The sequence below is a fragment of the Theobroma umbraticum genome, unplaced genomic scaffold (assembly GCF_002168275.2).
Source record: "Theobroma umbraticum cultivar Fairchild unplaced genomic scaffold, ASM216827v3 scaffold_51.0, whole genome shotgun sequence".
Taxonomy (NCBI): domain Eukaryota; kingdom Viridiplantae; phylum Streptophyta; class Magnoliopsida; order Malvales; family Malvaceae; genus Theobroma; species Theobroma umbraticum.
In genome coordinates, this window is record NW_018397260.1 from 4,613,103 (window position 1) to 4,684,618 (window position 71,516).

Sequence of the window (71,516 nt, forward strand, 5' to 3'; positions counted from 1 at the left end):
CACGTCACTCAAATCTTCGTTGAACTACCAGTCTTCCACGTGGCTTTGCCAAATCATTTTTGCATGTTGGTAAGCAGCCGTCTCCGGTTCCTTTCTCCCCATATTTCTTTCCCATTCCTCTCCCTGCGAAATCATACCCCTTCAAGGCTTTCTTTCTCCGTTGCAGCCTCAGGTAATTCTCTTTCTCTGTTAAAGCCTTCATCTTACCTTTAATCCTTAATTAATCACTTTCCCTCTTTTTTCTCAGCCATGGAGACGAGCTCGCCTTCTGCTCTATTTTTATGCGGTAAGTCATCTGCGGAAACCGAAATTGCCAAGTCATTAAAAATCAACAACGCTCTTAGGCTCCCAAACGGTGGCGAAGTTTCAACTCATTTACGATCAGAGATTAGCAATTTCCGATTTGGTGAAGAGGCTTTTAATGTCGATTTGTTTCTGAATTCGCTCTCGACTAACCGATTCGGTCGGAATCTTATTTGGTCCCCGCGGTTGCCTTCCACGCACGACGTAGTTTCTCAGTAAGCGAACAATCGATCGGCCAAAAAAAACAGTCGAAATTATTTGAAATTTTTGGTTATTTCGGGAATGCTAAAGTTTTATTTTTAAGCTTTGAACAGCAATTTTTGTGAGCTTCCAATTGGTGCGGCTTGTGTAGCTGATGTTCAGTTTAAAGGGCGAGGTAAGGTTCGTTTGGTTGTTACTTCAAGAAGCTAAAAAACAGCAGTAAATAATAATTTTGAATTATTAAAAATTGAATCTTGCATTTAAGTTATTTGATTGGTTTTAATGAATATGATTTTGTAAATGTTTCGAGATTTTTGCAGGTCGTTCCAAGAATGCGTGGGAGTCTCCGAGGGGATGCCTTATGTTTTCATTTACTTTAGAAATGGAGGATGGAAAAATTGTGCCTTTGGTACAATATGTAGTGTCTCTAGCTGTGACGGAGGCTATAAAGGATATTTGTGATCGGGAAGTAAGCCTGTTCTTCTTTCCCTTATACTGCCGATATAGACTTATTTTCCCTTAAAAGATGAATGCCACTGAACCAAAAGGATATAAGTTCCACAATTGCTATGCATCAACTTCAAGTTCAAAGGTTTAACTTACGGTGCACATCTTAGAAAATTACCAAGTCGAAGCTGAAGAGTGGAAAATGTTAATTATTCTTTGATAATTCACATCATTTACCATTCTTATTTTGCAAATTATTCTTTACTATGAACCTGAAGTTTAGATTTTTATAGACTTCTTTTTCCAAAAATCTTTTCAGGGCTTCCCATGTCTTGATGTTAGAATCAAGTGGCCAAATGATCTGTACTTAAATGGCCTTAAAGTTGGAGGCATTCTCTGCACATCAACGTATAAATCAAAGAAGTTCAATGTCAGTTCTGGTAAAAGGACATATTCCTTTGAGTGCCAATAAGCAAATTCAGTGTGACTATCTATGCTTCTGTCTGTATCTTTAAATCCCTAGATTCAGTGGCAGAGCCACTGATAAATTATAAGATGGAGGGACTGTGACCCTTAAATTTTCTTAAAAGTTGATTATTTATCTTTGAAGGTGCCCATAAGTTGAAAAATATATTGACTTCAACCCCCAGTAGCTCTGTTATGCCCTTGCACCTGTGCAGGCATTTGCAGTAGCATCCTTGCTTCTGCTCCCATATGGAAAATTCTTGCTTCACTATGGGTAGACTGTTGATCTATTGAAGCACATTCTGCATTTGAAAATAGGATTTTGCTGGCCTTATTTTATTTATATACCGTATGTGCATGATGAAGCTTACAAATCATTGGATGTTCTTGCAGGTATAGGTTTGAATGTTGATAATGAGAAACCAACGACATGCTTGAATGCAGTATTAAAAGAGCAGTCTAGTACTTCTAACAAATTTAGAAGAGAAGATATCATGGCTGCCTTCTTTAATAAATTTGAGATGTTATATGATATTTTCTTAAATCAAGGTGAGTCATTCTTTTGGTTCTCTCTATAATCTCCTGGGTCATATATGTAAATATGCATTTACTCTGTCAAATTTGGTCATTCTTAAAATGAGCATTGTGCAATTTTCATTCTCATGTTGAAAACTATTTCCATAAGTTTCCAACAGACAGTGGTTAATTGAAATGCTAGGAATATGGTTAGTTGTGCTACCATTAATCCTCAATTACTTATAGACTGTGGAATTTGGATCACCTTTTGTGAATAAGAGACAGTATCTGCATCTTCCTGATTCTTCCCTCTGATGCACACACATTATTCTCCATTCTCAGCCCCCACCCCCCACCTCCCCACTTCATTTTCTCTGGTACACTTACAACTCATCATCTGGAACCTATATCTTCAATTTAGAATGTTTGTTGTCTAAGTTGTGAAACAAATTGGGAATCTGTTTTAGACAAACGATATACCATATTTATCAATGTGTATTAATTATGTTGCATAGCTTTCAGTACCAATAATAACTTCTAATTTTCATTTTGGGGGTCACATAACATGCAGGATTTCAAACTCTTGAGGAGCTTTACTATAGAACATGGCTTCATAGGTGAATTTTCTTTTATTATTTTCATCTTTCGTTTATGTGCTGTATTATCTAGTAAAAAACTTTGTGGTTTTAATAGTGCAAGGAAAGGAGTTATTAGCTAGTTATAGTTCCAGTAGCACTTTACTATATAACATGGCTCCATGGGTGAACTTTCTTTCTTAATTTATATCTTTCTTTTAGTGTGTATTATCAATTAAATTTTTTTTTAGTTTTCATAGAGTAAGGAAAGGGATTATTAGCTACTCATGGTCCCATCAAAATCTGGTCCTGGAACTGTGGGCCTGTGGCACTGGCTTTGGCAGTTTTACCTGTAGCATTTTATACTAAGTGGTTGTTTTAATGATTTAGGGGAGTGCTGTTGCACTTGTCAGCCTTAGTCTTTTATCATTGAGTCAGCAGTTGCCTTTTGGTTTTTTTTGTATTTTTTATAATTGGGGGAAGGGAGGATTCGAAGTTGCTCTTTAGACAAGGGGATCATGCATCAACAAATAAGCCAAATACTCAAGTGCGCAGTTGCCTTTGGTTACATCAGTATGAATTCTAATAAAATCCTAAGCTTTCCTAATATATAGGAGAAAATGTAAAGGATAAAACCTTAATCGCGTATTAAAAAAAAAAGAGAAAACATTAATTAAAGCTCAAAGATAAGAGATGTATGCCTACGTAAACCATCATTTGCTGAACTTGGTAGTGCAAGTTTGTAACACAAGTGGGGGCATTAAGGTGGCTGGCTGAATGTGATATAGATGGATACTTGCATTGGAATTGCCTACCTTGCTGGATTTCCCATCCAAGAGAGATTAAAGAACTTATCCCTCCCTCTCCCCCCCCACCCCACACATGCACACACACACACAAAGAAGAAGAAGAAGAAGAAATATTTTAGAAAGAGGTTTTCATGTGGATGGCCATCTTGTCCAAAGAATAAAATTATGGTCTACTTATTCTTTCATGACCATTAAGTCAATAGAAGCTGATGAAGTTACTTATATCATTACTTGTCTCAAGAATTAAATTCAACTTGAACAGCCTTTTAGCATTAATGTGTGTATCTCCATGTTGATCCTTTTTTCATTAACTTTAGTAAAGTTGCCTGTGTGTGTTTGTACAGCCAGCTTTTTGCTTTTCTTAATTGAAGCAACTCGACTAAGATGAAACTTTTCCATTATTTATGGCATGCATATATACGCTAAATATCTTTTTATAGGTATGCGATTTTATTTTTTATTGAATTGGCCATGCAGTGGGCAGAGAGTTATTGTACAGGAAAAGAATGAGGATAGAATTGTGGAAAATGTGGTCACTATCCAGGTACGGCAGACCTAAAAGGTTTACTGCATAAGTTTCTGACTTGTCCTTTCTTGACATTTGCATATGCAGGTGTCTGCCTGTGGGTATAATTGTAAAAGAAAATAAAATGACCTGCTAAATGATTAAATCTTTTAAGTTCATACTTAAATTTTCTGTCCTCTTACGTATGATGGGAAATCTTCTGTTCCATAATTATCTGGTTGAAGATTTTTGTTGTCTGCTCAAAAGTAAATAATTGTCAATTAGCTTAGTGAAAGAACACACTATGCATCTTTACCCATTTTTCTCTTTTTAATGTATAATTTTTCTATCGATTGTTGGGGGAGGGAGGACTAGTCAAGAATTCATTTTTCTTTTTCATTTAGGAAAACTTCTTTTAAAGTCTCTGTGGTAAAAGTAAACAATGCCTTGAAGAGCATCTTCATTTCGAATTTCAGACCAGAATATACAGTTTGTTTCTCTCAAGCTTTAGCCTTTTGCCTTAGCATATCTGTGGGAGAAGAGAGTGGAAATTCTTAGTGTAAAGGCTATAGCCAATGATCTTGTGGTAACTTAGAAAAACTTGTAGTATAAATCTGAATTAGTGTTGAGTAGCAATATCTGTTCTACAAACATGTTAAAGTGAACATAATTTCATATTGTTGATGCTGTAACTTGTAATTGAGTGTGTTAGAAGTATTATTCATTGTTTTTTTTTTTTTTGCAGGGTTTGACATCCTCAGGGTATTTGTTAGCTATTGGTGATGACTATCAAATGTGTGAACTCCATCCTGATGGAAACAGGTATCTTTCGTTTGCCTTTTTTTCATGCTGAAGTTGTGACATCTCCCCATCTAGGACTTTAGAATATATTTCCAGTGGCAGGAAAGAAAATATTAACACAGTGCAGAATTCATTTTTCTATTTTATAAGTAGTGCCTTATTTAGCCACCTGTAAGAACATCCAAAAGGACAACAAAAGATTAATTATTAAGGAAAGAAGTGATAAACATGCAACGCGTGGTTCCTGGAAGCTTTTATGGCATCCTTTAGAATTGGATAGTGTGAGAACACCAGAAGACCCCAAGTTATTGGCACTGATTTCCTCATTAAGTAAGCACAAGTCCACTTTCTGAAAAATTATTCTGCTCCTTGTCTGTACGGATACTAAAAAGCTATTAAATGGTGCAAGATTTCTGACAATCCAACTTGTATGGCCCAAAAGTAAATTTTTGGTCCACGAATTCTCGCTCCGTCGTGCAAAATGGACCCAACAGTAACTGGAAAAGCAGAGGACAAGCTCTGGCGGTGCTTTGCAAAATGGGCCAGTGGTGAATGGAAAAACGGACGAAAAACTCTCTCTCCAATGTTAAGCAAGCATGTCAATGCTAAATTAAGCAATAGTAGTATGTTCTCTAAGAAAGAAAATAATAATAATAAAATAAAATAAAGCAGGAGTATGACCAACTGGAAATTTAGGACTGGGATCGTTACTGATGTGAAAGATTCATGAATTAGTAAACCTTTAACGATACAAAATTATGTATCAGAAGGTTTTTCAAATATAAACATGCATGCAGTGGACGAGGAGCTTCATTTTCCTCCAAGTCCAGAGGATGATAACCTTTTTAATTGCACGTTTTTAAACACGGTTTCTTTAGATGATCAAATTCCCAAGTTGGAAAAAGAATAAATATGCTTTGATTTGGTGCATCCTAAGAGCATTAGATTCCCTCGTTCTAATCATCTTTGCACATAACACTTGGCAAGGCACCCATTTCATTGGCAGTAGTAGAAGAAGTTTCCGCGTACTTTCCACATCAGTTTCACGATTTTTTTCCTCAGTAATTAAACTATTGCTTCTCATGTGGCCACAGTTTTGACTTCTTCAAAGGGCTGGTCAGGAGAAAACTTGAATGAAGAACATTCCACAGCACATTCAACCGGAGGCAAACTGTCATGTTGTAACATGTGCGAAACACAGGCTGCATTCTTTCTTTTCTTTTTATGTGCTTTTTAAACCAATGTCATTATACACAAAAGGGTATCCATTTTTTTTTATTTAATTTAATTTTTGTTTGAATGAGATCTGGGTCAAACTTACATTCCACAAGTCTTTGGTTTTGTTATTTAGATGAGATTTGAGTAATGGACAACGAGTACAGAACAAATCTCAAACAATCTTGAATTCAAATCTATGCCCAATATATCAATCATTTGTTAGAAATTTGTTGTCTTCTTTGCTGCCTGTGTGTTGATGAGAATAAATAGTTGAATGATTTGCTGTATATCTAGGATCACTTAAAAGACAGGATTATTGAGTGGATCAGTGTCCTGATAAACCGACCCCAATGTCTGTCCTGTGGTCGTAGGTTCCTTGTCCCATCATCGCCTCCGTGTTTGCTCAACCCACCACCCCACTCCCGGTCCCCCCTTCTTCTCCCTTCGCCCCAAACCCAGCCTGGACATGGGCTTCTTACATAAAAACAAAAATGTCTTTGCAATTCAACTTGATATTATTGGAAATGCCCGCAGGCCATTTTTAAGGGGTCCATACAGCACAAATTGTCTCCATTACAGTATCAGTATGGAATTATATTCAGGTTTGGTCATCCTGAGAAGGCTGCAAAAGAGCTTGTGTCATATGTTTCCATTGCCGTTCAAGAGAGCTTTTAGCTTCAATTTTCATTCCCCAGGGCTTAGGGGTCCCTCAAATTTGTACAAAAAACAACATACACCAGCTCTTAAGCTTTGCAGCTTTTGTCTGCCTCCAGCTTGTCTTGCATGCAATGAAATGAGTTGTAACCCAACATTTATATGTGGCAGGATGATATGGCATGAACCTATCGTGTTAATAACAAAAATAAATAAATAAATAAATAAAGTTTGTGTCTTGCTGTTTAGAGCTTGCTTGCTGTTCACCACACAGTCAACATTGTATAGTGATTGTCACAATTGGCTACCTGCTGAGAAACTGTGACTGTGAAAACAAACAAATGCCTTACAGCCAAATCATGTGGGCAAATTCATGATGGTGACAAATGGTGTTTTTTTATCAATTTCTTTTTCTGCTCAAAATGATACCTTCCCCTCATGTATTTTTTGACTTGTTTTTTCCATTCCAAAAGGGGTGATGAAATTGAAATGAGTCGTAACTTTCATGGCTTTTAAATTTACTTTAATTTTATTTTATCTGGGATATATTGCTTTTTCTGGACTGTGAGTAAAACAACAGCTGTAAAATTGAAGAAAGCACATGATCCACATTTAATAATTATGGCTGTGGGGTTTACCCCCTGGAAATTCAACCAAAATTCACCAAAAGTGGTTCCTGATATTTTTTATTACTTTTAACATGGATCCACTTTCATTTGCAGATAAAATAAGATTTTGAGTTAAATAAAGCTATCTTGATGCCATTTAGTAGGCTGTTAATGCCTACATTTAGGGTTTCAAAACCTTTTCTTTTCTTTTCATTTCATTAGCATCCTTTGGTTTGGTAATGCTATGTATTGATAGAGATGAAAAGGCTTTTTGCATACAATTCTAAATTTGTTTTGCTAGAAAGTGAAAAAGGATTATGGAGAAGGAAGGCACTTAATTGGTGAAAACTACTCTAGTTAATAAAGGTAAAGTGGGATGGATTGGGTCAAGACTCAACAGATTAATTATCATAATATTAATGTAATCATGGTTCAGAATGTACTGAAAAGAATGAGCAGCCAGTAGGAAAATAAAATGGGGATTGGAGAAGGAGAAAGTAACAGAGAAGTTGAGCCTCAGAAAAAAAAAATGTGGTACACAAATTAACCATGGATGATGGATCTTTCTCTGCTGTTGAAGAAAGGAACAAGACCAGTCAAACATTCTTTAGGCAATCACATGGTGAGCTCCCATGGTGGACCCAACCATAGCTTTAGACTTCAGAGCATGGAATAATAAGGTTGGAAAAGAGTGGGCTACACCTAGTAAACAAGATGCTGCAATATGGGAGTATCATGGATAAAAATCAAGCTCTTTCCATTTACATTTTACATTACTTGTAACACTGCACACATTCACATTATGGATTAGTTCCAAGTTTGATCCAACGGTTATTGTTCTTCTTAATAATTATTACCTAACTTTGTTTCAAATGTTGCCCAAAAAAAAGAAATGCATGGATATCAAGATATCAGTACCAAGTTCTTTTTGACCCAAGCTAGTGGCAGGGGGTTAATTAGAGTCAAGACCCTTTATTTTTTAGGATTCTTTACACTTTTATCACCATAAAGCATGACAGATGATTGGACTTATTGGATCATTCTCTCCTTGATATTTGCTCACATCTAAAGTTGAATATGCACAGTTAGTGTACTGAGCATCATAGACTAGAGTAAATACAAAAATATATATAACTTTTGTTATGGTCTACGAGTTTCAATGATTGAAGTGTTTGGTAAAAGTCTTAAATATCATTGTCGATATGATCATTGAGATATTCTTAACATGATTACACATATCATGTATATAAACTTTTAAATGATTTATCATATCTTATAGATTTAAAATTTTTAGTTAATTTATTTAATATATATTAAAAAAATTGAATAATCCCAATGGACTTCGGTTTCACAACAAAGGTTTACGTAGGATAGTGGAGGTGCAATGATGAAAAGTCGAGGAAAATGCTTGAACTTACCCAATGATAAAAGAATAAGAATGGGAAATGCAAATACTTTGCCAAGTCACAACCCATTTTACGTAAAAAAAAAAGAAAAAAAAACTGTGCTCTCTTTCTCTCTCCAAATCCTTATGAATTTGCGTGCGATGGAGCACGCATGCACAGATTTTCTTTCTTTCTCTATTTTCTTCTTCCAACGAAGAAAGGAGGCCAGAGGAATAATTGAAATGTGATGAGTGGGAAAGGGTTTGGTCAAAGAGATGATGGCGTCGGCATCAAACGAATAATCAAAAAGATTAAAAAAAAAATGGATGGTGCATCATGTCATGTCTCGTGATTAATTTTGGGACTTTTTCATTTAATCACTTCTCCTATTCATATTTACTATTTTCGTTTCTCTATATTTGTCTCTTTTGTTTAATTTTTTTTATTATTATCATTTGGTGTTCAAAATTTTTTAATATACGTATATATTTTTTGAAAAGTTTAAAATTCCAAAATTTAAAATCTTATCTTTTAATTTTTTTTAAAAAAAAAATTATTTTAAATCATCTTAGGGTTTTATTTTTCTTTGATATAAATGAGAATATTAAGATTTAATGAGTTTTCAACAAATTTCACCTCAAATCACTTGAGATCTAGACGAATCAAGTTTAGATAATAATCTTATGGTTTTGATAATGATTTAGTGTTCTTTTTTCTTCTAATTATGTACTATTACACTACACCAAATAACTCCAATATGTATCATTCAAAAGATATTACTACGCCACTTAAAGAGTTATATACGTAGTTCATAAATCATACTCAATGAATTAGATTTCAATCTTTCAATTCTCAAATCAAAATTTACAAAGATTGGTCGAAGATAAAAAATTCAAAACATACTTTAAATGTTCTACCAATTAATATGCATAAACAAAAAAGAAAAAAAAATAATGTGCCCGAAAGTTTGCAGATTCTTCATTAATTTTTAATCGACTTGTATGAAATTTGCTCACAAAAATTGATTTAATTTATAAAAGCCATAAAATACATGCACAAAACCACAAGAATAGATACGTTGGAGCTGTGGATGACATATTTGAATAATTTGTTATCTTTTGAGAATACATCACCAAAGCAATGATGAATCCTGGAATGCCTGTGACAATATCTCAAATGTAATAAAATAACTAAAGATGATGGCTGCTGATTTCATTTTTTATTTAAAAATGAAAAAAAACTAATCCAATTATAATCTTTTTGGAACATAATATTTACCCATATCTCCATCTTTGTACCTTTTATTGTTATTAAATATTGGAGGCAAACTTTGTAAATGCAGAGACAAGATCTTCAATCTCGTGCAATATCTAAGAATTGACTACTGGCTAGTCTCTATATTAGGAGAAACTGTTGGCAAAAAGAGTATACTTTTTTAATCTTTAATCCTTGATGCCTCAATTATATGTATTGGATAAACAATTAACTAAATAATCTACCCTTATTTTTTATATCTAGTTTCTTAATTATTTGGGGCTTCATTAAGGTATCAACAAAACCCTAATTAAAGAAATAAGGAAGTATGCATGAGTAGCATTTTCGTGCTCCCACGACACATCATGGTGAACTTGTTCTCTCATCGTCATGATGAACTTGCCAAAATAAAGCAATTGCCCTTTCTTTTCTCTCTTTTATTTTTCAAAGTTTTTAAACTATTTAAAAAAGCTAAAACAAATTTTTATTTTTCTATTAAGTTCAATAAAATTTATTTATTTTTATTTTAAATTAAATAAAAATATATAATTAATGTTATTTATCATTTTACCCGCAGCATTAATGTGAAAAGTAAAAAGTGTGATGTGTTAATATTATTATATCAACATTTGTTATGATATGTTAATATATCACGTCATCATCATATAACATAAAATGATAAATAATATTTGAATTAATTAACTGTTAATAATAAAAAATTTATTTAATTCAAAATAAAAATATAAAAATTAAATTAAATTTAATAAAAACTAAAAATTAATTTAAATTTTTTAAATAATTTAATTTTTTTTTAAATATTACATCATATAAAATTATTAATTAGACCTTATTTCAATAAAAAAAGCTTTTAAGTTCGCAGGTTTTAAGGTTACATATATAGCTTTCTTTCAACTTTATATTAAATTTTCTTTAATCATATATTATTGATTTGTTTATTTATTCATCTATGTTTCTATTAGACGTGATAACATCATCATATTTATTGAGGTGAAATATAAAAACCCTTTTCAATATAAGGTATTGTACGATGATACCTTCGAACGTTTTAAATTTAAAACCGAAACTCTACATCCAAAGAGGAGTGAGGGGCATCTGTTCCTCGATATAGCCCAACAAGGAACATGGAAAGTCTTGAAAATTTTTTTGACATAGGGGAAATAGTAGTACGGAGGCGACGGTGGATGATGAAGGAAATTAACCATTTGATCATTGAGGAGGACGTACACAGTACACCTGCAAACGACACAGTCACCGTACACGTGCCGACAACAAAGAGCGCCAGACGCTGTGATCAGGCATTCAGAAAAGCCAAGTTTTCTTCTACAGTTGACGAGGACGGCTTATAGTAGTTAGAGTACGAGACGCCAGCATGATTTCGTGAATGCCGTCCACGTGTTATCCACATCAGCACCTGTCACTTTTTTTGACTGTCTTCTGGTCAAAACCTCAAAACTCACGTAAAAATACGTAGTATACAAATAAAACAAAAAAACGCGGTTTATCCGTGATCCTCTGTGTTCCGGTACACGTTAACAATCAGTGCTGTCGTCCTCTAGTTGTACAGCGAAAGAAAAAGAGACGTTTCAACACGTATAGTGGAATATGACACAGTAATAATAAAAATTAAAAAAAAAACTTATGCGTATTTCAAAAATAATATTCCTTATGGTTTCGATTCAAAATATTGCTAAAATTCTAATTATATATGAAAAATCATTGGATCTTTTAAAGAGGAGATTCCTTATTCTTTCTAGCAATTGCGTAAACCTTTATTAATTTGTCTTCTTGTTTTTATATGACACTTCAATAGTGTTTAAGATTCTACTTTTTGTGACCTAATTTTGATATCAGTATACCAATTTAAAGATTTCAACAAATTTGCTTAGTTTAATATTCTATATGATTTAAACTAGCATATTGTACACATTAAAACGTATGCTACAATGTTTCATTCTATTAATTACAAAATATTAATTAATTAATCAATGCTCACTTGATGATAATAATTAAATATTCTTTTTGCCAACTTATTTTGTTCGTATCGGATGCCGTTTATTTATCACATTCAATCTAATCTTGCTCTTTAATTGGAAGTTTGGTTTTTCTTTTACACAGTAACAAATTGCGTTGAAATGTTGGTACCTTAGAAGAATTGAAATCAAGAATAATATTTGTTGGAATAACCAGCAAATAAGTAGCAGACTTTACACGTGGTCCAAAGGAGACTTTTCACATCTGGACTATATGTTCCTATCCAAAACGGGAGACTTATCATGGTTTTTTTCTTTTATTTTTGATAGAAACTTGTCACGGTTTTTCCCACCGTTTGTCCTAATTGCCTCTTGTCCACGAAGACAAATCTCATTCTTTAATCTCAAGTTGATGCCGAAATAAGTCGACTAATCAGCTGCACACGCACAGCGGCATAAAAGTATCACCACAGCATCAACCTTAACCTCAAAGTCTCCCATTAAACAAAAAGTACTAGGACGTTAATTCCCACGACCTTTCTTAGTTGGAGACTGATTTTGGGGTAATCCTATGGAGTGGAGGCAAATAAACACCTAAGGAAACGTGGTCAGCTAGTTAAGTTGAAACTTTTTTCTTAATTTAAATGATGGAGAAATTTGAATATTATATTTGCTGAACAAGATAAACATACACCAATCATTAAACAAAATATTTAAATACAATTAAACCTTTCATTCATAATGAAGTTTGAAATTATAAGTCAAAACTCTCCAAATTAATTTAACATGAGAATTAAACTATAACTATAATAAATTTTAGTGTAAATAAAATCATATACGACTTTTCTAGTTGTGGCCAGTGACATTTGTTAATAACTGTAAAAAAATTATAAAAAAAAAACAAAATAAAGGGTGTCTGCAAATATTCCAATACCTAATACATGTACAGATCGAATTGCTTTCCTCTTTGGTGGTTGGAACTGATCAAAGTCTAAATATCCTAAAACAGGGTCTTAGTTGTTGCATCCACGCAATTATTCGAATATCTACCAATTTAGAACTTGGACATGTTCCAGGTGCTTTTCCAATGTTATAGTCTTATTAATTTCACAATAATACTAGATTGGAAAAGTTCATTAAGCTTCCTGGTTCCAAGGTCTTATCTCTATTGTTTAATTTGCATGAAATTTTCAAAATAGGTGGATAAGTTATTTGCATATTAATTAGTAGTCATTTATTTTACCCAATTGGGTCACAAATGATGGCTTCTTCCTATTTTTTTTTTCCATTTGTTTTGCTAAGATGACTCTATTAGTTGAAGCTTATTAATTACTTATTTTTATAATTTGATAAAAAAATTAACGTAATTTTAATTTAAAATTTTTCTTCTCATAACACGAACATGTTTACATGTGTGTAACAGATCTCACATCAATAAAAATAAAACAAGTCTTAAAATATATAAACATGATAGTTTTACTATCTATCATGTATGTCTTTTGAATTAAGAATATGAATATGTAATTTATAAATTTATTTAAATTTTATTTATTCCAACACGCAACACGCGTATATAATTACATTATTGGTTGGATATGTATGATTAGCTCACCTTTTCCAAATGCTAAAACCCTCTCATTCCATTGCTTTAAAATTTTCTTGCTTCAACAATGATTAGATAATGAGAGTCATTGAGTAGGACTAATTACCTAGACTTTTTCTTCTTTTTTTTTGTTGGTCAAACTTGATACAATGTTTACGAAGCCTACTATTATCTTAAACTTCTTTTGTCGCAAGCAAAGTTGTCTAAGAAAACTAAAGCAATAGTACTAACTTTTTAAGATAATATTGAATAGAAGATTTGGTGATTGAACACCTTTGTCATTCATATCTCTTTGAAGTTTATGAACCTTCATATCGTTTAATTATGATATTTGAGCTTATAAAAAAAATGTTTATGATATCCAAATACCGATATAAAATTTTTATTAAATTAAATTTTATGACATTAATTTAAAGCTTTGTTTGGTTGAAGAAAAATTTGAGAGAAAAAATATGAAAAAAATTAAGAGAAAGGCAAATAACATTCCTTAATTTGTTTGCATATACAAGAAAATAGAAAATAAAATTTTATAATTTTCATTATTTTTTACCTTTCAAAAACAAGTAAAAATATTTTATAAGTAAAAGAACAAGAAAAAAAAATCTTAAAATTGTATTATGAGGCAAACTTTGAATTATAAATAGAATAAGATAAAATAAAGTATTAGAATAAATAAATTAGTGGGTAAAGTTAATGTAAGTGATTATAAACTTATAAAAATAGAAGCCAAGGCTACAACAAACAAACCACTGAGTGAAAGGCAACAGCTACATCAGCCGAAACAAAAAGAAATGGCATTAGCTATCCATTCAACACGTTGCAACAGCTAGCCATTCGCCTATTGGTAAAAGATGTAATGGAAATGCAAGTTGGATTGCTGTCTCAGTGCAATTGTGCTTACAGCAGCGAAAAGCCAGAGAAGCCCCGAGCGAAAGGGCGCAACGCCAAAGCCGAAAACTTTTTGCTAAATTATATATATAAAAAAAAAGGATTGAGAGGGAAAATCTCCAAAGAGAAAAGCAGAAAGAGAAAAAAAAATAGGACGGACAAATCGCTCGACTCAAACCAAACAGGAAAAAACAAAAATAAAAAAATAGCAAAACTTCTGTGCGTTGTAAAGCCTCCTCTGAGGGCATCCTAACCTAACTGGTACTCCCACGTTAGCCATAGGCCCCCCGTACAGTCGTACAGGTGAGAGCAGAGAAGAACATTCTCTCCGTTTCCCGTTTCCGTTAAAAAGGTGATAAACAATGGTGACGACATTTTAAACGAGCAGCACGTGACGTGGAGCGCCGTGAAGTCATTGCAATCGCAGGGCGACACAGCCACGCGTTGCTCCGCCTTGCGTTTATTTTGACTCTCTTTTTCTTTTGTGTGTGTGTTCTTTTGAGTATGACAATTCGAATTCGACTTTCTACTGCGAACTGTTATGTAATTTATCCTCCGCGAAAGTTCCGCTCTTTTGCCTTATTCTACACTGCCACGTAAGCAGCTTAACATGGTGGGGCAAACTATCCCCTTTTTTTGTTTTTTAATAATTTTTTTTTTAAAAGAGGAATTTCCCTTGGATATCAAGCATGTCTAGTGGGACCTTATCCTTGTTTCGCTTAACTTGCAAAGTAGACAGTGCAATTCCAAAAGGTGGAGCCCATTGAGATTCTTTTGTAGCAATTTCATTTTTAAATTTTGTGGGTATTAAGTTAAAGCTTAATGCATTGTTAAATGGCACTGTTGAAAATTTGAAATGAATCAACGGAGCAAATAGGGGGAGCTGCGGATAAAGAATAAGTTAACTATATAGTTTACTATTAATAGTCCCTCTTCCAAATCTAAAATGGGCACATATGACCAACAATGTGTTACATCATGGCCTCGGGCTCACATGCACATCTTTTCTCAAGCATCCGATATATGAGATTTAGCCTCATTGATAGTTGGTGAGCTTAGCCTTACAAGATTGGTATGCTTATTGTGATCCCTTGGTACGATTATAAGGTTTGTTTGACTTTGAATACCATGATGATGTTGATTTTTTAATTTAGACATCTTGTAAATTGATTCAAGGCATAACGTCTCTATCCATTTTCCTCAAAATATAAAACCTTTCATTAATGCAAGACTTAGAGATCAAACAAGGATTACATAAATAAGTAAATCTCTTATGAATTTTAATTTACTTTTTAAAATTAAAAAAATTTATCATTTAAAAAAAATTATTCAAGAATTTCACATTTTGTTTATATCCTAATTCCCAATATAGAATCGAGTAAGGAATTTAAAGCATCCTTGTCTTTTTAACTCATTGATGAATCAAAAATAACCTACATGTGCGAGGTCTCTGTCCTTAGGTTGAAGTACACTTCTCTATGAAGTGACCTTAACTATGCATTGATGTGAAATTGCTAATGACATAACATTGCCCTTTAGAAGACACTAGGTTTCTAAAGAGAGATATATGCCCTAAACTTATTGTCATACCCTTATTGCGTTTTTAAAATACTGATTATCTTTTTAATTAAAATTTGTAGGAATGGACTAGCTCTACAAAAAATTGAAACATTAATATTAAATATTGGAGGAACAAATATATATCCCATCACTCAAGTGATATATATATATATTCAAAAAGAAAAAATGAAAAAGAAAAGATTGGACAGAAATGGGTTGGTGGTATTGTGTCTATTTGAGTGGGTCAAGCAGAAGCAGTCTCATGTTCAGCCAAAGTTGCCCTCCACAAATGAAGAGCCCATGTTCATTTGCAGTCCAGCCAAGATATTGACACAGATGAGAAAAAACACCAATCATGCAGTTTTTAAACTACTGTAATCCACCTGTCATTGGAAGTGCTCGATTTGAAATTCAAACCCCACAGTTTCTATGCAACCTTGATGAGATTTCCAAAGGATTGGTGCTTGTCTTTTGTTTCAACATCCTTTTAATTTCTTTGGGTTAAATACTAATGCCCTTGGAAAATCAGACTTCACTTTTTGTTTCTTTTTGTGATAAAATTACAATGCCAGCTATGGGTGGACAAGGAAGGTATGAATCTGATGGCTACTAAAATTGCAATTATTATTTGGAAATTATGACTACTAAACAATATGGTAGTTGGCAAGAATGACCAAATTTATGATCTTTAAATCAACGTTTGGCTTGAAATAGTCTATCATTGCTAATCCCAAAAAATTGTAATTAACTTGACATCGAGTTGTAGTTAAATTAAAGATTTGACTTCGGGGAGGTTTACCTCACAAAGTGAGAAGAAAAGGAGGAAGTACCCAAGAATATATACACATGTATTGTGAAAAGGATCGTGTACTACTGCAGCGAGCATAAAGTCAGGACCACTCAGCGTAGTCACGCAGCAGCAATCAGCGTCCTTCATCGACGTATCGAATTCATTATTAGCCGGAACCGAACCTTCATCTATTTAAGCCAGACCATCTTTTTTGCTTTCTTGGTACCCTCAAAAGCCTACTTTCAGCTCACTTCCCGTCGGTATTCCCCCACGTGTGTTTCATCTCTTCCCTCCACTTGTCTTGCTGTCAATGCGTCGCTGGCTCCCCCTTCCCCTACTTCTTCCCACATTCGATCAGACCCTCCTTCTAGTAGCTCTTTTAATTGATTTTTAAATTTTGAAAGAAAAATGTAAAATCCTCCACATCTATATTTCCCCAACGACCGCTTCATATTTAAACTACTTATCGAGTTTTTATTCTGCTCTGGTTTTTAGCTTAAAAATCAACGAATTTGTTACTTCTCGGTTGAGCGAGTCTTTACCCAACCTAACCAGTAATCACGCTCACCGGATTCTCTCTTGGGTTACTCCGCCGAGCTTCTCGCCAACGGCCATTCCTTTCCACAAACGCTGTCGTTTTCGGTATCATTTTGTAACCGTCTTCCGCAAATTGTTCTCACACAAAAAAATTTTAAAAAAAGGGGAAATCTCCGCTCACTCTTTCTCAAAACGCCAATCCAAAACTCAAAAGAGGAAAAGATAGAAGCATGAAAAGTTTAACTTCAACCGCCGTGCTCCGACGCCACGGCAGCTTTTCTCAATCCCGGAATCTTCCCATTCTTTCACTTTATTAAAAAAAAAACAACCAATTCCCTCTATGCATCCTTTTTGCTGTGTTTCCACCGTATCAGATCATTCCCCGGTCAAACCATTACCCGACCACGTCATCACCATGCCTCCTCCTCCTGTAACAACCGTAACGACCACTTCTTCTTCCGCTCCCGCCACCAGATCCAACTCTGCCCGATCCACGGCCCAAATCCAGTGCCACTCCAATCAAAACCATCATCCTCATCATCATCGTAGTAATAGCGTGGATTTGAATCGGCTGAGCCTGAGAAACGGGGTGTTGTTGGGAAAAGACGCTACGCCGGCTGCGGCTCCGGCTCCTCCGCCGCAAGTAGATGTGAAGATAAACGACATCGTAGGGAACGGGATATCGGGAGTGCTTTGCAAATGGGTGAATTACGGGAAAGGTTGGAGACCCAGATGGTTCGTTTTGCAAGACGGAGTTTTATCTTATTACAAAATCCACGGACCTGATAAAATCGTTGTTAGCCAAGAAACGGAAAAAGGATCCAAAGTTATCGGCGAAGAGTCTCTCCGTATTATCTCCCGCCATCGCAATTCCATTTCTCATCATTCCCTAACCCGTCGCAAACCCTTCGGTGAAGTCCACCTCAAGGTCCAAATAAGACAAATGATTAACCAAAAATAAATAAATAGATAAAGGGAAAAGGAAAAACAATTTTGATTTGATTTTTGAAATTTTCTCAGGTTTCCTCGATCAGGGAAAGTAGATCAGATGATAAGAGATTCTCGATCTTCACTGGAACGAAGAGGCTTCATTTACGAGCCGAGACGCGGGAAGATCGGGTGGCGTGGATGGAGGCGCTTCAGGCGGTCAAGGATATGTTCCCTAGGATGTCCAATAGCGAGCTCATGGCTCCGGTGGACAATGTGGCGGTTTCCACGGAGAAGTTGAGGCAACGGCTGATGCAGGAAGGGGTAAGCGAATCAGCTATCCAAGATAGCGAACAGATCATGAGGAGCGAATTCGCGGCGTTGCAGAGCCAGCTGCTGTTGCTTAAACAGAAACAGTGGCTTCTCATCGATACCTTGCGTCAGTTGGAGGTACATGCTATCAAAATTTGAAAACATTAAGCTGCTGCCAATCATCGTTCAATTCAAAAAAAAAAAAAAGATTGAATTGAAATGGATTGATTGTTTCGAAACAATTACATTGATTCGTTATTCTTTTATTTTATTGTTTTGTATGCAAATTATGGAGTGTGGTTCTTAGGATATAGTAATTGTATATTTTCGTGATTGGCATTTGTTGAATTTTAACTGGAGAAGGGTTTGTTGATGTAGGATTTGTATGTTAGGTCAATAAATCAGAGGTCACATTTAATAATATTTCCAATAAAATTTCATAAGTATTTGTAATTTTGAAGGATTATGTCATCTTCCATTTAATTTTCTATTTCTTTTATTTATTTGATAGATATAGTAAGCAGTTGGTGTTGATTCTGGTTGACTGCTGAAATCCATCTACGGGCAGATTGGATATTGTTGAGACCAGGACCGGTAGTTTTTCTTTATAAGTACCTAGATGAAGGAATATTATAATGAAATTTTGATTTTAATGGAAAGAAAAATTTAGTTTCCCCGACTTATCTCCCACTGAAGGCAATAAATAATTTTGAAGCTCTCTGTTAATATGCCTTGTTATTTTATGTTGTTGCCAGAATTGCCTCTTGCTTATGCTCTATGTCATAGAAGTTGAGAGCTGTTTAATCTAATATGTCTCTATCTTTTGAGGTAGTTACTTAAATATCAGTGGTATTGTGGTTAATTCAAGATAAATAGATATCAATAATTGCGAGACATTTGTTTTGGGCCTTTTAGCAATTTTGATGATGACATTGATTGTGATGACAGCAGCAGTTGTGCTGGTGGTGGTTGGATCAGTGATATTTTGGGAAGGTTACTGGGAGAAGGGCACATAAGCTGTGTATGAGCCATTAAGTACTCTAAAGTTTTTGTTTCACAATGGAAGAATTTTAAGGTTCCGTGAGAAGCAGTTCATATAGCAACTGAGTATTCTTCTGACCAAGTAGCATTAAGTACACAGCAAATGTCCAACACTTGAATATCTTGCTGGCTTTTTGTTTTTGGTGAGTTGGTGGTGGGGGCTGGGGGGGTGAGGGTGGTGTTTAAGGATAGAGTTTCTCTCTTTTATGGAGTGCCCTTTCATGTGGTTTTACTTTGAAATGCCAACATGTTCAAATATCTAGTCACCAGGGTCAGCTTTAAGTACTTCAATTTTCTTGCATGTATACTTGTCTTGTAGGTTTGCCCTTCTTTTCAGAAGAAAAGAATCTCCTTTTGCTTTCCCTCTCTGAATTTGGTGGTATGTTTGGGGTAAAATGGAGCTGAATAAGGAAACCTTTGTACCATCCTGTTCAGTAACAGTTGTACCATCTTGTTCAGTAACAGTTGTACGGTAGCCCATGTTGAAGGGTAGAAACATGTACCTTAACTCTTATGTTTGGATTGAGGGGCGGGGAGGGAATGTAGGAACCCCTCTCCTTGTTTGGGTTACTTTAAAAAATAATGAGGGAAAAGAAGAGATTGTCAACAACCCCCATTTCCCTTAAAAGGAGTAGATTTTATTCCAAAATCTGTGAGAATGGAGGGGATAGGAAAATTTTTTATAAAGAAAAGTCTGTATACCCTCATTACTTACTTTTAATGCCAAGGAATCCACCTCTAAAAGCTTCCTAACACCTTAGCTAGTCATTGCTATCCTTTTTTTTTCCTTGAGCTCATCCCCTGCAACTTTTTAATTTTATTTTGGTAAACATGTAATTTTTCATTGCCTCTCTCTGCTTTTACCTTCTTTTTTTTTCTTACCCCTGCTTTATACATGTGTACTTTCTTTGAGTGGATTTTTCCTTTTGTTCCTTGACATGAAAAAAATTGAATTTTTTTTCTTAACTAAATAATTGGTAATGCTCACAAATTGCAAAAGAAAACAATTTAAAAGAGAAAAGATAAAGTTCTTAACATAATTGAATTGATGTTATTTTATATAGAAAGGATATAATTCCAAAATACATTATGGTGTACTATTTCCTGCCCTTTCCACTCATTAATCAAACAAGGGATTTTAATAATCCCTTCTTTTCGTTTCCCTTACTCATTTTTATCAATTCAAACAAGGGAAACATATGTCCTTTCATTTCCTTTAAAAACCTCTTCGTTCCCTCCTTTTCCTTTCTTTTACCAACTCCTATCCAAACATAGTGTTAGTTAATTGGAAGCTTACTAACTTCAGCTTTGGCCATTGAGTTAATGCTTAACAAAAAGTTAACTCTTGATAGTTTGTTATGAGCTAGGCATGGCAAGGAGGCCTTAAATGTACCCTTTTGCTATTTCTACAATTCTGTTGTTGTATGGCCTATAGTTGGGGCATCCGGTATTTGCAATGGATGAAGCATCAATTGCCTGTCAAGAGGGTGACAACACTACAAGTTGATGGTCATAAGCATGTTGAGGGGTATATGTAGATTTTGTCTTTGGTTGCAAAGCTGTATTATTATTCATTAAAATCTAAGAGTCCTGCTAGTTGTAAGGCTTATGTTACACCTGGTTGAGTTTCATTTTACTATTTGTTATAGTGAAAATCGTTGTCTTTTGTTATTACAGTAACATCCATGCACAAAAAGCACTGGGCTTTATCTGTGATTCAGATTTTTTTTTTTACTTCTATAAAGTGAACCATAGCTACTTACTGCAGTCATTAATTGCTCTTATCCCTAAAGATGAATTTCTGAAACAAAGTTTACTTCTTTTTGCAATGTTCTGCTAAGAAACTGCTCTTTTTATTTTTTTGTAGACAGAAAAAGTTGATCTGGAGAATACAGTGGTTGACGAGACCCAAAACAAATTGACTGATCAAGGGGCTTCATCTATAATAAGGCAAGACAAGTCTAGTGGTAAGATATTATTCAGTAAAACTATTTATTATCACTGTTGGTTCCGTAAGCTGATTTATGCTGGACTGTTTGTTATTTGCTGACATATGTGGCTGATTTTTATGATCAGCGTTCACAGTTTGCTATTAGTTCGGGAAGTTATTTTTTTTTGTTCTATCAGAAATGTGCCCGGGCATTACCTATAGTTTTATGTAGACAACTTATAATGCTTGTTAAGGGGAGGTTCATATATTATCTTGATGTGGTTTTTATTTGTAGCTTACATGTTTTGATTGTGCTTGGCAAACTGCACTTGCCAACATAAATTCGAATGAAGGACATTGTTTTATGTTATTAAAATATTAGTTGGTTCATGCTTGTGCCTTATCTTTGTTATTACTTGGATATATAGATTGCTTATGCTGACTTCTTTGGTTTCATTTGCGTTCAAGTCTGTTATTGTTTTATTGTTTTCTATAGCATCACTATCTTTCATTGATTTTTTTTTTTTGCTTTCTTAAATTCATACTCAGAAGGAAGCGTAACCGACTCAGATGATGATAATGAAAGAGTTGATGCTGCTGAAGAAGAAACTGATGAAGATGACCACACTTTCTTTGATACTCGTGACTTTTTATCATCAAGTTCTTTCAAAAGCAATGGATCTGATTTTCGGACATCATCTTTCTCGTCAGATGATGATGGTCTTAATGCTTTTGATTCTGAAGATGACATCGATCCTTCCATCAAATCAGTTGGAAATAACTTTCCTTACATTAAACGTCGGAAAAAGTTGCCTGACCCAGTTGAAAAGGAGAAGGGTGTAAGTCTTTGGTCAATGATTAAGGATAATATTGGGAAAGACCTTACAAAAGTTTGTCTTCCTGTTTACTTCAATGAGCCTCTCTCTTCTCTTCAAAAGTGTTTCGAGGATTTGGAATATTCATATCTGCTAGACCGTGCGCATGAATGGGGAATAAGGGTAAGTCTAAGAAGTCCATATTATTTTGTTTGAGAAAACACAGCATCAGTTGCAATATGAAGCTTTTCTATTCTGATACTTCTGTATCACCATATCACTTCCTTCTTTAATCTAGTTATGCATCTTGCCTTTTTTTTTTTTTCCTCTTTTCTCTCTTTTACAACTGTTTTAGCTATTATTGATTTATTTCATACACCTGCATACTTGACCTTGCAAAAGACTAGTTGCAATGCTTATGCAGTTCACTCCCTCATAAACTTTGACAATCTGAATCTTTCATCAAGATTCCCCTGAACCTGATGAATTTTCCCTCATAAACTTGCAGGGCAATAGCCTCATGAGAATTCTTAATGTGGCTGCATTTGCTGTGTCTGGATATTCTTCAACAGAAGGAAGAATTTGCAAACCCTTTAATCCATTATTGGGGGAAACATATGAGGCTGACTTCCCAGATAAAGGCGTACGCTTCTTCTCAGAGAAGGTTTGTTCTATACTCAGGAGACAGTCTATCCTTTAAGTCTACTTTTTGTTTTTTTGCATTTACAACCCATTGTTGTTCAATCTTCAAAGCATATCAACATCGTTTATGTGGTCAACGTTTTGACTGAAGAATGTGCATGGTTCACCTGGTCAACTCAGAATATCAATTTGACATCAAATTCAATATGCACAAAAGTTAAAAACTTTTTCACGTGTACATCTCAGACATAAGAATGTTTCATTTTATCTTTTACGTTCTATGCAAAATCAGTTCTCCTGGTTATTAAAATGATGTGAAATTCAGCCTACTTTCCAATGCCTGGCGTCAAAATTGATGTATCATATTGCTAGATCTTTATAAATTTAGTATATTATTGATTCTTTGGTGCATAGAAAAGACAGATAGAGGATTTCCTTTCTTGGCTTACCTTTTGTTGTTTCTTCTTCTCATTCCTTCCCTTTTTAATTTTTTCTTAGATTCTCATAGAAAAACTTGCTGAAACTGAAACAACTGTTCAACTAGTTGAAAACCTTTTAGAAAATCTTTTTGCTTCTACTTTAACAGACCAAATTTATAGGGTGGTAAGGAATAAGGTAGCACAGTTGGTAGATCATCACTCAAAATGATAGTTTTTGGGTGCCTAAGTGTGAATGAAGCTAATGGCTTCCTATCCATTGGAATCAGCCTCACAATTGTCAAACTACTGAGGGAAGGGAAAGAGGACTGTGTGCTGAGGACTCTGAACCTCATAATTTGAAACAAGTATAATTGATAGATAATCTTAAACATTAACTTATGCATGCAAGTGTTAAGAAGTAGTAAAGCTAGTGGCTCTCTTTATTGGAGAGGCTTTGATACCTGTTACAGTGTTTCAGTACTGGGAAAAGAACAGCATACTGCTTCCTATATTTTTTTCCAGAGTTCATCCTATGAAGTTGGCAATAACTATTCGGTTTTTGGTGTCAGGTCAGTCATCATCCTATGATTGTAGCATGTCACTGTCAGGGTACAGGGTGGAAGTTGTGGGGTGATAGCAATTTAAAGAGCAAATTTTGGGGTCGCTCAATTCAGCTGGATCCTGTTGGTGTTTTGACCTTGGAGTTTGATGATGGAGAAATGTTCCAGTGGAGTAAGGTATAACTCCTACAGTTAAAGAAGAATAAATATATATATATATATATATATATATATTTATCTGTTGTATCCAGTTTGGAAATTGACTTTCTTTTGCCAGGTTACAACATCAATATACAATCTCATACTGGGAAAGTTGTACTGTGATCACTATGGTACTATGCGAATAGAGGGGAATCGTGAATATTCATGTAAGCTGAAATTCAAGGAGCAATCTATCATAGACAGAAACCCTCACCAGGTGATCTTTTATCTTCCTCAAAATAATCTTTTTATTCAATGTTTTATTAACAACTCTTATTTTCATGGAGTTTTAATACTGTTCGATTATCCTCTATTCAACCATCATCGACATTAACCAGTTTATAAAACATTTTTGATATTCAGGTACATGGTGTAGTACAAGATAGGAATGGAAGGACAGTGGCTACTTTATTTGGAAAATGGGATGAGAGCATGCATTATGTGAATGGAGATTGTTCTGCAAAGGGAAAAGGTCAAGAGTCTTTATCAGAATCCCGTTTGCTTTGGAAGCAGAGCAAGCCTCCTAAATATCCCACCAGATATAACTTAACTCGTTTTGCCATCACATTGAATGAGCTCACTCCTGGTCTGAAGGTGATTATTAAAGTAGTTTTGATTGGATTAAACTCGGTACCCATCTAATGCCTTAAGTGGGTGGTATGAAAATTCCATGCTGATTTATGTCACTTCTTTCATAGGCACAGGGAAGCATGCACAGACTTTCATATAATATATAATTATTATATATATATATATATATTATATGTTTCCATTGCTTTTTTGGGTTATCCCTACAATTCTTGAATTGCCATGTTACTGCTAGTACTGTGAAGCACACCAACCTTCTAAGGTCTAATAATTTGATTTTTGCTAGTGAATTTTTTTGGGTCCAAAAGATGGAATTAAATGTATCCATTTGACTCTATAAGAATGAAATTCAATGACTTGAAATTAATGCACTTCTAAATACCCTAAGAACTACTTTGCAGTAATTGAGACATTCATTTGAATCTCCTTATGTATGCAGGAAAAGTTACCTCCTACAGATTCAAGGCTGAGACCCGATCAAAGGTATCTGGAAAATGGGGAGTATGAAATGGCAAATTCAGAGAAGTTGCGGTTGGAGCAGCGACAACGGCAGGTAAGTTTTATGTTTCGTTTCTGCTTTGTGGTCCATTCCATGTGTTGATAGGGCAAATTGGCTAAGCATCTGTTTGAGTTTAAAAGAACTACTGACTTGTTATGAACACGTGGAGGATGTGTTGGTTGGTGAGGAACACAGATCACCATTAAATGTTTTCTTGGTTTGGTTCTTTTGGGAAAGTATGAAGCAAATACACAAACCAAAGTTGATATTGCTCATTCCAAGTTTAGACTCCTAGTTGAGAATTAAAGCTTAATGACATGAACGTGCCAAAGCTTTTTAAAACTAAGTGGTAAATACTTATAGTGTACATTAAAAGTATAAACCATCAGTGATGCATATGAAGGCATAGCAGCAACAGGAATGATATCAATGTTTGATGATTTAAATTCTCTCAATCTGTTCTGAATATATGAGCTGAGCCAAACATGTAGTGTCCAATAAGTGAAATTTATAATAAGAAATTCTGATAATGTCACAATATGCTGGAACTTAGTAGCCTGATACATTAAGAAACCGGTGCACTACATTATCTTTGGAAACCATCATGGCTTGCAAGACATCTTCTTGGAAGTTGTCTCATAACTCACCTAGCAACTGGCCCAGCTGCTAACTAGGATGTCAGTAGGACTGCCAATCAGTGTAAAGTTTCACTAAGCATGGACGGTATAAACATGTCTTAGGATCACTTTTTATTCCAATCTTAGGTATGCAGGTGCATAAGCAGAGATTTAATCCTAGACTATGCACATGAAAACAATTTAGATAATCAGTTTTTGTGGATTCATAAGAAACCCACATTTTTGTGATCATATCTGTGCAGCAAGACAGTTAGAAGTCGACCTAAGTGCATTTTGAGCAGTAGTTTTCTGCTAAATAATGCAATCTCACACTAAGATCAAATGAAGTACTAGGTTATTTGCTGTAACTTTCATATTTAGCGTTGGAATTCAGGTAACAGTAACTCCATTTATAAATTAACGGAACAGTGTTCAAAATCTAAAGCACTATCACTACTGTAATTTGTTTTGAAGCATTACCATGATGCATGTTATCAGTTTAGATATATCGCAGGTAAGTTATAATTAGGCCATTAGGAAAACCCTACTGTGGTGTCTAGCAGAAAGCTGTGCTTGTTTGTTGATTGCTATAAAGGATTTATCAAATAGTTTTTTATTGTGGCATTTTGGATTGGGGTTCAGGCTCGGAAGATGCAAGAGAGAGGTTGGAAGCCAAGGTGGTTTGCAAAGGACAAAGGCAGTGACACATACCGTTATATTGGTGGATATTGGGAGGCTAGAGAGCAGGGAAAGTGGGATTCATGTCCTGATATTTTTGGCCAAATCCCTTCTGATCAGCTCCTTGACTAAGTGCAAGTTGCCTATCTTTTCCTTCTTGATTCTTTTTCGATTTTTTCACGAGATATGGGGCACACGTCCACTGGGCCAACGAGTTTGGGATGTCCCATGACAACAATGTAAGTAGTTTAAAAGGGGTTTTAGAAAATAATAGAAGATGAATGTTTTCCCAATCCTCTTGCTTCTCAATTCATAGCTGATGATTTGAGTGTGACCCAAGAATTGGGTTACAATTGCGGAATTTTCATTGTAACCAAAAAAACCAAAAGAAAAAGAAATAGAGACTTGTATTGATACAGAATACAAGAAAATTTTCTCTAAAGTAAAGTTTAAATGAGATAACATAATCATTCGCCATGGCCCTCAGCATTGAAGTGCATTTTGCCAGCATTTATTGGTAGGAAAAACAATAACATATGGTACACTTGGTCTTTGCTTATGATGGTGGTTTAGTTTTCATTGTCGATACCACTCTTTTCCATTCTTCCGCATTCTTATGTTTTCGGGTTTTTCTATTATACAAATATATAATCAGCCAACTTAATCAATATTTATGGACAAGCCTATTAATAAAATATGTTTAAACTTAAGATTGCTCAAGTTCAGTTGAGTGGAATCAAAATATCCAGCAAGGAAAACCAAACTGGTACTCGAGGCTTTAGTGGAGAGGAAATGACCTGCACAGTGCACGGAGTCCGAGTACAGGGGTTAGTATCTTGTTTCTCGAATAAAAAAAAAAACAGAAACAACAAATTTTTTAGCAACAATACGAGTCTGAAACCTGTCCTTTCATGGAATGTTCCGCAGAGACCTGTGGATTAACACAGACAGCCCCAATGTTTATCAACTTAAATCTTTGGTCTAAGTTGTTCACTGTCTTGGAAACTTGAAAGAATTGTCCATCCTCATGATAATGATTTCTGAAAACCCAACAGCTGTTCAGTTTCAAAACATAACTAAGCTGGGCCTAGCCTGCAAATCTTCCACCAAATCATAAACTTATACTGCATTTTCCTCCCTGTTCATTTCCTTTTTCCAAAATTTCAGAGTGCAGAACCAGTCTCCCTGTTCCTGTTACTACCATATTCTGAAGGTATGGTAACATACGAAAGAATAGGTCTTTTGATCACTCTAGTAGAAAATACATGGGCTCAGCTCAAGGCTTTAAAAGTGTCAAGGCCCCATCAAATCTTTATTGACATGCTGACGCAATGGGATTTGTATTCTGATTCCTGACAGAGGAAGATCCCCAGCTGCTGTTCTGCTGCCATGTTCCTTGCTCCTTGATATCTTTTTTTCCTTCATTAAAAAAAAAAAGAAAGAAAAACCAAATGATAGACGATGACAGGTGGGTGACCAAACGTATCCAAAAACATGATCTCTAACCGTCCAATCAATCTGGACCATTCAATCACGTGTCACGAAAAAGAGACAAGGGACCCCCCTTTCTCCCTCCCATCCCTGAGGCCAAAAATGTGAAGAAAAACGTCTGGAGAATCAGATTTTCGTTTTGGATTTGATTGGTGCTTCGCCCTTTACAGTTGTTTTATCCCTCTAAAACAAACTCCCTCAGCTGCTGCTTGAAGGATTAGTTCGTTATGTCATCTCATCTCATACTTCATATTGCCCTTTTTTCATTTTTATTTTGGTATATATAAAATTTGTCAATTGGGTTTTTTTCCTATTTTAAAGACAGAAAAATGAACCCAAAAATAGAATCAGCTTTTGAGTGTTGGGTGCAGGCAGTAAGCATATAGACTGTAGCGTGGCTTTTCGACTCAGCATTCGCCAATTGGTGGCTGGGTCGGTGGCTCATGTTGGGCTCTTCACTGACAATTACTGAGTTACCGTCCAGTGCTGGTATCAACATCTTGCCGAACCCCATTCCTATGAAATACAAAACATACATTTACATGCACTTCTTTGGATTTTCCATCAATCACGTGTAAAGTAACATGATTTGCAGATGGGTTTTGGAATTTTGAACGGCAATGGTATTCTGAGCCGGTCATGGCTCACTTGGAAGGATATAAAGGATAATCGCTAGCTGAAACTTGGAAGATTTGGTGGCAGGGTTTTAAGGGAAACGAGTGAATCAAGAAGCAGAGCCAACAAATTAACACAAGTGGGGTTTCTATCCACATTCAGTTTATTAAGTTACTCTTTTCGCTACATAACACGACAGTTCATAAACAATAATTTCATAAACATGACACCTGTTGAAAAGCCATAAATTTCACTTAAAAATTAATTTATTTAATGATAAATACATATATTTTCTCAATGAATCATCTCTTGAATTTGTACTTAATCCAAAAAAATTTGAATTTTTTGATAAATTAAAAGCCAATTTAGCTAAGACATACTCGAAGGAAAAAAAAAAAAACTTAAGTAGGAATTCCTATAGCTATTAGTGACTCCCTTCGCAATTGCTCTTCGAATTCAATATATTCAATTTTTTTTAACTATAATTTTAAATTATATTATAATAAAAGATCATTATTTTTATTTTTTATAAATATAATCCAATATCTCAAATTTTCATTGCCTTTGCTAAGTTTTATCTTGTGACTTACAAAATAAAAAAATAGCATGTAATCACTTGTAAATCTTTTATCTTTTTTAATATAAAGATCCATTAGATTATACTATTTAACTATACAATATAAGAAATAATCATTTCCAAATCCGTCAATCTCATTTTTCTTATCTGGAGATTTAGCACCCGAAATCTTTCATTATCTCATTCTAAAATATTTTTAAGTTTGGATAAATATATCATCTTCTTAACCCAATTATAGCCCAAAATGGAATCTTCTTTAACACTTTTTTTACAGTAACCTAACTGCCATTTTAAGATATATATCCAAACAAATACTAATTTGTGGATTTTTTTTTTCTATTTTCTTTTACTATAAATCTTATATAATATGACATGATAACCCTACTACACAAGGCCAAGTATTAATTAGATTTAGATATTCTTTGTTTTTTCCTGGTATAGAAATACGATATTAGATAGCCGAAGAGTTCATCACAGAGGTAATGTTTATAAGGGGGAATAAAAGAAAAGGACAATAGCTCCCAAAAGAGAAAAGGACTACTGATACAATTCAAACCGCCCTAAGAATTGCTTTCAACCAAAAGGTAATAGCAAATTTAGACACTCAAAGTATATAGCAACGTTATCATATTAAATACGGTAATAATTAACATATAATTTTATTCCTGTTAGCAGAACCTCAAGAACAATGGTAGGCAGCTGGGATGGAAAGCGGGAAGGAGGAGTACGGTTTGGAGCCACAAAAGACAATGAAACGATTCTTTCAAACCAGAGAATATTCACTTTCTCCTCTATTATACATACAGCTATGACTTGTGAGAGTGACTTTTGATTAAACACTGCGCAGGCAGTGAGTTGTCTTTAACTGAGTTTTGTTTTTCTTTTACACGTAAATGGCACACTGGGATTTCATTGCAAGACAAAGTTACCCGATGCTAAAGAAAGTGGGCAGATGGTTGGGAAGGTTGGTGTTTGATGTGAAAAATGTTTCTTAATTTACCCCTCTCTCTCTCTTTCTCTTTGTGGTTAGAAAACGACACCCTTTCTAAATTTGGCATGCCTAATTGATCAGAACTTCCCCTTTGAGGAAGAATCTTTACACTTCCCATGCAAATTGCATTATTCACAAGGCTTAACTAGGACAAATCATTTATTTATTTATTTATTTGGCATAAAACATATTTGCATTCATCTTTAAATCTGATGTTCGAATATCATTCATCATTAATGTTTTAGTTGAGTTTTCATCACCAAATTTTACTATTAACTTGTCATGCCTAAAGAGGAAATTAACTACATAACTTTACCAACATTTTCACCTTTTTTTTTTATTTTGTATCATTCATCGATAAAATAAAAATACTCTATTTTCATATAACCTACTGTTATCTTTATTTTCTCGTTCCTTTTAAAAATATTCTAATTACCAAAAAAAGGGAAAACATCAATGAAATTCACTATCTAGAGCTTTTGAGAATCATTGCAATGAGACAAGTATTATCCAAAACTTAATTAATGTAATTAAAAATCAGCATTTTTATCAATATATATTTACTACTAGTATTGAATTTGTTCCTAACAGTGTTGGGATCACGCTTGCTTGGGCTTTGGCTATCAACACCTTGTTGAGAGGATTGGTTAAGAGCACAGATGATCCTCGAATAAGAAGATTTCAAAGTGCCCAACCATTAGGATCGACAAGTCATCCTTTTTATGCATTATTTATCATAGGGTGTTTGACTATTACCATGTTCAATATAAAAGTATCCAATAATTTGATTACACGTGTAAATTTGTAATATAATATCAAACCAACAAAAAGAAAAGAAGAAATCCCACATATATAGGTTTCAGCTTTTTTTTTTTACACCCTTAATTTAATTTTTACAAAAAAAAAAATTGAGGCCAGCAAAAATCTTTTGATTTTGTGGTTCAAATATAGTATATTAGAATACTATTGAGTTTGAATTCTTTTATTTTCATTAAAGAAAAAATAAATTTACTACCATACTAATATTGGTAACTAAATATAAGTTTGGTAATTTTAGACATGAAATGTTGACACGATAGAAAAAGATATGAGATTGAATGAATTTGGATTTAGTCTTAACATGTTTCATGTCTAATTGTATCTGATATATTTAAAATATAAAAATTTTCGTATTTTAACATATTAGACACGAATAATACGTTTAAAACACATTCAATTAATCGTATTGATTATGTTGTCATGTTTAAATGTATATACATGACACATTTATCAATTTGTTAAAAATTAATAGTCAAAGACTATTTTTGCTTTACTTAAATAATTTTAAATAATTATTTTAATAAGTTTTTAAGATTTTATTATAGTTACTATTATTATTATTATTTTATTTTGTTATAATTGATTTTATAATTATTAATTTTAAATTTAAATAAAAAATATATTTAATTGTAAATATTTTTATTTAATCGTATCGTGTTGTATATTGACATATTTAATAAATGTGTTAATCGTGTCGTATCGTGTTACACGATTATTAAATGTATACGTGTATATGTTTTAGATTTAAAATACGAATATTATTTATATCGTGTTCATGTTTCATATCTAATCATACCTAACACATTTAAAATACGAAAACACGAATTATCAAATCTAACTAAACAAAACAAATATTACCTAAATTTAGATTTTTTTGTCCACAATTAAATGAATTCATTTAATTATATAAAAAAAATTAATACAAAATCATATCTACGTCAAAACTAAACAAATCAAAAACAAGTTACCCAACATTCCAATAAAAAACTATGTGAACGCCTTACCAAACAAATAAATGAAAATCATTTAGTACTAGAATCAGACTTAAACCACACCCAATATATAAAACTAACCGTATCAAAATTAGATTAAAATCACACCCAGAACAAAATATAAAAGTCATCAGCATCAGTCACTGTACCAAATATATGCTAGCAGCATCAGCCTAATATCTAAAATATTAGAGCAACAAAAAAAAAAACAATTGAAAATCAATTGAGGGTGCTATCCCTTCTTTTTCATTTTCATTTGTGGCTAAGATTATTACTCAAAAAGTGTATTGAACCCCATGTCCCCCTAGATATATTTTAAACATAAATTGTTTCAAAATTATATTCTCAGGTCCAAACATAAACAAACTTGCACTGGTCAATCATGTTGGATTGGGAATAAAGATGTACAAATCTTTCTTGAGAATTGAAAGGTTTAATATCTACGTCAAAGCTCATCACTACTACAAAAACATCAATTCATTTGAGAGAAGAAGGAATTATCTTTGGGTCATGATTTAGGGACAACACCCTTGAATTAAAACCTTTTGGATTTAAACTTTTCTTATACGTCCAGGAAGACCAGGAAGGGATCAGGGGACACCGCTAGCTGTTTTTGTTCCAAACCCTAAAACGGTCTAATTCTCGCTCGCTCTCACTCGGGGTTCCCCTAATTAATTAACCAGTCACCTGACAGGACCCTGAATTCATTTTCTTTGCTCTTTGCCTTGTCACTAATATTTGGTGACCTCTTGCCTTAACAATAGCAACTCGACATTACAAGACAAAAGAGTGAGAGAAAAATAAATTTAAGAAGAAAAGAAAGGAAAAATGGAGAAAAGAGCATCACATCCATGGTGGACCACTTAGGAGCTTGTCTTCACCACTCGAAAGACTTCAATTAATTTTTTGTAATCTAAAAACCTCTGCCTAATCTATCTGATCGATATCTAGGTGTTGCAATTGTCTAAGTCTAACATCTCAAGGGACCCTTTTGCTTCTGTTTTCTGTGTTTTTTTAATGTTGAATTGTTGGGGTTCTTGGTTTGGTCTTCATGTTCCATGCACAACTGACAGCCAGCTATGACCGTGCTCCAATTGCTTGTCTTTTTCCTTTCAGTTTCCTTCCCATTTTTCTTTCCTCTTGGGCCTTTCATTTTTTTTTTGCCCCTTAATCATGGTCTTAGGTCTTAGAGAGTAGTTGGCTTTGTTATTTAAAATACATATATCTTATGCTTTTGCATTAACGATGAAATCAATGAGTTAAAAAAGATCAACAAACATGTTGAGCCCAGCCCTTCACTCTTCTTATCTTAGGATGAGTATCGAAAGGGAATTTTTCAATAAATTCCACGGAATTTATTGACACAATGAAACTCATGAACTTTGAGATATGTTAGTTTAATATTATGAGAATTATTAGGGAAGAGTAAAACCAATTCAGACCAATTACTCACCTAAACTAAATGTAATTTGAATAAAACGATTTGGTCTAATTGGTCCATTAGATCAATTAATCCAAAATATTTGGTCAAATTGATTTTTTGATTAATTCTCGATTTTAAAACTTTTGGACCAATCCACCAAACAAACCAAATTAAATTTTTATATATCTATATATATAAAATATATTTTATATATATTAAGGAGAATTGAGAGCAAACTTAATTAATAATATACTTAAAATATATTAAGGTATTATATGTACATATACAAATTATAATTATATTAATTTAATATTAATTATATTTATTTATTTATAAATTTATATTAATATAAAATTACAAAATATATTTTTTAAATTATTTAAGTTATATATTAATATTATAAAATATAATAGTAAATATCTTACATATTAATATGTTATAATTATTATACCTTAGTAATGTTTCGTAATATAAAATGTTATGAATATATATAATTGTATATATATATTATATATATTTAATTTATACATTAGTATTACTATAATTTATAATAGACTTTATTTATATGATTACACATAATAACTTTATTAGTTATTACGTTAGATTTTAGAACTTATTGTTTATAATTAGTTATTATTTATACAAACTTTGCTATAAAACATTTTAGCATACAATTTGTACCATTAACTTTATATATATAACAAAGTAATATATTATATATATACATATATTTAATTTATACATACGCATGATTATAACTTATAATAAATTTTATTTATATGATTACACTTAATAAATTTATTAGTCATCATATCAGATTTTATAACATATTGTGTATAATTAGTTATTATTTATATAAATTTTGTTATAAAATATTATAACATATAAGTTATATAATTAATTTCATATATATATAATTATGAATGAAGTTTATAAATTTTAATATTATAATTTGTAAAAAAAAAAGTGATAAAATTTTAGTTCAGTGGTCCAAAACCAGATCAACCAAATGAATTTTATGTTTAGTCGGTTTGATCTTTTTTTATATTTGAATGGTTTTTTAAAATTGATTAGTCCATTTAGTCCTTAGAGATGGTGAACTAAACCACTCAATTCACCCATTTGCTCACCTTTAAAAATTATTATGATTTATTCAATATTCAAAAACATCAAAGGTTTAATCTTTCAAGATATTATTCTTTGGAAGGTCGATATAATTCGACATGTCTTAGACAACGACAATAAAAAACTTCTATCGTTAGTTCTTGTGTTGTGCTTTTGTGATAAGATAGGTTTGCTTTCTATCTTAGCTCGTGGAACCAAAGTGTTTGGTTTGTCAAAAATTAATAACATTGTACTTACACTTAATAAATTTTCTTTCAAAAAAGGCCAAATCATGATAGTGCATTTTATTTTATTTTTATATAAAGCAATAATCAAGAATTTATATTTTTATCTTAGCATGTTGATAAGGGTAGAGTGGTGACGTTTGGATATATTTCTTAATCATAATGTCTGGTTTCAAGAAAAAAAAAACATACTATGTTTTTTGTTTCAAAAAAGTGACGTGTAAAATTGGAAAGAAAAATATTCAATCAAGTATATATATATATATAAACTAAGTGATTCAAGGATGATGAGGGTCAGAACTATTCTTAACTGATGCCATTATTAAAATGATTAACTTCTCTTTAAGTAGAACTTTTTTCATCAACAGATAATTAAATAAAATAATACATATAATTTAAATTGGATAATAATATGATTGGTCATGTGAAATTCTAATTAACCTGTTACTATCAAATCCTATCTTCGCATCCACATAAATAACAACACATAGACTTCAAAAAAGTCGAAGTCGAAGACCTGGAAATATGCATTTCATGCTTGGAGACAACAAAAATCAAAGTGATAAAATGTGGACAGTTTTATCTTCTTCTATTTTTTTTTTTTTGAGAGCCGTAGGACAGAATATTTCAATGTTAACGCCATCAAATTCAACGATTTCTTTAAATTTTCCCAAAAATCAATTCACCGTTGACATAAGCAATTGGGACCTTAGCGCTTCTTAGTTACCTGTTTGAAAAGCAAAACACTTGGCTTCACGTGATTGGGTCTTTTACAGTCGCCCTGTATTAGAAAATCGGTTGTTTTTAATCTAGCGTGGCATCAAAATATGCGGAGCTTAAAAACAAGACACGTGGAGGACATGGTGACGATAATGTCGTGTTGAACGGGCAAGATGGCAAGCACGTCGGACTTTTGGAAAGCGACGTCGTCAACAGTGGCCCCACTGGACAGCAAAAACACCAGGGCAAGTGGGTCCCTTTCGCTGTGCCAGTTCATGCCGATGGGTCCAACTGTAAAAGCCCCTGTTTGGTTTGATACTAAATTAAGTACATAGTTGGCCGAAAAACTGAAAAGGATGTACCAAATGTTTTTTCTTTTTGCCACACAAGTATCTTGTAAAATATAATTATCTAACAAAAAATCAAGTAAATTACATTTTTAATGGATAAATTATTCACGAAATGGAATTCAAAAATAGTCTTATAATATATATATATATATATATATCTTACATTATTACTCAATAGTTTTAGTGCATCAATTTAGTTGACAAGGGGAATCAATGAAATTTTATTATCAATTACTAATAATTTAGATAAGTTTTTTCTTGTTCTATATAAAACTTATATACGGAATAAATAAGTTGTTATACACAATATGTCAATTCTCTTCCATTATTAAATCAAATTAACAAAAAAAAGTATCCCCTTTTACTAATAAAAGGTCATTATACGTATTTAGGTATACAAAATTAGATATACTTTCTAATAAATTTAAACTCCAATGATATTCACATCATTTTATTTTTTTGATTAATTTTTATTTTTCTTTTTACTCAATTTACTATCACTAAAATTTTAATCATAGATTAATTTCAATATACATCAATAACCTTAAAATCAAGTAATGAAAATTTCTACTACATTTTAAGAGTGAAAATTTATATATATATATATATATAAGGTATCATACTTATATTACATTTTTTTTGGGGGGTTGGGTGGCCTTAATAAATGTTTACCTTCTATAAATATATTCGAAATAATGCAGATATCATTGCAAATTTTTAATAATACATTACTTATCATTATCATTGGCAAACTATATTTAAAAATGGGGGGAACATATCTATACAATGAGCATATTCAACGTTAAAAAAAACTCATATAATTTAAGTGTGTATATATATTATAAAAATTATGGAAAATGATAATTAGATTAATTTATGCTACTCCATGTATTGATTTATTGATGAACCAATAAATCAGATGCCACGATTTCGGGAATAAATACTTGAACGCGTAATCAAAGGCCCCAGACTCCATACCATCTACTTCTAATTAATTGGTAATTTTATAAAAAAGATTATACCAATGCCACTGCTGCTATAAGCCTCCTTATTTGTTTAATATATATTGAAAGATATACCTCTAATTAAAAATTATTGGGCAGCCGTCGATCGTGATAATAATACCAAAATGGCATCTAAATGGAGAAGACAAAGTCGTAATGTCATTCTCATGTTTTAATTGCTAACAAGAGAAAAACATAATGTAAGAATCTGAGAAATGTCTTCTTAAGTTTGTGAATTTTGTTATGATTTTGACTCTGTAGGTTTAATATAATATAAATGTAAATCCAGCTTATTATGTTGACATAAATTGACAATTCAGTGGATATTTACTGTAATGGGTTCTTGTGGAGGCATGGAATAATCCTAGAGGGGGAGATGGAATACTTAGTATAAATCAATAGACGAATTTTAACCACTTATCATGAAGAATTAGTTCAAATGCAAGTTTGAATTTATTATTATTATATTAAGTTTATTAAAATTTTATTTTTATTCCTTATAAAAACCAATCAAGATATAGATAAATACGAAGGAATAAATATAATATTGTCTTTTACAAAGGATCACATAGGAATGAAAGCTTAAGTCCGAACTTTTTCCTTGAATCAGGCGGGAAAAGACGCGGGTTATGACTTGTGATCCATTCGAAGCGTAGCATTCGATGAATTATATGCATGCCTTTGGACTTGAAAGAGAAAACGACTTGTCGTGGTATGTCTCTCAATTTGCAGACCTCCTGCCTCAGGAATTGTAATCAATCTGTTTTCTCATTTATCTACTTACTTGGTCCATTCTCATCACCTGTCCTCCTTTTTTTCTTTTTCTTTTTTTTGGGTAAGTCGTATGTCATAACCCCAACTAAGCAGCATGAATGAGATGGTATATTTCTCAATTAATAGGTGGTTGAAAGTTTGCATCCAAAACTCATTCATTGCAATGGAGAGTAGTCATGGAGGAGGAGCCGGCCCCTATTTATTATAGGGATCGTGAAACGTATGGTAATATTTGATTCCCAATTTATGATACCCAAAATCAATGATGTGTGTGAATCTAGAACCCAAAAAAAGAACAAGGAAAAAGGCTTTGTTAAAGTAAGATGAATTAAAAGCGTTCGTGATTTGTTGACTTTGAATAAACTTATGTAAATTCATCTTTTACTATTTTTGTATACCCATTTTTCAAAAGTCATTTGTTAATGGTATTACTTACATAAGAAGAGAATATCACATCAAATGTTTTATAAAAAAATAAATAAAAATCGCACATCTTATCAAATTTACCACAGAATAATATCTGTTTTTGTAAGAAATGTGCATACATCTTTGAACATTTTTCTTCGAGGAAAAGGGTTCTAAAAGGTTGGCCCATCGTGATTCCTTTGAATGTGTTCATATCGAAATGTATAGTTAAGTTGCTGTTGGTGGTTGAGAAATTTCTAATAATTTCACAGACTTTTTGTTGATGGTCTTAATGCATATAATAATTTCTTTACAAGTATTTCATGAAAACTTTTCTGACTTCATCAACAGAAGCATCTTTGGACATTAACGGAACCTGGTAAAATGTGAAAACCGGAACTGTCAGTTTTATATCAAAACTACGGTATGAAAGAGAGAAAAATGAACATAAGGTCACCGGTTGAATGCTCGTTGACTCTTTTTTATTTATTTTTATTGTTTAATTTATTCTTTTTTTCTATTTTTTACCACATAATTCATTATTATTAATAAACTATAATTTTAAATTACAAAATAAAAATGTATCACTTCCTCATCTCAAAAACTTTTTCACGTCAAGCTTCAAATAAAAAAATTTTAAAACCATTTGGATGTAATTAATTTTTTCAAATATAAAATTAAAAATTAATATCCAATAAGAAATGTGAACACAATAAATAAGTGTAGATAGAAGCCTTTCCCTTCTCAGTGAGAGTAGGACTCCAGCAAATCTACATTGCGTTTCTTAAAGTGCGTGTTAAAGCTTTTATACCCATATATACTCGTACTATTTCCAATTCCATGCAATGTTTCGTATAAAGGATAAAGACAGTAATATAGTAGAAAAATTTTTAATTAAATAAATAAAAATCATAAAATAATAAATCTCTGACCTCAAAAAGCATAGATTTTCTTCCATTAAACTAAAAAATAAAACTACTAATTGCTGTTTGTTTTTTCTCAAAAATGAAAATGATGCTTTCTCCTTCTTCAGCCTCTTAAGATTAATTTTTTTTTATATGCTTTTCTACTTTTGGGTGATGCTCTCAACACTTGGAAAAGCACCCAAGAGAGAAGATCCAACACAGAAAAAAATGGGCCTAAAGGTGGGCCCATTCAATGCTTTGAAGCAGCACCACCAACCATTTCCCAAAGCCTTTCCCATCTCATCGATCAAAACATTATTACTTGGTTGATTGACCAATGTATTAATCTTTTGCTAAATCCGTGTTCCTTGTTGTTTAAACTATGCTAAAAACCATTTGGGTAGGTTTATAACTCCAAAAATTAATTTCCCACTTGTTGGATAGGGATCTAGGATGTAGTGTGTCTATATATATATACATATATTTATATTTAAAAGTGAAAATTTCTTGTTGTCATTAAATTTGATTCGGCTTCTATTATAAAAAACGATGGAACTCTAATTGTAGAAAAATACTAATAATAATATATCCACCAACTAAGAAAGAAAAATATGTGATTATATCAAACATGGCTTTCTTTTATTCTTTTTTTCTTCTTTTTACTATTTTATTGTAAAAAACCACAAAACAGAACCTAAGCATAATCTACATCATGTTAAGCCTTAAATTTATTTTTTGATCATTTAAAACCAAACATGAAAGAATCGCCAAAATTTGGACCAGCAACCTGGCAAGGGACCAAAAAAGGCCGACCACCACCTTCAAAAATTCAAAAAAAAAAAAAACGTATGAAAAATGAAAAAGCAAAATGGCGTTTGTGTAATTAAGGTGAGAATCGAGGACGAAACAGAAAATCCACAAAATGACGCACTTATGCCCTCGCATTTCCTAGTCGATTCCGTCACGTTACGATGGAAACCAGAGAAAAAAGAAGGTGGTAAATAAAAAAAAATTGATCCTCTGTTTTAGAATCCCGAAATTTCGGACAAAACAAAAGGGCATATTCGGTAGAAAAAAATAACATGTGGTAGAAGCTGAGCTGGTTTTCTGGTACTAAAACATACCAATTTACCTCACACTCATCAACATAGTGAGCAACGTTTCCCAAGGCAAAAGCCGGCTCCTCGTTTCTCATCTCTCTTTAATTTTCCCTTTCCTTTTTAAATTTTTTTGTTTTTAAATTAAAAAAATTACAAAATTCTCTCTCTCTCTCTCTCTCTCTCCCCTTTACTTTGATTTCATTTCATTTCTTTCTCTTTCCATCTTCTTTTGCTCTTTCTCTCTTCTGCGTTGTTTGTGTTTGTAGGTTCCCATTCCCACCTATTTCTCCGAACACAAAGCACCAAAAAGACAACACAAACAAAAGAAAAGAAAAGAGAAAGGTTTTAAACACGGCAAAAACCAAAAAGACCGTTCGCCGGAAATGCTAATCTCTCCGGCGTCGTTTCACGTTATTTACTCCCATTCTGTTTCGGAAATGCAGTAGCCATTAAGTTGAGGAAGAAAACGAAGAGATAAATATTATAGAGGAAATAGAAGTTCTTTTTTCAGTGAGGAAGGGAAGAGTTCAAAAATGCATGAAGCACTGTTCAATGAGCAGAGCGACGTCGTTTTAAACTCCAAGAAGAAGAAATCCGACGACGAGAAAGACCATCTCTTAGTTGCTGTAACAACTCCTATGGCTCACCATCACCGGAGCCGATCTCAAGCCACAACTCGGCGCGTGACTCCCACGACTACCGCCACAGCCTTCGTAACCGCGGGCGCGGGTGCTACCGTCGAGAAACTCCTTCCCAACGGTGATCTGTACATCGGTAGCTTCTCCGGTAACGCGCCTCACGGATCGGGAAAGTACCTTTGGAAAGATGGATGCATGTATGAAGGCGAGTGGCGTCGCGGAAAAGCGTCTGGCAAAGGGAAGTTCTCGTGGCCTTCCGGAGCCACTTTTGAAGGTGATTTCAAGTCAGGTCGGATGGAAGGATTCGGGACGTTCATCGGATCCGACGGCGACACTTATCGTGGGTCGTGGAGCTCTGATCGAAAGCACGGGTACGGCCATAAACGTTATGCTAATGGGGATTACTACGAAGGATCGTGGAAGAAAAATCTACAAGACGGACACGGCCGATATGTTTGGAGTAACGGGAACGAGTACGTCGGGGAATGGAAAAATGGGGTTATCAACGGTCGTGGAACCCTGATTTGGGCAAACGGAAACCGGTACGACGGGCAATGGGAAAACGGGGTACCCAAAGGAAGCGGGGTTTTCTCTTGGCCGGACGGAAGTTGTTATATCGGAGCGTGGAACGAAGATAACATGAAGAAAATTCAACAGTTGAACGGAACGTTTTACCACGGGAACGACGGTAAAGAGCATTGTCTAAAAGGAGGGGAGAGTTTGGTGGTTATGCCGAGGAAAAGATCGTCGGTAGATGGAAGGGGAAGCTTAGGGGAGAGGAATATGAATTTTCCTAGGATTTGTATATGGGAAAGTGATGGTGAAGCAGGGGATATTACTTGTGATATAATTGATAATGTGGAAGCTTCAATGATTTATAGAGATGGGTTAGGATTAGATCGAGATGGGTTTAGACAATTTAGAAGGAATCCTTGTTGTTTTAGTGGGGAAATTAAGAAGCCAGGACAAACGATCTCGAAAGGCCATAAGAATTATGATTTAATGCTTAATTTGCAATTGGGTATCAGGTGAATATTTTTGGAGGTTTTTTGGTGGTGAATATATCGTTTTGATTTTTGGATTTGGGGGTTTGATTTTATTTCGTTTTTTTTTTGGTAGGTATTCTGTTGGGAAACATGCTTCAATTTTGCGGGATTTGAAGCCGAGTGATTTTGATCCCAAAGAGAAGTTCTGGACGAGGTTTCCACCTGAAGGTTCAAAGCTAACACCTCCTCATCAATCCGTGGAGTTTCGGTGGAAGGATTATTGTCCAGTGGTATTTAGGTACGTTTGCTTTTGCTTTTTGAGTTGAATATCTATTTTTTCATAGAAATAATATCTAATGAAGATAAAGATTATCTCATGAGCATGCTTGGTTGCGTACGTTTTTCCATTAATTTTGTTTAAATGGTTTTTCTGCTTTCAATTTTGTTTCAATTGCTTCTTGCTATGTCGGTGACTGAATCCTTTTCGGGTTTTATAGACATTTGAGAGAGCTATTCCAAGTCGATCCTGCTGATTACATGCTAGCTATCTGCGGCAATGATGCCCTTAGGGAACTTTCTTCTCCGGGGAAGAGTGGAAGCTTCTTTTACCTTACTCAAGATGACAGATTTATGATAAAGACAGTAAAGAAATCAGAAGTCAAGGTTAGTTGCCAACTCATTTGACTTATTGTGAAAGTTGCTATGTGTCTGGACACATTAATTTCAGATGGCATGACTGGGAAAATAGTAAACTGTGGTTTCCCATTTTTCACTCTACTTTCTTGGTTAAACTAAACGTTTTGGAATGTAAGATGATTGGATTTAATTTAAAGTTTGTTTATCTATGTTTAGGTGCTTATAAGGATGCTTCATAGTTATTACCAACATGTTTGTCGGTATGAAAATTCCCTTGTGACAAAATTCTATGGCGTGCATTGTGTCAAACCCATTGGTGGCCAGAAGGTATGTGTTTGAAATGAATAAAATATAAAACATACACTGTATCACTCATATTGAAGACTTTGTTCATTGATGGAAACTAGCTGACTTGCTCAATAACTATTGTGGTTAAACACCAGACCCGTTTCATTGTGATGGGCAATTTGTTCTGCTCGGAGTACCGAATTCATAGACGGTTTGACCTTAAAGGATCCTCCCATGGCCGCTCAACTGATAAGCCAGAAGAGGAAATTGATGAAACCACAACCCTAAAAGACCTGGATCTCAATTTTGTGTTTCGCCTGCAAAGAAACTGGTTCCAGGAGCTTATGAAGTAACCCCTCCTCCCCTCCTCTCCTGTTATGCCACTTCATCCTTCTCTAATTTATTGTTAATTTCCTATAACTAAATGGTGGCCAGGCAAATTGATCGAGATTGTGAGTTCTTGGAAGCTGAGAGAATTATGGATTACAGTCTTTTGGTTGGATTACACTTTCGTGATGACAATAGAGGTGACAAAATGGGTTTGTCACCATTTCTCTTGCGCACTGGTAAGTTAATAAGCAATTATACTATTTCATGGGTTGGAGAATTTATATCACAATAAGAATACAGAATTGAGTATCCATTCCCCTATGCAGGCAAAAAGGATTCATATCAAAATGAAAAGTTTATGCGTGGCTGTAGATTCCTTGAAGCAGAGCTTCAAGACATGGATCGGATATTATCTGGCCGGTATGTTATACCGTCTCACTTAATGTTTTTGATGGTTCCAGTTAATTGCCTATTGTAGATGTAGACTTAGGCAAGACCTCCTATGAGGCTTAGATTCTGAATTTAGTTAACTATTGATTGTTTGTCTTTAGACTTAGACAAGACCCCCTATGAGGCTCAGATTCTAAATTTAGTTAACTATTTATTGTTTGTCTTGTCACTAATGCGTGTAAAGTTTATGTCGGGTTTGGTCCTTCTGTTGTGATGGAATTTGCCAACATTTGGTCATATTTGATTATATTCCAAGAATAATTGAAGGTTGATTGCGTTATCTGAGTGATCTTGTGGGTATAATTCAGTAGACGACAAATTTTTGTGGGGCATGTAGCAATGTGGTCTGTTATGATCCTGGATAAGAACCAAGAGTTTCCTTTGTTTTAGTTGCCCATTATCTAGTTTATGTGAAATGATTCATGAATGATAGAGTTCAAGAATGATAGACTGCAATTGAAGCTTGCTGTAAATCTTGCCACAAGTTATTCTTTTTAAGAATATTCTATTCCTTATAATGATTTTGATCTAGCTTTGTAAGACATACTATTCATATATTTTTCCTCATGGTGAAAAATTGTATTGCATACAAGATAGTTTAGGAAATTGAAGTATGAAATGAGCATGCTAATGGAATGCAATTTCAATTATACATTCTCCGTTCTGTTTATTCTTGTGTGAGGGGTATTTGATAGTGAACGAAAACTTAAGATTATTGTTACAGGGTGAACAGCAAGTACGAAATTGAAATTTTATATGTATTTTTTATCAGGAAACCGTTGATTAGACTAGGAGCAAACATGCCAGCAAGAGCAGAGCGAATGGCTAGAAGAAGTGACTTCGATCAGTATACTCAGGGGGGAGTCAGTCATTTTTCACATAGTGGTGAAGTTTATGAAGTAGTATTATACTTTGGCATCATTGACATCCTCCAAGATTACGACATCAGCAAGAAATTAGAGCATGCATACAAATCCCTGCAAGCAGATCCTACTTCGATATCAGCTGTAGATCCAAAACACTACTCAAAGAGGTTTCGGGATTTTATAGGAAGAATTTTCGTGGAAGACAGGTAGCATCATGAGAAGGCAAATTTGGAATAAAATATCTGCCTCTGAGAAGTCAGAGAAAACGCCACTTCATCTTGACTGCTCCATTCTGGAGTGCCACGCTGGGTAATATGCAGGTCCTGTTACTATCTTTGAGCAAGTACTCCATGGGGACAATGAACAAGCCACTGACTGTAAATTTGTGGGAGAGCTCGGACGGCAGCAGGGTTATTGAGGAAATGCTGATGGCTGAATTTTGAGGATCAGCCATCACCAGGATGTTGAAGGTGCAGGCGCTTTGTACATTGGAAGGGGAGGGCGATTTGGATTCTGATGATTTCCTTTTTTTAAAAAAAATATTTTTCCTTTTTTTTTTCATTTTTCTTTTCTTGGGTGAAATTTTTGTGGTAAACGAGGAATGTGAATTGTGAAGATTTGAAAGATAGGTATAGGGACCAGAGAAGATGTTTCCCGGAGAAAAGATTCAAAGTGGGAGGAGACTTGGAATAAGAAAGTGTACAGCTTATAGAAAGGATGGATAGTTTATGGAATTTCATGAATTTTTGTTTTTCTGTGAGATATCTTTCTTTTAAAACAAAAATCAAAAAAGAATTATTTGAATCAGATTGCCCAGGAGAGAGAGGTCCCATACTCCCATGGGATCTCACCCCTTTATCTGTTGTATATTAAAATGGGTCTCTGCCTGTAGTATAAAAATGGGGTCACGGCTTTGCTTTTGCAGTGAAAGGGAGGCATTGGGCAGGAAGGGGTTAGGGCATGAAAAGGAGAGAAAGCAAAGAGAAAGATGCGCTGGTGTTTCTTGTTCTTCCCCACTTTTGTTTACCCTTCCCTCTTCGCTTTTTTCTGTTTTTTGTTTGTATTTTCTAAACATAATATTAGTACATTTATTTGTATATTTTTCACCAAACTTTGAAAGAGAGATCGGAATGGGCGAATGGGAAAATAAAGAAATGTTTGGCAAAGCATATATGGGGGGACAAACAACAATACCATTGACTCTGACCTCTCCGGATAATTTTGAGGAAACAAATAAAAAAAAATCAACCCTCCACGTGGTAAAAACCAGCCCATTTATAAATTTGGTATGGCAATCTCGTTATCAGAAACTTATGTAAAATTACTACATCATTGGGAAGAGTGAGGTTTCTCCTTTTTAGCATTGCCTTTCTTCTTTTTATTTTTTATATGTTTTATTTCACTGCAGGGGTCAAAGTCTGGCTCAAGAAACAGTGGAGTTTGCTCCTCTTTTTGACCTTGTTCTCTTTTGGGACCTTCTACTGTCTGATTACTCAGACCCAAAGCACGGGTCTGGTGATGAGTGGGGCCGTTGGCATATGATCTGTCTGCGTGATCAATTCCACCCTAAAAAAAAAATATGGAAAAGCAGGAGTTTGTTTAGGTTATATATCTCCCTGACAAATATTTCCACTTGGTTTTTACAATTTGGTTTTTTAGAAGTCAACTGATCTTAGGATTATCTTCCCTGTAATTGATTGTAGGCAGGTCAGGGATATGTGAAAAACATGCATGGTTTATCCTTAACTGCTAGAGTTTACCAGCCCATAATTATATATTTTCAACATTAATAATAATAATTTATAGTTATTTTAAACATATATATATATAACTTATAGCCATTTTGTCTTCTTATTTGTCTGTCATTATATTCCTGATGTGGAAAATAAAGGTTTTTATTTTCTTTATTTTTCAATAAAAAAGGGAGAAAAAGGTTGAAGCGATTATACTACTATATCTCTTTGTTGGACAAATATTTATTTCAAAGGGAGCATAAGACAGCTCAAATGTTTTTTGCTTGCGAAAGAAATGTTTTTTGCTTGCGAAAGTTAGGTTCGTATAAAATTAAATTAAATTTACATATAAGATTTAAATTTGAAACTTAATGATTTTAGATTCTCCTCTTCATCGTTAAGACAAGATCTCATTGATAACATAAATTAATATAAACTGTTTGTATATTAAACAAATTATTATTTACTGGTATGTATTTCCCAATAAGTCATATTAATAAAAGCAGTTGTTAGATTATTTCTTGTTTTGTTTAAAACATTAAAAATGATCACATTGAGTGCATTCGTTAAAAATTGTTATCTAAAGTATCATTTTATTAGTGTTTATAAGCACATGTTAGTCAAACCCAACATAAAAATGTCATTGGAACAGTCCAAATTTTCATGATATTGAAAACTATGCACTATAATTGTCGACATAGAATCCAAGTAGTCTTGATGAATCCAAGAGGAACGAATATCAAGTCTTATAGTTAAAGGAAAAAAAAGGAATACCATAATTTCTGAAACGATTTTCTCGAGAACCAAACAGTGAAAGACAAGGGAGGTGGGGAACAGGGTGTTTGGAAAAAGAAAAGGTTGGGAAATGGCAAATGGGGTTGTACTTTGTAGTAGTAGTAGTAGTAGTAGTAGGCCTGCCAAATTTAACACCAGGAGAGAGAGAGAGAGAGAGAGAGAGAGGATATGCTGCTAGTTGCTCTGCTTTGGCTAGGTGGGCGTTGCCATTGCATGCCTAAAAAGCATAACAACAAAGCAACCATTGTAATTCTGTAAATATAAAAACTCTCCTCCTCACTCAATATTTGTACGGAGAGATTTCGTATCGTCTGTATTTGTGGGCTTTCTTTCTGTAGGGACTAGGGACCAGTCCCCTTCTTTTATTACTTAACTGTTATTAATACGACCACCACACTTCAACACTGTTCTCTGTCTTGTTTCATCCACACACCTACGCCGTCCCTATCTCTTCTTTAGTTTTCCCGAAGCAAGTCTAGCCGTAATACTTATTTATCTTTTACAGTCTCCATCAGTTATCTTCCCTTTGAAAAGGAAACAATAACTTAATTAATCAATGAAATTTGTTACACTGTTAGTAGTACTAAATACAAATCATAATATTCTTGATTAAGTTTTTCAACTTAGGTTTTGAGAATTTTCAAGAAATTATTTAATTTTATTTCCTTTCAACTCAAGGAAAGAGATCAATTTTGTTGTTAATAAAATTAATCGGAGAAGTATTATTTTTTAAAAAAAATTTCAAAAATTATAAATTTTATGTTTAATTATTAAATTCGATATTTGTTTTTGAATTTTCAATACAAAATTTGAATGTAGAAATTTCTTATTATCAAAAAATATTATTCTTCATAGGAAGGCACTAAGTCGGCGCCTATTCTAGCAAACCCAGTAGGCAGCAGCTATTTTCATCCGAAAAAAGAAAAAAGAAAAAAGGTTCCATTCCCCCTTGAGACAAAGATGCAAATTGGCAATTAAGGTCAAACCATAGTTATTGCTAATTGACAGCTGTTGTTATAAGTTGGTATTAGAAAAAGGCTAGCTACCTTAGCTTAGCTTATAAATATTCTTCAATAATAAAAGAACAATTTGCTGAACCCATAATTTCTCCCCTTCCCCCATCAATTTTTTCGGTTTGAAATTAATTTGCCTTAAAAGAGGTAAACCCTTTTGCTTTTTGGGCAGACATTTCATTTACTACAAGCTTTGCTCTCCATTAATTGAAAAGTAGTAAAACCATCTAACCTAACTTTGACAATAAACTCAAATGCTTTTGAAGAGGGAGGACAAGCTTTGAAGCATACGGTATCTTAAGGCTTTGAAAGTGACAACAAACCCTCTTTGCAACCTAAGAAGGCTGCAACAATTCATCATCAATCTTTGTTCTCCTTCAATCTTTTTCTGAAGTTTTTTCAGAGGGAAACCAATAACCGCTTTCTTTTATAATCTGACTCCTGCCTGCACCAGTGTCATTATTGCTCAACTATTTTTCTCATCTCCATTTTTTTATATTTAATTTATTTGTGTTTTGACATGCCATTATTCATCTTACACCAGAAAATGCCTTGTTAGTTCATTCCATTAATTGAACACATCATATCATCAAGGTTTTGGTTGGGAAAACAGGGAAGAATAAACTTTGGTTAATTAATTTAGCCCTTAAAAGAACAACTTCTCCAACAAAATGTCCAGGTTTTGTTCATTTTGGTCAGTGTTTTGAGGGACAAAGTCTATGTCATATGACTAATCACTATGAGACCCGTATTTTGGGTTTGACATCTATAAATTGAATTGATTAAGAAACTTGAAAATAATGACAATTCCAAATTACGGTTCCCTTTTTTCTTCCCAATTTATTCTTTATCTCCATTTTGTGCTTTTTTTTCCCAATCTATATAATTGCAGATAAGGCAAACCCTCGAATTTACAGCTATATTCGTGAATTTATGGATAGATATAAAAATATCAATAAATATTGATAAAACGAGAAAAAAAGTTGGAAAATTTAAAGTAAATATTGAAAATTTGGAAATGAAATTTTAGCATATGATTATTCATATATTCATACATATTTTAGAATCATAATATAAGAATTATAGCATACTAAAATGCTAGATAGTATACTGTTAAATTTTTATGCTGTTGAAAATTTTAATAATCAAGATTTATATATATATATGATCGAAATAAAAATAAACTAAATGAATTTGTAAAATATTGGTTTCCAATAACGCCTAGTTAAAGTTATTAACAATACTTAATGCCATATTCAATTCCTTCAGAGTTTGAAAGTATTCACAATTTGCATTTCCTTCTCTTTCATCGGTAGGTTGAGTTATTATTATTGATCTCATGGATACCAAATATATCAATCTATCAACATATATTTAATTTCATGACTGTAGGTGAACGTAAAATTGCCATATTAACCTAATTACTCTTTTTTCCCCTTCCTAAGTCTCAAATTTAAACTAAATTCTTAATTAAGTTAATTTATATGATATTGCATTCATTTATACACACATAGATCTTGTGATTCTAAACAAAATTAAGTTGAGTTTCTTAATAACATTACTTAAAATTATTTTCATCGCAGATGGGTAATTATTAGTATTTCTATATTCAATTAATTAAATTCGAATTCCTTTCCGTTGCTCACGAAATGTTTCAAAACTATATAATATAATAATAATAATAATTAATGTAAGGTTAATTATTTTACTCTTGTCTCAATCCCAGTCAATAAATTGCCGATACTACAATGAAGCATTCACTGTCCACACGCATAAATACAAAAGCACAAGTCTAAAACAAGCCCATGAAAAATTCACGTGCACGTGCCACCAATATCCCTCTCTTTCATACAAAATTCCGCAAAAACAGGTTCCCAACAATTTTGGCTAACCCCATTGAACACCCAGCGGCCAGTACAGTGCATGCATCTCCTTCGACGTGCAAGAATATAAACCCGTTAAGCCCATGCGGCCAGCCATGAAATACCAAAAGCTGTAGTTTTCACTCCATTTCTCAGCAACACCTTCTTAGAAGAAAAAAAAAAAAAGGTTGTTTCCTAACTCTTGGACAAGTCCTTCTGGCATGTCCTCCAAGGAATCTAACCACGGCACCGATCTTTTTTGCCTATCCATTCCAGGATCATGTACATTTAGACAATATGATATCTTACCTTTTTTGTCTATGGCTAGCTTGATATTTACTTGCATTTACCTCTTTTTCTTGTTGGTAGATGTGTATATTTACTTCAAACTGTACTAAACACTACTGCAACTTTTAATAACTTCATCTCCTACTAGCTTTTGTTGCTTTAATATAGTTTTTAGCACATCACCGCACGGTCCATCCATGGCTTAAAATCTTAAAGTCAAACCAACATCTACCCCTAGAAAACATTTATCTCGTATGTACCATGACTGTAAGACACTTGCCTTTCGACCTTTTTGTTGTTGGTATTTATGAGAAAATCTCTCAATCAAAGCCAGATTTGCATTCCACAGGCAGCAGCCAACACGAGAGCTCTTGTTTTAGTACCAATTACTAATAATTGGAAGGAAACGAATTAAGAATGATGGGGACTGTTCACATGCAAATAGTAGGTATGTATTGCCTTCAAAATTAAACTGCGTTTTTAATTACTCGGGTCCCTTTGGGTTACGTCGAGAAAACAACCCGCAATAACCACGCAAACCCAACCTCTCACTGCCTTCGTTCTTCAATCATAGGGCTTGGGTTGGGATTGGTTGGAGCTTGGAGTTTGGCTTCCCCTCTCCATTCAATAGTTTTGGCTTTTGGGGTCACATTATTAGAAACTGAGGTAAATTTAAAGTGTTTGGTAGATACATATATTTGCCATTGTCCCCTGTCCCAAAACTTTTCACCTCTTCTTTCACCTTTAATTTTCCTACGGGTGTATTCATTATTGTGTCTTTCTGTTTCTATTATTGCCTAATTTAGATATATTTTCAATTACTAATACATATTTGTACACATTGTGTATACATGTATATAGAGAAAAAAAAGTACTTTCAGCTAACAAAAGACTTCAGAAAGATTGGAATTGCTGCAACCCACGCCAGTACAAATCACTCCATAAAGAATGAAAGTATAACATTGTTGTGGACAAGGAAATTAGGAATAGTACATTTCACTTAACTTTCGACCTCAAAAAAATTTACACGTACATGACGAGTCAGGACTGTGTTTATTTGCATGTCTATTCAAGTAGGAATACCTTTTACACATCTACCTGAGAATTCTTTTCCAAGATATCTGCCAGCTGACTCAAATCAAAGTTAAATTACTTATTTTATCCGAAATCTCTCTTACTTTAATTACTTTTACTATAAGTATTAGTAGATAAGAAGAATTGATCGTCCACTTGGCATTTTGTTTTTTTTTTTTTTTGAATCTAAGCTCAAGTATGCATCAGCTTTAAGAAGTGGGAGAGGCCTAGAAGGGTATCCATTGAGATATCTATCCCCTTTCAATAAAGATAAAAGAGACCTTTGATTCATTTTGGCATAATATACAAAAAAAAAATTAAAATATTTAAATAAATTTTTATATTTTATTATATTTAATCAAGCTTTTATACTTTTATTTTAAACTAAATAAAATTTTATATTTTTTATTTTGAGTTAAATAAATCCTTATAACTAATTATTGACTTAGTAAAAAAATCATTTGTTATCTATATCGTATGACATTGACGTGGTATGTTTAAATATCGTAATTGATTATAATATGGGATGATGATATAACATGCTAATTTGACATGACAACATAAGTATATGACATTTTTTACTTTCTACATCAATTTCATATTAATGTCATGCATATATAAAATGACAAGTAATATTTTTACTAATAATAATTAATCAATTATTAGTTATTAAGATTTATTTAATCTAAAATAAAAGTATGAAGACTTTATTAAACACAATTAAAAAATAAAAATTTATTTAAATATTTATGAATAATTTAAGAATTTATTTGAACATTATGTAATTTATTTTCAATCTTTAGATACACTAAAATATTTCAAAAAAATTACGGAATGGAGAGTACATATGGAGGCAGAAACTGAATTTAAGGATCAATGAATGACCACCAATTCTGTTGAATTATTATTGGGTGCATGTGCTATAGAAATTAGACAGTTAATTTACACCACTCATCGCAGGTTAAAAATCCAATTAGAGGACAATACAATCTTCTCTCTCTCTCTCTGTATCTAAGGAGTACTATCTAATAAATAAAGGATAATTGATGACAATTGCGATGTGATTGCAGAATCTGTGAACTATCACTGCCCTTATTTACTGCAATTTTGTTGAATTATCAGTGTACTATATGCCGTTTCCTTCTCTCCTTCATTAAATCTTAGGTTAAGGCGTTAATCCATTATTACCCTATATGAATTAAATATAATCCCTTTCCATTAGGCTCTCAATTCTTGCGATGCAAGTTATCAACAGAGAAAATGTGGTCATTACCCTATACTATACCAATGGAAAAAGTCAGATTTAATTTTAGTAGGTTTAACATCATCCGTCCTCGACTTTGTTCAAACTTATCCTTCACCCCAAAATGTAATCATAAATTGATAAGGATTAGGACCGTTTCTTGTTTTCCTCTTCGCTATAAAATGGGATAGAAAAAACGATATGACTATGCTGATATCATCCATACAAGCATTAGAATATAGAAAGATGACAGATACATAAACCTGGGTTTGTCAAAGGAGACTTGAGATATCCGCAAGGTAACATGCAATGTTGTGTCCGATCACCGCCTGAGACATGTTGCCAAACAATATCAGAAATGATATAAGCTTACATAATGACAAGGACCTATGGGCTCTTTGGCTTCCAACTCTTAAATGGGGTGCGGCCCTATGTCGGGAAAAAGGCATAATCATACCAAACATGAGGCTTGTTTAGAGGGGGACAAGGTCTGCCTCCATAATTAAATACTTTTATACAGCAATTATAGTTCATCTACCCAAATCAAAGCTTATGCAAGAAAAGTAGTTTATATCCCTAATTATAGTGTCCCTATGATGTCCAAAAGACAGGTATTTTTTTTTTTACTGCAATACTTCTATAATGAGGCAAGGTGGCTCGGTTGGCTGCATTGAATTTCCGAATTGCCTCTAAGATTTCTCCTTTTAGACACCCATTTTCATGGGAAATTGTAAACCCTACAAACTACAAAGTCAAGCTTTTCCCTTTTCTAGGTTTTGCTTACTGCCTTGGATATCTAATATTGCCCGCATAAACTACAAGGTATGACTTAAGTTTCTTGGATTAAATTAAGAACGATTACTTAGTTCAAGTTTCTTTATTCATCCTTGAATACATGAAACAAGCAAAAGTCTAATCAAGGCACTGACTATGTCTGCTGGTATATGTGTAACCCTACTCTGTTTCAATAGCGCAGTCTAATCAAACAGAATTGGCTTTTGCTGTTTGGCAGGCTAAGGTGTAATTAGCAATTTATCAGAATGTGGGGCTTATCTCTATAAGATCTGGTGGGTTTATATATATAATAATTTCAAAGACAAAGCTATTGGATGATTACCATCATACTTATTTTACATGTAAATGAGAGATAGAGAATCAGAGAGAATTTCTTGAGATTGGGCAGCTGAATCTTCAGTTAATGGAAAGCACGTATGTGGGAATTGAGTACTATTATATCATAATGTCAGAAAACGTGAGTGGCACAAGAAAAGACGAAAAAAAAATTAAAAAAAAGAAGACTATTGCTTTATAAAAATAGCTAATCATGTGATTCACGTTTACTTCTTCACAAATACCATGTCCATGCTCTTGAGACTCAATCAATTGAGAGAAATTTCTTTAAATTTTTACGAAAAAGAAAACGCTAATTCATATATTTTAATTAAAATAAAGATTTAATTGAATTGAAAATAATAATAATAATAAACCCTAGAGCCTACCTATTGTTTTCAAATTGTCTGTGGTGACATAATGCATAAATATGGACAACCTAGTAAGTAGAAACTTCGAGTTCCTCCACATGACATGGCGAATTCTGATAGGAAACTAACAAACTTTCCACTTGAAAAATCAAAGGTAAGGGTGGTGCCCCTTCCTTGGCTAAGCTGTCTAAATTTGAAAATAAAAAGTAAGGCCAATATTGGTTTACAACAGGTCTATGTCATCCCCAACATAAGGGGACAGCCACTCAAACTTCCTCAACCATTTCCTCCTTTTTTTTTGGGGGGGTGGGGGGCTGTGGTGTGTTTATTTATAAATTATAATTAATATCGTACCCATTGACAAATAGTTATGAAAAGGAAACCCATTTATCCCTTTACTAATCTAAAACCAAGGAAAGATTAGACAGAGCAAGGTATCCCAATAATATTGTCTCAACTTCCAGAAAGGTATAGTGTAGAATACTATTTTTTCAGTTCCACAAATTAGACTTCCTTCCCTACTTGCCTCCTTTTGTTTTATCTGCTTTTATTTTTTTTTCTTATTATTCATTTTGTTTATTCTGATAGCTAGATATGAAAGAAAAAGCAGTTCTCTCATGTCCCCTTAATCCTTAGGAAAATCTGTTTGTTAGCTTTGACATCTATAATGGTAATCACTTGCTTATTTTGGGCTCTACTATTTTGTTGGATGAGAATTCATAATTTTGAATCATTGCCTCGATTTCACAAAGATTGTAACATCATTGAACAGCACCATACAGGGCGATGGAACAGGATCCCACTGTTGTCAAAATCCAAGCAAGTGAAAGTTGAGTGGCATGAGGCATCCATTGTGGGACAAATAGTAACAAACAATAGCACAACAGAAGAGTGAAAGGGATCGGGAGATGGAGGTTTATGTGGCTTATAATTCAGGAAAGAAATGGGAAAAGCAAGCAAGTTGATGATGCATGGACAACAAGATGTGAACACTATCACTATAGTTGATTTAGAATATATATATATATATATATATATATATCTTTAGAAACAATTTTTTCTATTATTCTTGATGTTGGACAGAAATTATGGTAATCAAACATACGGTGTAGCTTGCAACTGCCTCTTAAAATTGGGGACCTACATGTCCAATTGACAGTTTTGGTCCCAACTGTTTTCATTATGATTGCAAATGCCACCAGCCATTGAGCTATAAATATCATTCACATAATTTTTTTTGTTTATTTCTTCTGGTAAAATTCAAGTTTTTTTTTGAGGGTGTGGGGGTGGGAGTTTAGGGTCTAGAGCTGAACAAGAATCCATGTTTAATTTCAGATATGCAGCCTATTTCTGAGGACAAGAGGGCCTTAGGTGCTCAATTTGAAACAATGCTTACTATCTTTTGCTGGGTTTCTTTTTTAATTTGGGGGTCCAAAGCCCAGCTTATGAAAGTTGAGTGGCATCCTTCTGACAAAGGAATTGGAAGCCCGGTCCATGTACAAACCTAGTTATTTTGGGACTACTTTTGTGGCCACGCTACCCAATTTAAAGTGTCCAAAACCCAGCACAAAGCAGGCTTCTTCAAGTCCACTGTTTCAATTAATTTACCTTTCGTTCAAGATAAATAAAACATTTTGACCTGGATTTTTAACATATAGACAAGTCCTTAGCCCCAAAAAAGTCACTTGCTAGTCTACAGATCTCCATTAAGAAAAAAAAACGTCAAAGAATTGGACTTTCAAAATGGCCTGGGATGAAGCTTTTAAATAGTTGGTGTTGGACTTATCTCAATGGTGATGGGCAATGGGAGCATTAGTTATGGACTACTTTTAGGATGCCAGTGGCCTCTTCTATAAAAAGTATTTCAATCATTGGGCTCCCCTGTTTTCCTTCCATACATCAATGTTGTTTCAATAATACAAAACGAAAGAAACTTCAAATCAAGTAAAGCCAGATGGTGTCTTAGGATTTCCCAAAGGTTTGGGGTTTGAGAATTGATGATGGAGGGCTGGAGAAACTAGGCATAATGATGGAGGTTGCAGATCTCATACCAACTCTAAACCCTATATCATATCTGCATTATGTCAGTCACATCATTTTGTGTCGTGTCTAAGCAAATCAGAATTGGGTCAGGAACGGGTCATGGGAAGGGACTCCCAGCTGCTCTGCAGCCGTGTCCCCGCCAACGTGATGATTACCGATCTCAATCCCTATCCTACTAGCACTGTTAGCCCGCCCTGTTTCGCTTTTCCGCACGCTTCACTTTCGTAGGGCGCCTCTCAACTTATTTTGTCATATTTTCCATGGGTTTTTCTTTTTGATACAGCCAAAGCCAGCCAAGTTCTGTTGTCTTTTATTTCTGTAGGTCATGTGATTCATGAACGGTAAGGAATGAACGACAAGCTATCCTCTTTGACCTTTGTTTACGTTTTCCAATTTATCTTCCTCATTTGCTGATTTTGAATTTTTTTAAATGATATTATAATTAAAATAATAATTAAAAATAAATATATTAAAATTTATAAAATTAAAATTTTAACATTATATTAACAAATTATAAATTCAATACATTCATTTAATCTTTTAAAGTAAAAATATTTTAAAAAATATATAATTATCTATAAAATTTTTCATATTTTAAAAAATATGATGATAAATATAAACATTATTAAATATATTTTCTTCAATATATATTACAAAATAATCATTCATCTACTTGTCACTTATTCAATTGTGTAACATGTACTTTTTATAATTATGAATCCAAACTATCAAAGTAATCAAAAAATATGTAGACATAAAATATTTAAAAATTTTAGTTGAATTGAAAATGTAAATATATGATTTTGGTTAATGCATGTTCTTTAAATAATTATTTTATAACATAATATTATTAAGAGAAAAATAAAAACCATTATGACAAATGAAATATTATTTTATGTAAAATAACTAAAATAAGTAAAGTGCTACTTCACACAGAATAACTATAATAAATGGAGCTCTATTTCATATGAAATAACAAATACAAGTAGAGAAGCTATTTCATATAAAATAATCACTTCACATGGAAAAATAGTGAAATTAACTTTGAATAAGTAACAGGGTTCATAAGTTACTTTTATCTTTAAATGTTTTGAAGAGTTTGATTTAATAGTTCAGATATGGAGATAACTAAAAAATCTTTTTCTTAACCTTTTCTCGAAATACAATATTGTTTAAAATATAAGTATTTCACTATTTTGCTTTGTTTTCATATACTTGTTCACATATACCATTTTTCATATCTATCTACGTATAACTTATTCTATTATACTTATTTATGTATAGTTTTTTTTTACCTTTTCACGTATATTTCTTTTCTGTTACTTTTTACTCAATAACAAGTCTTAATATCTCTAATTACTTAAATGATCACATAATATATTTTTAATCATTATTTGATATTAACTCTTAATAACGATTACTTAATATTAAAGTTTTTTTTAATAAAATCATTCATTATACGTATTAAAACTTTTTCGTATAATCGTTATTTTTAATACTATACATAAAACCTTCACAATTTATTAGAGGGCTCTTCCTCAAGTTAATAGATGACCCTCAAGAGCTTTTCTCTAATTCTTTATACTCTTTAATTCTCTTCTTATTATATTTCATTTGTTATGATACTCAGTAATTCAAAAACTGTTTTAATTTTTCTCTTCACCATCTTAGGTGCATTTTTTTACTTGTTTACAACGATTTCTTTCCCTATTATAAGAACTCCTTTATAAAAAAATTACTCACAATTAAAGTTTAATTGAATTATTTTGAGATAGTGAAAAATACTTCAAAATCACTATAAGTTTCAAAAGTAAAACTTACCATTGAAATCTAATTGAATTGTTTTAAAACAATAAAAAACACAGAAAAGTCACTCTAGGTTTTAAAAGTAAGGCTTGAATTTTTGAAAAGAAAAAATAGTTTAAGTTTTTAATAAAATCTTAAATTATAAAAAAAATTTCTTTTTAGGTAGATTTAAATATTAATATATAATTTCTTTTGAGAAATTTATTTTTTGATAATGTTTAATATTTTTTAAAATATTTAATATTATTAATATATAAATTTTTTTAATAAAATTTACTTTTAGACCACGCTTATTACAAAATTATAAAAAATATTAAAGAGTTCATAACATTATTAAATGCGTAAAATTAAAAAAATATAATAAAAAATAGTTTTTTAATTGAGTGCTGTCGTGTGATACCACTCTCATGAACATGGGTCCGCCCATGACTCAGATGTTTGAAACCTTTTTCTTTCAGGGGTTAAATGAAGCAAGCAAGTAAGTAGTTCTTGCATAACTCAAATGCAGTATTACATACTGATTTAAGTATATTATCCATAAGTGTTAAAATAATTAAACAACTTTGCAATAGATCTGCTGCTATATACTAATACAATTTTCTTATTTCCTTAACGCTTTCAAATGATTCACAGTTTAGGACAGAGTGGAGTCTTGCGTAGTTATAGGGGTTATGGCTTCTCAAAATTTTTAAAATTTTATTTTTTTATATTTTAATAATTTTCTTAAAAATTTATAATCCTTGTTCTTCCTTGTCCATGATTTCCACTAAAAATTGATTTACTCGGCTCTGATCTAGGGGATATAGGTCCAGTGAAAAGTCAAATAGCTGCACTGAGTAGGCAAAAAATCTTTATACATCGTTGGAGGATAAGAACTATTAGCAAAAGATAATAAAAATCCCAATTTTTTAATACAATATTAATTAAGATTTGTTTAAATGTTGCATTGTTCGTCCTATATATTCAGAATTTTATTCTCGAAATATTATCTCAAAGAATCAAATGTTAATAAAGAAGGAAGACTCACCTTTTTATTTGGATTAACTCATGCAAAATAAATAATAATAAACTTTATCCCATCCAATTTTTCCCAACTTCCTAGGTTTACAGTCGCACCTTCTGATAAAAATAAACTTCTTTCTGCCTTCACTAGATTTCGTCTCTCCTCAGCGGCGAAGCACCAATTCCAGCCACATAACATTTCATATATCTTTCCCCGACCAGCAGGCCAAGGTCTCTAGACCCACCGATGCTCCATTATTCCACTCAAAATTCATATGAATTTAATTAAATATTTTACAAATTGATCAAGCAGGACAATGATTATGTTTTGATATGCATTAATTATTTTTTAAACATCTCATATTTCTTCGTTAAAATCAAAGTTTTAGGTTTAAAGAGAGATTTTCTCTGAGCTATGAAACAAACCCAGTGCAAGAGAAAGAGCAGAGGTTGCTTAGACGGAGATAACAATGAGGTGCGGTAGAATATTAGTCCTTCTCTTGCCCTACCATACAGAAGCCTATCCTCAGCAGTAGCAGCAGCAGCAGCAGCAGCACATGGGGTTCCCATTCTAAGCTAAAGAATGGCATGAAATGACAGGCCATGCACAATGCTTCAACTCAAACAGAAGATAAAGAGTCAGACCAAGTTTCAAACCTTAGTAGGCCAACACAATGACTTTTCTTCTGGTCTTGTGTAATAATTTTAACCAAAAACGCACCAGGGCTTCTAGAGCTCCAGATAAAGCAATAGAGAAAAAGGGTTCATGGGTGCAGCTAATAGCCTTTCCAGGGCGTCAGGCTTCTGCTCTTTTCTTTTTTTCGCAAGGCTGATGGCTCTAGGTAAAACCTTAACTGTTGAAGCCAAACATACTAGGTGGAGACGTGGAGTAGAGCATACGGTGGAAGCAAATGGTAAGGTTTGACAGAGAAAATCAGAAAATCGTCCTTGTCGCGCCCACTTTGGGGATTCTCAAACCAACCTTGAAACTCTAAAAGCCAAGAACACCACCCCCACTGCCCCAAGAAAAAAAGGAAAAATACTCTTTCCATTTAATGCTGCTCACACCTTTTCATCTGGCCCTTTTCTATCTATCATATGCTTCACTGACCAGACGGTGAGACAAGATTGCTTGTTGTTGGGTTAGGGTGGAGACACGTGTGAAAAGAAGCAGACGTCATCTTGAAATGGCACGAGTTCAATAATGACCTTCTTGTGTTATAAGCAAATTCCATTTTTCAAAGTAATTTTGAACTCATCACAACTTTTAAGATAAAATATTATAATTTAAATTTTGATCAAAATTACACATCTATTTTAATATAATTTTATCAAAATTTAAAAATGTTTAAACATATGTACAACATTTTCAACAAGTTGTAATCATGTTTTCTTGTCTTTCTACAATAAATGCCATTTAATAGTTGTAGTGAAAAATTGCAAAGAATTGGCATACCCTCAATGAATGACTGAAAAATTAGGCCATTGTTACATATTTTTTGGTTTATTTGGAATGTTTAAATGGGGAATTAATTGAATTTCGAGTTAAAGAACTTCATCTTTTTCTATGCTTTTAATAGGATTTTGATTTTTGACTAACTCATTTGAAAACTCTTTAGTCCTTAAGTAATTAGGGAAATATGATTTGAAGATTGAACGATTAGTGCGTAATTAATGCCATTAACCAGTCTTTATCTGATTAGGATGGTTCAAATTTTGGTTTTTATTTGGAATAATTGAATTTTTTTAAATGTTTAAATGCTTTCAAGAGATCATGAATTTGACAAATCTTTTAAGTTGATAGTCATGTGCCATTAAGTTCCAAAGAGACCAAATTTCAAGTCTGATAATTCGAGACTTTATGATCAGAGCATGACTCATGGTTAGTTGGAGTGATCTAGCTTCCTCACTTATTAGGTCATAGAAGATCCTTCTCAGCTACTCTTAATATTAAAATTTTAATTCCACTAAAAAAACACATCATATTTTTGGTAAATTTTTTAGAATATAAATTTCTATTATAACAAACTTAAGGGTGAATTTCCCTTGTATCACTTGTGCTTTTCCCTTTTTCATTTATTTTCTCTTACTTATGTTTTAAATAGTACAATTTTTTTTAAGGTAAGGATCTAACATAATATTTTAGTGAATTTAAAAAAAAAATTTTGTTCTAATAACAAAATTAATATAATATCTAAAAAAATTTAAATATTAAAAAAAAACTGCCCAGGTTAATAATATGAACTTACAATCAAGAGGGGCAATAAAGTGGTAGAATGTTGCAAATGGATGGCGTAGAGAGGTGCGGTTAACCTTTGGCTCCGTATAAATCTTGTGATCACCCTTCCCTTGGGAAAAGAAACCCTACCCTCTGTGGATGCATTTCAATGTTAATGATCAAACTATTAAGGAAAATTTAAATAAATTGTTTTTTATATTCAATTAATTTTTTTAATTTTAAATTAAATATATTTTTATAATTAATAATAATTAATTAGAATTTTAATTATTTTTTATATTAAATAATATATTAATATATCATAATAAATTATAACATAATACATTAATATGATATAATAACATTCTCATATTACTTAACTAGTAGTTACAAATGTCTATTTGATTTAAAATAAAAATATAAAATAAATTTATTTAATTTAAAATAAAAATATAAAAATTTAATTAAGTATAATAAAAATAAAAATTGTTTAAATAGTTTATAAATTTTTAAAAATATTATATCAAAAAATTTTGATAATAAACTCACCGATTACATGGTAACACTAGTTGTCACCTCTACACATCTTAACACTATCTTTTCAAATTTATTTTATTTTGTCAAACAAAATAACTCAACTTTTGGTAATCAAAAACTCCCTTCAAATGTATTTTATTAATAATAATTTTTTAAGTTTGAGCTACTATATGTTATTAATTCACAATTTGACATGTATAAAAGGATGCGAATTGTTGGAAAAGAAATAAAATTAAAAAAATTGGCAGCTAAATTAAGAATGACATGAAATGACAAAACCATGCAATCTCTCCATCTTCTAGTTACAAAAATAGTTAAAATTTAAGAACAACATTCACAAAAGAAAAAGACAGCAAGGGAAAATACTACTACTACCAAATAGTGTAAACACCGCATAAGGCAAATGATCTTTGACCAGCAAAGCTCTAAAAAGTTGTTCATGGATTTAGTATAAACTTTAATGTCTCAAACGGGTATGGTCCTTTGCCATTCAGAAACCTGGCCCAGAAGTTAATTTTCAATGGTTCAATATTTAACGATTGCCTTTTTCAGGAAAATCTTTTAAGCTTCCAGAGAAAGCAATCCATAATTTACAACCTTTTCCCCGTGTAAAACTTCATGATTGCACCGTATCAAGAACTAAGAAACTTACAAATACAAGATTTAGAAAAAAGTTGCTCAACCTCATCTGTTTATATACTTGGTAGTATTTCTTTTTTGTCATTCTTTTACCGTTTTTACCACTATGAACAGCAATTCAATTGAAGGACGGTGTAGCAAGTTAAGTACGTATCTGGAATTAAAAAATGGCAATATACCCAGAGAACAGATTGCATGGAGAATCAATCAAGCTTGCACTAAGACTCTCTTTTGTATGTTTCTCTCTCTATCACGCCGCCAAAGCTCACATTGGATTTGTCATGTAATGGGGACACCCAGGGCAAGCATTAATTGGATAGACATAACCAGTAGTCTCCCATTCCAGCTTTCATCATTACAGTGATTCCCTTTAGCCAAAATGGTGAAAGTTCCTTGGCAGCCTTTTTATGCGAAAGCCTGAATAAATCTCTCGTCAGTCTCATGTACATGTAAATGTTTTCTTCCTTCCAAACTTTCCTACGCTGTTCTTTTGGGACTTTTCCTGCATATTTTCAAACTTATCCATTTACCTACAAGTAATTTTTTCCTCAACTTGAACGGGAGTTCGGAGTTCGTTCCGGGTTTTTGTTTTTTCTTGTCCTTTTCTGCTCCAGGGCACCCAAAATGTCTGCTTCCTCTTCTCCGGTAAAAACCTCAAATTCTAAACCACTAAACCCATCAGCTTTAAGCTACGAGCCTCAATCCATGCAACTGATTGCTAAGCCCCATTATCCGCAAGATAAAATTTACCTGCCTCATCAGTTTCCCTTGGAAAGGAGCCAAAATGAAGCTCCCTTACATCTCCCTCAGCTTCAGATATCAGTACCGCAATCGGTATTTTTACCCGTTGTGTTGCCTGACTTCTGTCCCCGTCCAAGCTTTGGATATTATTCTCCCTGGTGCTGGGATAATAAGGAAGAGTGTTTGAGCTTATATAACTCAGAGAAGCAGCCACATCCTCGGATTAAAGTTTTCAATAGCCCAAATTCTATTTCATATGATGGTATGAACTATGGGTCGGAGGGGATCGTTGGAAATAAGAAGAAAGGTAAATGTGGGTATGTTCCTCCTAGGTTGAAGCCTCGGAGTGGGTATCCCATGCATAGCCCGGTTTGGGTCCCCAGAAAAGCAGATGATGAGAAGATCGAAGCCAGTTCTAATGGTCATGGGGGTGGTTGTCCTTTATGTCCTCCTGTACCCGCTGAGGAACAGATGAAATTTGATGGAAAGACTTCTGTGATGATCAAAAACGTTCCTAATCACTTCAAGTAGTTTCTCTATCTCGTGCATTTTCTTTCGCTTTGTCTTTTGTTTCATGCTCATGCTGGTTTTCTATTTTCCTTTTCAATCTTACCATACATGGTTCAGCTGCCATGAGCCTGTAATCTCTTAGGTTTCTGGGCTGTTATGTTGGCCAAAATCGGTATGTTTTACTGTTTATTTTAGCCACGGTGGTCTCAATGACCCATCCCTTTCACCATCTTTGAGTTTCTCTGTGTTTGTTGTGGGTTTTTTCTGCAGATGGTGGTCAAGTAACAGTACTTTTCTCTCTCCCTCCCTGTCTGTTTTAAGTTTCTTTTGCGACCTTTGATATGGGAACGGTCTGTAAAAGCTGGAAGAAGAGTCGTCAGTTTGCCCATCGGTTTTTCACGTTTTCTTTGTCCCTTCTGTAGTCTGTAGCTGTACGGAAGTTATGTATGTCTTAAGATCTCTTAAATGTTCAGTCATGTATGCTTTTCCAACATGCACGGCCTATTTATCCTACATCGATTAACATGCATATATGCAGCACATGATAGTTAAAGTCCACCATGAATGTAACTAAATTAATCCATGTCTCTTTTTGACCTCTACATGCTCAGGGTTCTTTGGTTGGCATTGATCCATTATCTTTTTGATAAATGAACAGAAGGAGTAACTTGCAGCGCATGCTGGATCGTTTCTGTCAGACTGAAAATAGAAAAGCTCTGCCAGTGTCTAATTGCTGCAAATCAGCATATGATTTTCTTTATCTGCCCATGGACTTTGGGTAATATTTTATTTTTAATCATTGCCTCGTGTCATCAGCTTTTCTGTTGTTGTTCTTTAAATTTGTTGAATCTAAAGATTCTTATAGTGTATAGGCGGAAACAAGTAATGCTGACATAATTTTGTTCAGGTTTCATTTGAATCTGGGCTTTGCTTTTGTGAATTTCACGAGTCCTGATGCTGCGTCAAGGTTTTCTAGGGCCTTTAGCCACCGAGAATGGAGCTATGGAGACACTAGGAGTAAGATCTGTGAAATTGCTGTCGCCAAGCTGCAGGTAACATATGGCCACTTTTAAGTAAAGGTTCTGCTCCTTTTTGTTTTCCCGCTCTTTTCTCTGTAACGGCGTTGGTTAATGTCAGAATTTTTTATTCAATTTCGAGTTCTGCAAGCTGTTTTAGTAATTGTTTGATTCTTTGTACCTTTTGTTTTGGGTGAAATTCTACAGGGAAAAGACGCGTTGAAGGAACAATTTGAGAGGTCAAGCTTTCCGTGCCATACAACTGATTACCTGCCCGTTGTCTTTTCTCCCCCACGGGATGGTTTCACCCGGTCGAGGCCAACCATTGTTGGCAGACGAACCCACGCATCTGCTACTTCAAAGGGTGAAAGGGTCATGATCATGACCCAAAGGAAGAACAGGAAAGCTTGAAACGTTTTTCGCTCTTTCGTTGTGTAATAGATAGAGCTGCTTCCTTTGTTTTCATTGTCTCCCTAGGTGGATTAGGGCCGTTGGTGTTAAAAACTCTAGGGTGAATTGGAAACATGGGTTAGGTTTTTATTAACTGTGGTGTGTATCAGACATCTATGGGAGCTATATATGCTGTGTGTATTCTGAGGCTTTTGTTGTTAAACAGCGCTTATGCCCATGAACCATGTACAAATTCCTTCCATTGATATGCAAAAACTACTTTCACCCATTTCGGTCCATAAACCCGATATTTCCACCTTCTGCACCTTCCTGGCAATGGCTTAGAATTTTTAAAAATGACCAAACCGACAAATCAATTACTCCAATTACCTCCCAGTTTTGCAAGAGAATGTGTACATGGGTTAAGCTTCTGTCAAAAAATTTTTGTAGAGCACACAGGCGAATGCTATGTTGAGTAAAAGTCCATCTCCGTCTTTTTTTATTATTTGAAGAAAAAGAGATTCAAGCCCAACTCTATACCCTTTTAACTCCATTTTTGTGGTAGATGGCAATTTTATTAATCCAATGAAATCCAGGGAAAGACCTCTACATCAGAAACTGTACAGTTCTTTTATACAGACCGCATCGACAATGCAGTTAAAATTTCCTTCAACATAATCATGTTGTTTCCCATGCAGCCTATTGTTCCTTGGAGACCAGGCACTACATGCTAATTCCGATGTTAGAACTTTTATACTTTGCCATTTAGTTGCTTAAAACAATCAAACTCAGTTAGGAGACAAGTATAATTATTTGCCTTATAAGAGCTTAACTCGCGAAGTTAGTAGACCAATTAATAGCTGTCCTGTGAATATTTGAGCACTGCGACACCTTGCACCGAACATGTTTTTGGAGAAAGGATAACCAAAAAACAAATGTTCCCAATCTTCTGTAGATGATGCATGTATAATACATGAGCTGCTGGCAATAGGACATCCCCATCGAAAGATTCTTTGCAAAATTTTCCTGCATTCTTTTTATGTGGTTGTTGCCATGACAAATGAATGATGAAGCCCAAGTATTTTATTTTGTTTTGGATATAGTCTTTCCTCCCTTCCCGTAAGGAAGCCCTTCTGGAACTACACATGGTAGTGTATTTTTCAGATTGTCCATTCATAGCCATCGTACAATGTTTATTTTTCAATGGTGGTGATGGTGGTGGTGGTGGAGGTGGTTTCCAGTTTGATGAGTTCGATCCATTTGCCATGTGAACCTATTACTACAATATAGTATTAATATAACTTGTTAAGATGATTGCCATACAGGCTTTTGTCCAGGCGATCTTTTGCCTATTTTAATGAGCTATTCATGTGTATAAGTGTCATTGGTTAACAAAAGGTCTAAGCAATGCTTAGTTTGAGATACTGACTTCATTTAACATACGTTCAACCTCTTTTAACATTTCTAAGCGATGCTTAATTTAAGATCAATAAATGATTAAGTTATATAAATAAGAAGCATTTGTGATCAATAAATGATCAAACTAAATAAAATAAGTCCATAAATTCTTGAATAAATTTAACATATTTAATTGATTTTTATCAATCGACATAAGTACATACAAAAAGAGAAATCACTTGTCATGGATTAAAAATATTCAAAGGTAAACTATTTCAGGCAAAGTTTATCCTTTAGGTAGTCCACTTGTCATGGATTAACATTTCTTGTCAATTTCTTTTACAATTTTCTGAATGCAACTGACGCAGATATAACACCACCGGTACGTATAAAGTTTTCAGCCTTGAACTCACATGGGCCATTGGGATTGTAATAATAAAGTCCAAGTTATGGCTGACCAATGGAAGGAATGGATATTTTAATGGGAGTTGAGGTCATTAGTCACTCTTTGTTTTTCTCCTTAGATTTGTCTCTCAAGTAGCTTAAGATTTGGGTCCGATTTGACTTTGAATTCTGAAACCTTGGTAAATCAGGTTTCGAGTTCTATAGGAATATGCCTAACTTCAATCCAGTCAGTGAAGATTCTATTTCTCTAATATAAAAAAAACAGTCGAATCTAATAAGCGTATTTCCTACCCTAGTTTCTCGTTCGAGAAGTGTCAGATTTGTACTTTCCTTTCCTCTTGGTTTGCTTGGCAAGTAAACAAGAACTTGAGAGCAATAATAGGAGTTGCTAAGTAAAGAGACCGAACACTAACAGTATTAGGATTCAGGATTGACTTGTTGAGAGTGATCTGGCAACTCGCAAGTAAGGTGTTGGTTGTGTTTTCAGCTTATCAGCTTTTAGTTCGCTGAACGCTAGCTGCCTCAGAGCCACGGTATAATTGCAGCAGTTTCCACTATTGACATTTTTTTTTAAAGGGCAGTTGCTGTTTACGCCTGGATAATGTTTGTCAGGATGATTGACCTTGAAGACCTTCCGCACGTCAGATTCTGCCCACGGGAATGGCAAGGATCTTTTGGTATTGTTTTTGGATGATTGAAAATTATTCATTGAACTATTTTGTTAATACTAATGACCTAGGCTGTCCCCTCCCTGTGTCTTTTCCTGTCCTGATCATGGGTCATTATAAGCCTTAATCTCTTAGTTACCACTCCACACACTATTTGGGCTTTGTTTGATGGGTTCACTCATGGGGTAGCATTGGGTCTGAAACCAACTAGGAAGGACGGTTGGCCTGCGGATTCTAAAGAACTGCAAAATTATGGAATTGGAAGTAGTTACTTAGGCAGGCTAGGAGGCTCATCAAGTCAAAAGACCACCTAGTTGCTTTATAAGGTGCCGTTTGATGTTTGTTGAAAATGTTATTGCTTGGTATATGATTACTAAAAAGAGAATTTTGTGGCCAAATGTAAAGGAGAGGGATGGCAGGGTTTGGCCACCACCCTTCTGTTTTTAGGTTTTTTTTTTTTTTAATTTTAATGTGCATAAAATTTAAAATTTGTAACCTCGTCTCCCCTACATCAGTTACATGAGTTGGTTTGAAATCTTTCTGGATTCAAATTTTAGACTTATTTTTTTCTCTTTTATAAATATAGTAAACCCTTTCATAATTATTTTTCTTTTTTTTTTACTCCTTTAAAAATATACTAAATCCTTTATTTTTTTTTTAATCATCCATGAACTTAAAAGCTTGAAAACCTGTTGCAAAATTTACCATGTTTAATGTAAAAATTTAATATTAATTTTTTTTACTTTATATCTAATTATATTGATAAATTTATAAATTATTATTAATAAAATTTTATATTATAATTTAATTTATTTAAAAAATAATTAAATTTTTACTCCGAATCAAATCATTGATTCGATTCATATCTTTATATGATCATTTTTTAACCACTCATACAAAATTATCGATCCGTTATTATTTGTAACATATGGTATAATATGAAAAAATGATAATCGTAAAAAATATAATTACTGAGTAAATTATATTATAGTGTTAATTTGATAACATTTTACTAAAAATGTAATATAAATTTATAAAATTACTCTTACATATGAAAATCTAAAATTAAATACTTGCATTCTATTTAATATAAATTTTTAAGTTCACATTTCTTTTATAAAAATTGATTGAAGTGAAACACATATATAATTATTTTGCAAAATGGTGAATAGAAATATAAGCAAAAGAGAAATGAAAACACTAAATAATATGAGAAAGAGAACATATCGAAAGGCTGTTGAAAGCGGATTGTTACTAGGTTTTTTCTTTTTATTAATTTACTTTGTTTTACCCCTGACAAAGTAAAAATAACTCAGTATGTATGGCCCTGCAAAGTAAAAAGATCAAATCCTGCTTCCAAGAACACCACAAAGTGCTATAAGCTAGCAAGAAAAGAACAGAGATGGGGTTGACATTTACAAATGACTTCAGCAGGAGTTTTTGCCAAGGAGATTCTTATTTAGAAGGTGGGTCTTGATGCTGCTAACCACTATTTTGTACAAGCTCAAGATCGATGGAATTAAAAAAAAGCTATAGTTACTGGTGTGAGAATCGTTTTTTGAAAGATGAAGAAGAGGGAGGAGTTGACTATGGTGAGAATAATTTGGGAAAAAAAATTATAACTTTACCTTCAAAGGAAAGTAACTTCCCCCGTGAGAGAAGAGACTGATATTCTCTTTGCTCCCTGTAATCACTTCAGAATGGGAAGACTTTTCAATGTGTTTTTTTTGCAAACCAAACACGGCAAGCAGTTTACAGCCTATCAAAAAGCAAGGATCTTGCCTACTTACATCACACCAATCGCCTCCTAAAATTTTAGAGAAAAGGAAAAGAAGCTCTCTTATACATAATTTAATGGTTTGATAAAATTGGTTTTTAACAAGGCATCAGGAGGAGGCCTACCGTATGCTTTGTAGAAGCTCGAAGGAAAGCGAGGCACATAAAAAGTTGAAAACAGAAGTCTTATAGAGATTGAAAATCCCATATTGATATCAACAAAAAACCAATCAATCATATGGTACTACAATGATTCATTTCAAAAAATGAAAAATCAGAGTCATGCAATTACTTGAGGGAAAACAGAAGGATTAGATCAACGAGGAGCCTTCTTCTTTCCAGCAACAGTAACCCTCTTACCCTTCAAAGTCCGAGTGTTGTTTTTGGTGCGCTGTCCTCTGCAAGGCAAGCCCTGAATATGGCGCACCCCTCTGTAGCACTGAATCTCCTTCAGTCGCCTTATATTAAGAGCATTGAACCGCCTCTGCAACACCTCAAGAAAGAAAAATAATCAAATCGCTTAGAAATGAGTGTGCTGAGTTACCAGAAGGAGAATTGGCAATTACCAGGTCGCCTTCAATCATATACTTGGAGACTTCATCACGAATCGAGGTGAGTTCTTCCTCAGACAAATCTTTGGTGATTTGGTTTTCCATTTTAAGATCACAGAGAATTTTACGAGCCCTAGAACGACCGATTCCGTGGATATACTGAAGAGAGAATTCCACTCTCTTGTTGTTTGGAATTTCCACTCCTCCAACACGAGCGCATTCGATGCTTAGACTACGATACTAATTGATTTCAAAACATATAAAGAATAAGAATTCGCTTTCCAACTTAATAAACTACAATTTAAACTAAGGGGGAAAAAGGAAAGAGCTTTATGATTCTAAATTTGAATATGAAAATTCTCCCTTTTAATCCTCAAGCGTACTGAAGTTCTGAATTTGAAACTTCCAAATATGTTGAACCACGCTTTGCCTAAACCCTATATCAATTAAGCCTAATAGTACTAATTAATTTCTGTTTGTCATTATTGAAAATGCAGGACACCAATATGAACAAAATTGCACAGAAATAAAGAAATTCCAGCCTAAAATTTTCTCTTCTTTGATTCCAGGAAACAGGATTAAGCAATGAAATGAAACAAAATTGGCAAAAAATGAAAAAGAGAGAGAGAGGAAAATCCAGAGATGACAAGAAATTAAAAGGGATTTGCACCTTTGGAGGGTTCGAACGTTGAAGGGAAACAGAGTTAGAGAGAGAAAGAGAGCTCGTTTTGTTGCATATCAAGGAGAGAGAGGGTGCCACGGGCATCGCCAGGGTTTGCGCCATATTCCTTTCGATTTTCTCGGTAACCAAGCAGCGTGAAGGAAGAGCTGAAGAGGTTGCTAGTAACTCTATCCTCATTCCTAAATTGGAATGAGAAAGACACTCGCTCGAGTAAAGATGGAGAACAACACTCGCTACTTTATAATAGCCACGTTGAAATGGACCTTAAATGTGGTGTAGCCAATTGGTTGCGCTAGTAGTGGTAGGAATGTCTCAGCCCAACTTGAGGCCTCCAAAGGTGATATCAACCCAATTTTTGTTTTATTCTATTCGAATCCACTATTATTTGTGCATTGAAATGGCCCAAGCTATGCAATTACTTACTGCCTCACATCTTAATTTTCCTTGATTCACAATGTCACTTAGCTACAAACTCAGTAGTCCATCGATGTTAGGGATGTTAAAAGGTAAAATATTAGTTAATTTTAAAATATTTAAATTCAAATTCTATTAATAAATGAGTTATTCAAATTTTATAATTATTTAAATATTTTTTATATTTAGTATCCTAATTCTAACCCTAATAAATATCTAGTACTTGATAATTATTTGACTCCGTTTAAAAACTCAATTATGTAAAAAATTATTAAAATATTTTTAATGGATATCCAATTATCCAAACTCAAATCCATACTTGTATCCATATACAATAATATTTTTCATCTATATTTCATATAATTCACTAAAAATTATATTTATAAAAGCACACAAACAATAAAATTTAAATTTAAATAATCAAAAACAATATTTCAAATATCAACTTAAATAACTAAAAACAAATATTCAAATAATAACTTAAACAATATTACAAGTTTTCAACAAGGCAACAACAGTACAAGTTTAATTAACTATATCAATTTGTCTTTAATTATATGAAATTAAGAAAAAAACTAAGTTCTAAAACTATTCTAATCTTACAAGTACGTATGCTATAAGTTTGTATAAATGAAAGTATATATATTATGATTGATAATTTTATAAATTATAAGTTTTATAATATTAACACAAAATAAAAAGTAAATATGTTTATATTTAATGTAAATATACTAAAAGTATATAGATAATAGTAATTATATTTCTTATAAATTAACACAATATATAGAATATATATACTATAAAACATTATAAGATAATTAATAATCATGATTTTATAAATTAATTTGATTAACAATATGAGTTTGTGTTTAATTACATGAAATTAAAAAAATAATTAAGTTTCAGAACTAATTTAATCTCACCACTTCTTTTTAGGTATATATATATATATTATAATTTTATATAAATAAATGTATATATATTATAATTAATAATATTATAAGTTATAATTTTTGTAAAACTAACACAAAATGAAAGGAAAATATATTTATATTTAAAGCAAGTATATTAAAAGTATATATATAATAGTAATTATATTCTTTTCTTAAAAATAAACATAATATATAGAGTATATATATTAAAAGACATTATAAGTTAATTAATAATTATAATTTCATAAATT

At 33.2% G+C, this 71,516-nt stretch overlaps 5 protein-coding genes and 1 long non-coding RNA gene across 7 annotated transcripts in view; 5 read left to right on the forward strand and 1 right to left on the reverse strand.

Moving 5' to 3' along the window:
* Positions 1-5,922, forward strand: part of LOC110416957 (biotin--protein ligase 2) — a 6,048-nt gene extending 126 nt beyond the window's left edge. Inside the window, exons 1-10 of the mRNA XM_021429112.2 lie at positions 1-172; positions 248-518; positions 618-679; positions 825-973; positions 1,271-1,391; positions 1,810-1,965; positions 2,504-2,549; positions 3,794-3,860; positions 4,567-4,643; positions 5,717-5,922. The exon at positions 1-172 is cut by the window's left edge and continues 126 nt beyond it. Of these exons, the coding sequence (XP_021284787.1) occupies positions 64-172; positions 248-518; positions 618-679; positions 825-973; positions 1,271-1,391; positions 1,810-1,965; positions 2,504-2,549; positions 3,794-3,860; positions 4,567-4,643; positions 5,717-5,759 (1,101 nt within the window). The 5' untranslated portion in view covers positions 1-63 and the 3' untranslated portion in view covers positions 5,760-5,922. The remainder of the gene's footprint in view (positions 173-247; positions 519-617; positions 680-824; positions 974-1,270; positions 1,392-1,809; positions 1,966-2,503; positions 2,550-3,793; positions 3,861-4,566; positions 4,644-5,716) is intronic.
* Positions 5,923-16,811: 10,889 nt separating this feature from the next.
* Positions 16,812-26,786, forward strand: LOC110416117 (Pleckstrin homology (PH) domain superfamily protein). Of its 2 annotated transcripts, none has more exons than XM_021427964.2 (10): positions 16,812-18,038; positions 18,131-18,487; positions 21,258-21,357; positions 21,873-22,318; positions 22,644-22,799; positions 23,766-23,933; positions 24,034-24,174; positions 24,321-24,551; positions 24,985-25,098; positions 26,304-26,786. In XM_021427964.2, the coding sequence occupies exons 1-10, from the start codon at positions 17,451-17,453 to the stop codon at positions 26,469-26,471; spliced, it is 2,469 nt and encodes an 822-aa protein (XP_021283639.1). In that variant the 5' UTR covers positions 16,812-17,450; the 3' UTR covers positions 26,472-26,786. The 2 variants fall into 2 exon arrangements, with proteins under 2 accessions (XP_021283639.1, XP_021283638.1); XM_021427963.2 differs by having other exon boundaries at positions 16,814-18,038; positions 21,870-22,318.
* A 13,128-nt stretch (positions 26,787-39,914) lies between these two features.
* Positions 39,915-45,212, forward strand: PIP5K2 (phosphatidylinositol-4-phosphate 5-kinase 2). Its single transcript, XM_021428568.2, has 8 exons — positions 39,915-41,520; positions 41,612-41,776; positions 41,976-42,141; positions 42,331-42,441; positions 42,558-42,751; positions 42,838-42,968; positions 43,059-43,152; positions 43,955-45,212. The coding sequence occupies exons 1-8, from the start codon at positions 40,388-40,390 to the stop codon at positions 44,256-44,258; spliced, it is 2,298 nt and encodes a 765-aa protein (XP_021284243.1). The 5' UTR covers positions 39,915-40,387; the 3' UTR covers positions 44,259-45,212.
* Positions 45,213-53,913: 8,701 nt separating this feature from the next.
* LOC110417319 (uncharacterized) lies at positions 53,914-54,728 on the forward strand. The gene is made up of 3 exons (XR_002445302.1): positions 53,914-54,005; positions 54,126-54,207; positions 54,310-54,728. It is a non-coding gene; the product is annotated as an uncharacterized LOC110417319 (long non-coding RNA).
* Positions 54,729-62,406: 7,678 nt separating this feature from the next.
* Positions 62,407-64,460, forward strand: MCT1 (MEI2 C-terminal RRM only like 1). Its single transcript, XM_021428491.1, has 4 exons — positions 62,407-63,050; positions 63,692-63,811; positions 63,941-64,085; positions 64,257-64,460. The coding sequence occupies exons 1-4, from the start codon at positions 62,407-62,409 to the stop codon at positions 64,458-64,460; spliced, it is 1,113 nt and encodes a 370-aa protein (XP_021284166.1).
* Positions 64,461-68,857: 4,397 nt separating this feature from the next.
* Positions 68,858-70,129, reverse strand: EMB3137 (Ribosomal protein S13/S18 family). The gene is made up of 3 exons (XM_021428847.2): positions 69,908-70,129; positions 69,253-69,477; positions 68,858-69,170 (listed from the first exon to the last, which is right to left on the reverse strand). The coding sequence occupies exons 1-3, from the start codon at positions 70,094-70,096 to the stop codon at positions 69,003-69,005; spliced, it is 582 nt and encodes a 193-aa protein (XP_021284522.1). The 5' UTR covers positions 70,097-70,129; the 3' UTR covers positions 68,858-69,002.
* Positions 70,130-71,516: the final 1,387 nt, after the last annotated feature.

Bases quoted from the DNA above. Each gene is read 5' to 3' on its own strand.
- LOC110416117 (XM_021427963.2), top strand. From the start codon at position 17,451: ATGCATCCTTTTTGCTGTGTTTCCACCGTATCAGATCATTCCCCGGTC. The intron at 18,039-18,130 runs GTCCAAATAAGA...AAATTTTCTCAG, and splicing joins TCGGTGAAGTCCACCTCAAG to GTTTCCTCGATCAGGGAAAG. The intron at 24,552-24,984 runs GTGATTATTAAA...TTATGTATGCAG, and splicing joins AGCTCACTCCTGGTCTGAAG to GAAAAGTTACCTCCTACAGA.
- EMB3137 (XM_021428847.2), bottom strand. From the start codon at position 70,096: ATGAGGATAGAGTTACTAGCAACCTCTTCAGCTCTTCCTTCACGCTGC. The intron at 69,478-69,907 runs GTGCAAATCCCT...GAAATCAATTAG, and splicing joins AACGTTCGAACCCTCCAAAG to TATCGTAGTCTAAGCATCGA. The intron at 69,171-69,252 runs GTAATTGCCAAT...GAGGTGTTGCAG, and splicing joins ATATGATTGAAGGCGACCTG to AGGCGGTTCAATGCTCTTAA.
- PIP5K2 (XM_021428568.2), top strand. From the start codon at position 40,388: ATGCATGAAGCACTGTTCAATGAGCAGAGCGACGTCGTTTTAAACTCC. The intron at 42,142-42,330 runs GTTAGTTGCCAA...ATCTATGTTTAG, and splicing joins TAAAGAAATCAGAAGTCAAG to GTGCTTATAAGGATGCTTCA. The intron at 42,442-42,557 runs GTATGTGTTTGA...GTTAAACACCAG, and splicing joins AACCCATTGGTGGCCAGAAG to ACCCGTTTCATTGTGATGGG.
- MCT1 (XM_021428491.1), top strand. From the start codon at position 62,407: ATGTCTGCTTCCTCTTCTCCGGTAAAAACCTCAAATTCTAAACCACTA. The intron at 63,051-63,691 runs GTAGTTTCTCTA...ATAAATGAACAG, and splicing joins AACGTTCCTAATCACTTCAA to AAGGAGTAACTTGCAGCGCA. The intron at 63,812-63,940 runs GTAATATTTTAT...AATTTTGTTCAG, and splicing joins TATCTGCCCATGGACTTTGG to GTTTCATTTGAATCTGGGCT.